General features: G+C 37.1%; 1 protein-coding gene across 1 annotated transcript; it reads right to left on the bottom strand.

Annotated features, from left to right (window-relative positions):
* Window positions 1-39942: 39942 nt before the first annotated feature.
* LOC149166170 (F-box/kelch-repeat protein At2g44130-like) lies at window positions 39943-66456 on the bottom strand. Its single transcript, XM_089430080.1, has 2 exons — window positions 66421-66456; window positions 39943-40698 (listed from the first exon to the last, which is right to left on the bottom strand). Exons 1-2 carry the CDS (start codon window positions 66454-66456, stop codon window positions 39943-39945), a joined length of 792 nt encoding a protein of 263 aa, XP_089286206.1.
* Between the last annotated feature and the right edge of the window lie 5633 nt (window positions 66457-72089).

Below are 72089 nucleotides of genomic sequence, written 5' to 3'. Positions count from 1 at the left end.
TCAAAAGGGGTTTAGCCTCTTATTTATGTAAAGTCAATTTAGTTTTGAGAGCTACCCATGGTCCTTGGACCATGGGTTTTTATGAAGAAAAGCTATAAATATGTTTATCTTAGAGAGTATGAGGCAGGTAACGAATGATGGACATAATGGGTTAATGGAAGATAGCACAGAGAAGTCAGTCATAGAGGAAGAAGAGGCTCAACAATTGAGTGTGCATAGGCCTAAAGTAGAATCCGCAAATGAGTGTGTGGACCCCTGCAACTGAATGCGCAGGGTAGTTTTGAGTCTGTAACATCGTATTGAATATCAATAAAGAAGATTGTTGGAGAAAATCATGTGTTTATCTATTACTTCTGTTATTTATGTTTGTGATGGAATAAATTCCTTTATGAAATATTGATGTAGTGATGCGTGACTTTGTTGGATAAGTCTTACTAATTGTACACAATATCTGTTGAATATTTACGCAAAAATTATAATACATTTTGTTGTGTTTATTGAATACTTAAGTAGATCTATGCGAATTCAGATCTAGGGTTGCTTTATGGTTCACGTAATTGTATGTTCACCTATTAAGGATCCACAAAACTCTATCATAGACTTTCACGAAGGTCTAAGGGTCATTTAAGTGAAGTTGGAGTACCAAGCCTTAAGGGAATATAGTTCTATGTGAAGACATATCTAGGACAATAAAAGACATCACACTAATCTTTGGGTGCAAAAACTTGGTTTCAGGATCCCCCCATACTGCTTCGGATGAGACCTCATCCTGCACTATGCATGTTGCTTCCAAAAGGGCTAGTATTCTAGGTTTTTTTTGGCGCAATTAACTTTGAAGCTAGGTTAGGACCCACTAGGCCAACAATGACCATAAAATAAATAGGCATGCCTATTGTTGGAAGCCTTATCAGATTATGTATGAAAGTACCTTGGTTCTCTGGTTGATTGATTCATATTCCATTGATGGTCTCCTCTTTTCCTTACTTCTCTTTTATCTTTATTGATTCTTCCTTGAATATCCTTCCCATTGCTCTATGGTCCTTCGAATCCTGCAGACCTGAAGTTGGTATTTCTGTAGAGGATTCCTACATCTATGAGTGTCCTAGACTAGGTTTGATTCTTGAAGGCCTTTGGCTATTTAGAATATGATATAGTTTCCTTTTTCCTTCTAAAATTTTTCATTTAAACCGTTCTCATTATTTATTCCCTCAAGATAATTTCATAGAGAAACAACCTCTGCTTGAAGACTCTGATAGTTCTATTCGCATTCCTAGATAAAATCTTGAAGAACCCCTTCCTTTCGTTTAGCCTCTTCCATTTTAAGTTTAAAAGGAATAATATCATCTTTTCATGTCTTCAATATCATTACCTTTTTAAACTTGAGCAACTCCTATTTTAAATGCTTGTTCTCCTCTTCTAGTCTCTCACAGGTTCCTTGTTTTTCTTCTAGAAGGAGGACTAAACTATATTTTATCATGACAACTTCTTCAAGCTTTTCTTTCTGATAAGAAAAGTCTTCATTATCAGAGTTATACATAACTTATTCAACACATTTTATTTATTTATTCAACTACATATTATTCTTCCTTTATTTCTTTAATTCATCAAGGGAACTGATGCGTTCCCCTTCAAGATCCACTATTCCTTCTTCTTCTTCCTCCTCTTTAGAATCCATAATACATTGTTTCTTGGAATCTTTTTCAAAATCCATAAGTAGATACTTATCTAAGTCTTTCTTCGAAGATTTCTCACTATCTATCTCTCATGTTGAGTTATCATCTATAGAGTTAAATCCCTTTTCTTATAGAGATTTTTCTTCTGATGTTTAAGGGACATGTTTCCAAATTTATGATCATCTTCCTTTTAGTCTTTTCTTTATAAGGTAATTTGAACAAAAAATGTCCAACTCTTGCATAGTCAAAACATTTAAAGGGAAGTTTCCCTTTATATTTTCCTGAGCCACACTTTAGTTTTCTGGCTACTTGAGCCAATTCCTGATCATATTCATAATTGGAGCAGACTTTGTGATATTTGTGCTCCTTGGCTTTTTTGGATACTTTTAATGTTGCTTCCTTAGGTTCATACTTTTCCCATCCTACTCTCATCTCATAGGATATGAGAGTATCATATAGCTGGTCCATCTTGAGATCCTTTAAATTAGCCATTTCTTCAATAGCTCAGAATTTGGCATTAAATATCATGAGCAGAGATCTTAATATTTTCTGAACAACCATATTTTCCTTGACCTCTTCACCAAGTCCTATAGTCATATTTGTTACTTCATCAAATATGAGAAATTATTTTGTATGATTTCATCTTCACTCATTCTCAAGCTCTCAAACCTCGTTATGAAATTTTGAAGTTTCACCTGCTTGACTTTATCATCTCCTTCATGACTCTGAATAATATTTACTCATACTTGCTTGCAGTATTATAGTTCATAAATTTTACAAGTTCTGATTGAGTAAGACCAAATATAATGGAATTCTTGGATTTAGTATTATTTTTATTTAGTATTTTTCACCATTTGTATCAGTGTGAGGAATATCAAGGACATTATAGTCTATTAGCACTGAAGTCCAGGCATCTAGTCCGAGGGACATGAGATACTCTTCCATTCCCACTTTCCAAAATGAATAGTTTTTCCCATCAAAGATTGATATTATACTTGAGTAAGCCTATTGACTCTCTTTCCTAGACATAATTCCTTCTAGATCTACCTTCCAATGGGTAGATTGTTCCTGAAGGAACTGTGTTTTGATACCAATTGTTGGAATAAGGAATTGTTGAGAGGGGGCGTGAATCAGTAATTGTGAGATTATTTTATTTTTATAATATGCTTAGAGTCCCTTTTTGTATTAAGTTACTTATGGGAGAATTCATTAATAAAAGGAAGTGATCAAAAAGTTCAAACATACATGTTGAACAACAATCATGTGAGAAGCATACACATTTGACACAATGTTTTTCACGTGGAAACCTAGAGGGAAAAAACCACCAAATATTTTGTTTGTTTATGATGTAAACTAAGCACCTACTTAATTTCATATGTTTTTTTGTGGGAACCCACTCATAGGAGGCACCAACCCGCTTTGTTTTTCAAGCACCAACTTTCCAAGAGGCACCAACCTGCACTTTGCATTGCTCTACTATTTCATAAAATTTTCAAGCTAAACATAGAGGCATACAGATACAAGTAAAATAACAAATTGGTTGGTTGAAAACTCTACTTCTTCTCTTAATCATTTGTTGTTCCACTAAATCTCTTTGGTCTTACGCAGTTTTTCTTTACTCACCGCTCATAGAAACCTATCCTCAACACTCTACCTTCTCTCACATAGGCTCTTTGATGTAACACACTTTGTTCAACTCACATTGTTCTTTTCACAAAGATCAATCACTCTGTTGCCTTCTCTTCAATTCATCCCTCGTTGTTCTGCTCACATTACTCTCACTTCTCCTGCTCCACAATCACTCAATGTGCATTTGGTGCTTAAAACTCTCTGCCTATTTACACATGACACTCCTCATCTATTCAATAGTATGTTCTTTCACAATGACAATAGATAATTTTGATTCATAGAAGAACATTATGCAAATTGTCTCTGCTAATTGTACCCATACTTCACAAATGTATTTAAACATGGATCCCTTGTCACTATTGCATTTTTTGGTTGAATCCTGTCACAATATTAAATTCAAAGATGTACCTTTGATCTCTTCACTCTCTAACTACGTAAATATCCATGCTAAGAATTTAATTCTCAAGTAGCCTACATAGTCCTTTGAGAGTCCCATTATTATTTATTCCTCCACTAAGGTTGACAGTCATCATGGATGGATACTCTAATCCTCATTTAAATATCCTATATGTGAATGTGAAGTAGACGATTGCTTCCTCCATTCCCACACATTCATCTCTGATAAATTTTGTCCTTAATTCCTTGTTTGAGAGTCTTTTGCATGTCTAGCCCATTTAAAAAATCAAATTCGTTGATCTCGCATTAAAGTATTTAGTTTGTGACTCATTCATCTATTAAACTCATTGTACTACTTCATTGGAACATGCCATGTCATAACTTACATAGGCGGAATGTTATGATATTTAACTCTCCGCTATCCTTGGCCCCCTTTTCATTTAGATCCTTTAGCAACTTATTTCTCATAAGACTAGACCTGTGACCAATGGCTTAGTGCTATATCAGAGTCTCATTTATATCATAAATAACACAATTGAAATGTTACAATATTTCACTATTTGATATCTTTGGCTCCCTTAGTGCTTAGCTCGTTATTTTTTTTCCTTCTCATATGACCAAGGGTTGTGACTGGGGGCTTAGCCATAGGTGCTAAGGCCTATTGTTCGTTCCAGGGGTTTATTTCTCTTAGTTAAATCTTCTTCACCCTTGGTTGCTTTGACTCATCATAAACGAGTGACAAAAAGCCCCTTTCATCAGAGCTTATTTAACCATTATTTTAAAAAGAGTTACGATATTCTAATCCTATGATATTTCATCCTTTCGTCAACTGACATCAACAAACACTTGACTCTCTCGGCCCAATTTGACATGTTACCACATGTCCATCTGGAGGGGAGAGAGAGAGGGGTCTAAATCACCCTCTACTTTTCCACAATTCCTTTAATAACTTGATCGGGATTCCTAGGCACCTTCAGCAACATCATACTTGCTAGATATCATAAATTTTTAAAATACCTATGTTAAGAAGTCCCAATATGCTGATGTCCTAAACATATGATATCATGATGATTGATATGCTTCCTGGACTTGTATTTCTGTGTCTAGTAATATGGTCTCCGGGTTTCTGATATCGGGTTTTGATGGGCTCTGATCTCTAATATTCCAATCTCTAATATGCCACTTACTCTAATATTTCAGTCTTCGATATTATAGTCTCTAGAAATCAAATTTCAGGTCCCAATAGTCTCCAATCTCTGATATTTCATCCTTCTTAAGAATTCAAGTCCCTCGACTTCAACATGCCATATATTTTGATCGAGGAGTCCATTTGTAGACTTCCGCATATCATTGGAAAGATCTTCCAGGGAATTTTCCAATGGAGAGGTTCCCATGTAGTCTTTGAGTCCATTTTCTACCTCTAAGATGGCCACAAAATATCTTCCACTCTTTTCTCCTTGACTCTTCTTGTTGTGCATAGAATGTTGAACTCCCGGCCACCATAGTCATCATTTTATGGCTTCTCTAGTAATCATGCTACTATGGTGATTCTCTACATAAATCCTATAACTACCAGGGAGATTCCATCTAGACCATCACAATAGTCATCATTTTATGACTTTTCCAATAATATTGCTATTGTGATGATTCTCTACAGAGAACTACAACAACCATGGGAGTCCTCCTGAACCATTACTACCTACATTTTATATGACAAGAATCCATACCAATCTGATTGACATCAATGCCAACACTAACACAACCACCACCAATTGTACAACAACAAAAATGGTTGGAATAGTTATAACAAGTACCTTCTTAATGATTCATCCTCAGACCAAGTTCTCTTATGACTAGTGGAGTACCTTCCTAAAATAACCATGTGAGGATGCCTGAAATCTGACCTGGGTACAACAAGGATCCAACTCCTTTTTTTCACCCATGATATTATCCTAATAAAGGCCACTAAGGTCACTAGAAATAATAACATGCCCTCAGGGGATGGTCATTAGCTATAACTACATGTAAGTTTAGGGTATCGAGCCTGAAGCCTAATTTCCACCAGTTCCAAATAAAGTTTTGATGTCACCCTAAAGGTCCCAGTGTAAGCTAGTTCTTTGCTAGTTTCTTAATCTTAGTTTGATCAATATCTAATTTCATTCTATTATTTTTTTTTTTTTATCATTTTGACCAATATCTCGCAAATTAATAACTGATTTCACCAAATTTTGACTCATTAACTAAATTATTTCTAATTGTAATGTATTTAGTATAATTTTATTAATTAGTCTTATTTATCCTTACTATTAGCATAAGGATCAGTGTTTCAACATGACCTTTTGAAAAGAATTTCTCTAGAATTTGGCAGTGATTTATTGAAATAACAAGTTTCACATGCGAACCCTTCACAATGAAAGTGCCTCGGGGGTTTTTGAGGGTTCTCAAATCATATATGTAGTCATAAAACCAATTTAAACAAAATAAATCTAGATTTCACCCAAAGAGACTTCACCAGATTCTCGCCAGAAATCGGTCAAAAATCCAAAAAGTGGCACTTAAATAGTACTTCTTAATATATTGTTAATTAACATTCACATTCTCTTCACATCCATCAGCGGTCATATTATTTCTCTATTTATTCAGTGTCTAGCACTCTTTGCATTAATGATATAGCTTAATGTCCCCGAATATGGGTGAGGAGTTCACATGAGAATTTAGACACCTGAGTGATTCAACATGGTATTCCAAAAGGATCTCTCAACATGAACTCAAATATGACTATGAAAACCCACATTATAAAATTAATCTATTTTCAACCTAAAAAAGGTTTTCACCTCAAAATCACCTCAAAAGATTTGATTAATTATAAATCTAGAGTTAATGAATCTAATCTCGTTAAATTATTAAGTATAATTAATTATAAATATTAATATTAATTTTTCTTTTATTAACTTTTAAAACTGTCAATTTTGTGAGTTCAAAATTTACTCTCTCTCGTTCCCCGTATGAAAACACTAAGAATAAATTAACATATAATAATTATTAAATTTGAATAAATAAATAAATGTTTATAATAAAAACTAAATTTATTTATTACAACTGTAAAAAAAATCTAATTTTTATTTTATCCTTTAAGTTTTTAATAAAAACACAAATTGAAATATGAAATATAAATATCTATGAAAACATAAATATGAAGTCGAAATATATGGATATTAGGGATTGACTTTAACATGTATATTTCTTAACCATTAAATATTGAGTATTTTTAAATCTATAAGTTATTGATGATGTTTACTTTAATTACAAAATCCTCAATTTGATGAGTGAGTTCAACGTTTACTCTTAAAATGAATGAATGCATAATTTTGTATAATTATTAAATTTGAATAAATACATAAATGCGTATAGTTATAATTAAATCTATTTATTACCAATATAAAAAATTAATAAAATTGATATTTTATCTTTATACTAATTTTATTTTGTTATTATAATTTTTTTATTGAAATACAAATATAGAATATAAATACGTATTAAAACATAAATGCGAGGTTGAAATATTTGGATATGGAATAAATTAGATAGGTACTCAAATTATTTAACGATCAAATATACTATTTTAAAATCTACAAGTCATTAGTGATGTTTACTTTATTTTTAAAACTCAATTTTATTAGTGGATTTAACGTTTTCACTTTATATATGAATAGGAATGTAGATAATAAAAGAAGGAAACCAATGATCCTAATTGCCCACTCCAAGATAAGCATCACAAAATGTGGCATACACAAATACTAAGACCATCAGATGAGAGTACAAAATAGAGTTGAGACTCAAATATAAAGATACACTCATCCATAATAATTTTTTCGACTTGTTAGAATTTTTTTATCTCCCTTTATAGTATTATCATGTAATCATGCATTTTAAATTGTTAAGCATAAAGCATACACACATAGTGATGGATTTAAAGGTTGAGATTCACATAACATGACCAACCCATAGATTCGACCACACTGTTTGGTTGAAGAGTATTTTATGGTCAAGTTAGAATTAGAAATTTCCTTACAAGACAAAACAAAAAACTTATATCAACAAAAAATAGTTTTTGTATTTATAGTGAAATGGTATAAAAAAATCATGTAATTTATGATATGAAATGATGCGTAAAAATAAATATCAAATGTGATGTGACTGGTAGGCATCCCTATTAAATTAAAAGTAAAATAATTCAATTTGTTTCGTAATAATAAGAGGGATATGGGTAATTCATTCAATTCTTCATATAAAAATGATATTCATAACTCGTTAATAGGCATATATATACTTAGGGTAGATGTGGGGTTGTGGGAAATTTTTTTTTTTAATAGACTATTTTACATATCAAAGGAATATGCCTTGTCTGATAATTACATCAAGGACTCTCATTTCACCTAGAATTCTAATTTTCTCTATAACATGTATCGCTTGATATAGTGTTGATCGATGTTACCACTACACTCCCTTTCCTCTACTTGGATGGTTGATGGGTAGTCTTGGAGGAGTCCAACGTCGCATTGTGACAATTATTGTCTCAATATGAAAATCAACCACAATTAATCATGGTAAATCATGGTCAATAATCGTGCTCACAATGTGCCAAATATCGTGTCATGGTCCAACATGACATTGTGACAACCATGGTTATCCATAGTCAACCATGGTCAACCATGGTCCAACATCACATTGTGACAAAAATTGTCGCAATGTAAAAATAAACCAAGGTCCATTGTCATATTGTGACAAATATTTTCTTAATATGAAAATCAATCATGGTGAACCATGGTCCAACGTCACATCGTGACAAATATTGTGTCAATATGAAAATAAACCATTGTCAACCATGGTCAAAAATATTTGTTTTAGTGTTTATAATAATTATCTATATACCTTGGGTTTATAATCCATTTGGTTTTAGTATTAATACTTTTAGTTAATTAGTCCCTTTCACTTATAATACCAATCCTTTGGGTTTATTGATCTAAGCGTTGATATTCATAGGGTATAATATTATTCATTGGGTTTATAGTATTGATCCTAGGGTTACATATAAATACATTGATTTTATAATCATGGTCAACCATAGTCCAACGCCATATAGTGACAAACGTTGTCTCAATATGAAAATCAACCATATTCAACCACTGCCAACCATAATTAATCATGGTAAACCATGGTTTAATGTCACATTGTGATAAAGATTATCATATTATGAAATTTAAGCATGGTTAACCATTGTCAACCATGTTCAATCATGGTCAACCATGGTCCGACATCACATTGTGACAGTGATTGTCTCAGTATGAAAATTAATAATGGTCAACCATGGTCAGTCATACTCAATAATGGACAACCATAGTCAATCATAATCAATATGAAAATAAATCATGGTTAACCATGGTCAATCATTTTCAACCATGGATAACCATGGTCGATCGCAAGGAACCATGGTCAAGCATTGCATTATCACAAAGATTATCTCAAGGTGAAAATCAACTAAGGTCAACCATGAAAATCATGGTCAAGAATACTTAATCAAAGTCCAACATCGCATTGTGGAAAAGATTTTCTCATTATGAAAATCAACCATGGTCACCATGGTCAAGCATAGTGAAGAATGGTCCAACATCACATTGTGACAGATTGTCTCAATATGAAAATCAACCATGGTCAACCATGTTTGTTTTAAGGTTTATAGTATCTATATTAGGGTTTATATACCTTGGGTTTACAATATTAATTCCTTGGGTTTAATATTATTCCCTTGGTTTTTTATTATTAATCCATTGGGTTTATAGTTTCAATCCCTTGGAATTATATATATGTATAAAGATTCATATTTCTAGAGTATGGCCAATATGGTCATTAATGGTGAACCTTACTCTTAATATTATAATGTCACAATTGTATAAATATTGCCGATATTGCAATGTCAAAAACCTTGTTCCAATGTTACATTGCAACCAAATTATATAATAATATAAGAATGGTCAAGAATGATCCAACATCGCATTGTGAAAAGGATTGTGTCAATATCAAAATAAACCATGGTCAACCATGTTTGTTTTAGGGTTTATAAAGTTTATCCTAGGCTTTATATACAATATGTGTATAATCCCTTCCTTTCTAGGAATTAATCATTTCAATTTATTACTCTCTTAGTTTTATAATATCAATCCCTTGGGTTTATTAATCTAACAGTTCATATTCAAAGGGTATAATATTATTAATAGGATGTATAATATTAATTGTAGCATTTAATACAAATCGCTTAAGTTCATAATCATATTCCACCATGTTCGACCATTATCCAACATCACATTTTGACAAATATTGTCTCAATATGAAAATCAACCATGTTCAACCATCATCAAGAATCTTCTACCATGGCCAACAATGGTCAACCATTGTCCAACATCAAATTGTGACAAAGATTGTCTCATTATGAAAATCAACCATGGTCAATCATGGTCTAATGTCACATTGCGATAAAGATTGTCTCGATATGAAAATCAATCATATTCAGCTATAGTCAACCATGTTCAATCATTGTCAATATGAAAATCAACCATGGTCAATCATGGTCAAACATAGTCAACCATGGTCAATCATGTTTAACCATGATTAATAGCCATGTTCACATTGTGACAAAGATTGTCTCATAGTCCAAACATGACATTGTGATAACCATGATCATCCATGGCAAACCATGGTAAACCATGGTCCAATGTTGCATTATGACAAAGATTGTCTCAATGTGAAAATTAACCATGGTCAACCATAGTCAATAATGGTCACAACCATGGTCAAATAAAGTCCAAATTTTCATTGTGACAAATATTTTCTCAATATACAAATCAATCATCCTCAATCATTGTCCAACATCGCATTGTGACAAAGATTGTCTCAATATGAAAATAAACCATGGTATGCTATGGTCAACCATGTTTTTTCTAGGGTTTATAATATTATCTTATGATTTATATACCTTGGGTTTATAATCCATTTACATTTTAGTATTAATCATTTTGGTATATTAGTCCCTTAGGTTTATAATATTGAGCCCTTGGGTTTTTTAATTTAAAGGTTCATATTCCTAGGGTATAATATTATTCATAGGGTTTATAATATTAAACTTAGGGTTTAATATAAATCCCTTGGATTTATAATCATGGTCAAACATTGTTTAATGTCACATTGTGACAAATATTGTGTCAATATGAATATCAACCATGTTCAATCATAGTCAACCATAGTCCAAAATCGTATTGTGACAAACATTGTCTCAATATGAAAATCGACCATGGTCAGTCATGGCCAATATGAAAATCAACCTCACTTAATCATGGTGAATCATGGTCAACCAACCATGGTCCAATGACACATTATGACAAATATCTTGGGGTTTATATACCTTGGTATACAACATTAATCCCTTGGATTTTAGTATTGATCCCATGGGAGTATTTGCACCTTAGGTTTATAATGTCAATACCTTGGCTTTACTAATATAAGGGTGCATATTCTGAGTGTATATTATTATTGATAAGGTTTATAATATTAATCCTAGGGTTTGATATAAATCCCTTGTGTTTATAATCCATTAGGTTAATGATAAAAATTATTTGGTTTATTAATCCCCTAGGTTCTTAATATTACTAATTACTTACATTTATAATATTAATATGAAGGTTTAATACTATTAATCTCTTGGGTTCTGAATACTAAACCCTTGGGTTTTTAATATTAATCCTTTTATTTTATTAATCTCCTATTTTTATAATAACAATCCCTTAGGTTTATTAATCTTAAGTTTTATATTACTATGGTTTAATATTAATGCTAACATTCAATGTTACTCCCTTGGGTTTATAATATTAATTTCTATAATATTAATGTATATTTTAATGTTTATTTTAGTGTTTATAATATTTATCTTATGGTTTGTATCCCTTAGGTTTATAATATTAAACCCTTGGGTTTGTGACAAAGATTTTTTCAGTATGGAAAACAATCATCATCAAGCATGGTCAAGCATGATTAACCATGGTAAATCATCATCAACATTGGTCAAACATCATCAACATGGTCAATTATAATCAAACATGGTCCAACTCCACATTGTGACAAAGGTTTTCTCAATATGAAGATCAACCATGGCCAACGATGGGCAACTATGGTCCAACGTCACATTATGAGAAAGGTTGTCTTGATATGAAAATAAAACTTGGTCAATCATGGTCCACCATGGGGAATACCCATGGTCACATTGTGACAAGGATCGCCTCATGGTCCGACATCACATTGCGACAACCATGATCAACCTAGTCCAATGTCTCACTGTTATAAAGATTATCTTAATATGAAAATCAATCATGGTAAACCATGGTCCAACATTGCATTATTACAAAGGTTGCTTCAATATGAAAATAAACCATGGTAAACCATGGTCAATCATGTTCATTTTAGGGTTTACAGTATTTTTATTAGAACTTATATATCTTGGGTTTATAATATTAATCCCTTGGGTTTATTATTATCCCCTTCAGTTTATAATCCCTTTGGTTCTTGCATTAATCCATTAGGTTTATTATTCCCTTGGATTTATAATATCAATTGGTGAGCCTTGGTATTTCACCAAGGGTACGGTAACTCCAAGGGTTCCTCAACTCTATTTATCAACCCGCGGTTCGTAAAAACTTTGAGGTGACAATGCTATATACAAAGTAGATGTGATTCTATTCCTTCCACCCTCAACTAGTACATTTGAACAATAAAAATCCAAGACAATTCTTTCTACTGAATTAGAAGACAACTAACTAATGAAGGTGCAACTCAGAATAACTCTAATGATAAAAAAGGAAAATGCTTTTTAAACCTCAACTTGTAAATGGTATTAACTTATAAATGCTATTGAATTAATCCATGAAACAACAAAAGCTACACTACTTGCAGAAAGGGAACTACATTATCTTGCAATGAACCATATAGCTAACAAATCAACTTGCATACACAAAAACTAACCTATCAAATCATAACTTAATATTTCATGGATCATCTATCTAGTGTACACTTTCATATAAATCAATGTTCTATTTGTGCTAAATATGTGATAAAGAGACTAATGCTATTCAGTTTTACAGTGAAGGAAAATGATACTTGGATTGGCCTAGGTGATACCCTTGATCAAAAAGGCACAACTAGGAGTTAACCTACTTCCAAAATACGTCAAAATTGCATCACAGGTCAAAATAGATGGTGAAACATGCTACCATGGGTATGCTACAGGAGGGTGCTACAAGTGCCATGTATTGCTACAAGAAGGCTTGTAATGCTACATGAAGGATACCAAGAATGTTTAGGAGGTAGGAATGGTTAGTTCAAGGTATGGTAAGGCAAATGGATGTTGGGGTAGATGAATGAAAGATGGAAAACACCCCTAGCTAAGCTCAAACCTTTGAGAGGCCTCTTTTGAAGTATGAAAACCACTTAGAGTGACCTAAGGGAATGAGTTCAAGAAAAAAAATTGGATTTATAAAAGAGGGTGAAGAAGCATAGGATGGGGATTTTGGAAGGTCCCTTTCCTACAAATAAAAATAGCCTTGCAAAATCACATGCACATACTCTTCTATCATTGACAAAATGAAACGAATAATAGTGGAAAAGATGAGCTGAATTTGATTTCCACCTAATCTATGCCAAAAACTCTGATCTAGTCAATTAATCGACTCCTAAGCTATAGTGAGCACATGCAAACAAATATGACTGACATAAACCTTCTTCTAAGAAAGCATAAGCATAATATTTTTGGAATGTGAATATAGATCCCTCCATTCATGTTTCCCTAGGAGAGATTTTATAGAGGTTACAATTACAAGATTTTAAAGGTTTATTGTCTAATCAAATTTAGAAAACTAATGAGAATTCTAAGATAAAAAGAAATATCAATACATAAGAGTGACCTAAGCCACTGGGGTTGGGCCCAAATCCAAGAGCCTTAGCCATATGGAACTAACTTAGTGATTAATCAATAAGAAACTTTTCATTATCATTGTGTTACTGTCAAATACATCACATAACCAGTAAAAAATAATAGTATCAGGTTCTTAAGCTCAATAGCTTTGCAGCTAAAAAATGAATCCTAATGAGCTATTTTGGATGTTTATTTATACAAGAGGGTAGCTACTAAGATTTCCCTATAAAATAGGAATGCTTATCTCCCAAAACTCAAGAAGCGTCAATCTTGATCTTCTTTAACTTCACTTGCTTGGCTACAAATGACCTCATATTGCTTGGCTGCCAATGACCTCGAGATGATGAGAGAGAATGTGGTGATTTTGGTTGATTTTGGGGTAGGAGGTGGAAAACCTCCGAGAATTTCTCCTTGCTATCTACTATGAGATCCCGCATTGCAATCATTTAAAATATGATCCACTTCCTTCATTTAAACCATATTAAGCCACATGATATATAAAAAAATCTTTTACCCCTCTCACTAAGAATAATATAACAAAATTTGTAAATAAATATGAGAAATAGATAGTTCTAAAGATGGAGGATGGCATTATGACCCTTATGATGTACCTATTAATGAGCCTCATCATCACCCCCTACTAAAATTGTTCCTCATCCTTTGAGCAAGTCAGAATCAATGTCCATATCTTTCATGGCCCTAGTGGCCTCCCTGACATCCCAAGGTTACTCGTATGGTGTGCCTTCTTGGGGATAGAAGCCCGCTTTCCTTTCTATCTCTATCCAATCCTTCTTCTCCTCTACTTCATATCTTCCTTCGTGTATGCCTAGAAACAAGGGTGAACTAAGCTTGAGCCCAATCCAATTGACTTTTAATCTTTGCATGATACTTTTGTACAAGGGTGTCCTCTCTAATGAATTCATTAGTTATTCATGAGAGAGATATTCTATAATTTGGAGACTATGAGGTAAGGTATTCCATCTGCTCTGGAAAGCTTGCTAGCTTTCCATTCCCAATAACCTAAGTGTCTCTACAAATTGTGAGATGACTCGTTCGTAGGTGGCAAGGTATTTGGGAGCTAGGCTAGCATCATTGGAGATGATGCTATGATTGATAATGAAAACCATTGGTCTCATTAGCTCTACCCTGAAATATAATGGTTCCTTTTCATCCTTTTCCATATCTCTCTTTACTTCCTTAGCTCTTGTCTCCTCATGATTCATCTAGGATGCTAGGGAAATCACCTATGTATCTCCGAATTTGGCATTGCGATCCGAAATATTTATATCAAGAAAGGTGAGGTTATGAATGTAGAACTCAAGCAATTTCACTTTGTCTTCTATGCAAACTTAGTTGAAAAAATCAACGAACTATGTGTAATCTTGAAAAGGCATTGACCCATGTTGTGCTAAGTTTTTTATTTGGAATTACATCCACTTCTCTTTGAGAAAGAGTGCATAAGGCTTGGATGGATTTCTGCACTGTAATGCCTCCATGGAGAGGCTTGCCATTGTGGCCAGTTGAGTTTCCTTCTCATGCAACTTCTCCCTCAACCACCTATTTTCTACCTATAGTTTCTCCTTCATTTTTGACTCCCTCTCTCTTAGATCACTTAATTCCTTTCCCATTTCAAGAACTTTTTCTTCCATGAGGCCCACATCTTCCACCTTCCTATACTTAGCAATTTGCATCCATCTATGGGTTCTTTCTCTTTATTCTTCTAGGTCAAAGAAAAGTGGGACTGGAAATTTTTGGAGAATAATTCTCCCTCCTCCAATGAATTTATAATAAGAGCTTAGGCTAGGTTGTGGACTAGGCTCCTAGAGCTCTGGGAAGTCCCTCTCAATTTTTTTTGGGAAACTTCTACCTCTTGCAGTTGTTATGTCACATTCTTCCCCTCCCATTGCTCATTTTGTGCCTCCTGTAGCATGCTCTACTCCTCCTGTAGCATACTTTGCCCCTCCTGTAACTTCTCATTTTCTTCTTGTTGGAGAGTGGTAGGCTTCTTAGGTTGTTTGAAGGAGGTTAATCTGGTGGTGGGCCTCCTTACATATGTTATAAGAGTCTTTGTTATGGTTTTGGAGAGGTGACCTCTTCATTTTTTCTTTGTTGGGGACTCTTTAATTGTGATAGGGGCCTTTTTGTGAGTTTGTGGCCTCCCTTGCTTGATCTTGGTTCTTTTCCTAGTCTTAAAGTATAGGGGGGCTTGCATTTGTCTCTTCCTTTTAGGTTTGACCAAGGGTATGAAGGTAGCTAAAGTTGCATCTGCCTCTTTGTTAGTGGGTCATAGAGATAAACTTGATTACTTTGGGGATATCTATGTTTTTCAGCACTCAGTAGTCTTCTCAGGACTTGAATTTTCCTACTACTCCCCCTCTTCCTCTGCATCTTTCTATTTTCCTACCTATACCTCTAGTTATTCCCCTTTTATTTATACATACACTTCTCTTTCCTCTTCTTATCACCCTACTACTTCTTCCTCTCTTGTCCCTTCCCCTTCTTTTTCTTCCTCTATTCTTCCCTCTCTTACTCCAACACTAGAGATTGGGGTCTCACTTGGTGTGAGGTTCCATGTGTCAATGAAGTCCTCTCTATCCATGTCTATCAATTTGGACCAAAGGAAAGGGATTCCCAATTTTTTCAAGGCATCCACCACTATCAGTTTAATGAGGAAATCATGGCCTAGTTGTTGAGGTTTTCCCTCTCTCAATTTTTAACTCATGTCCCTAATGGATTGTAGGAGGAAGTATGGCACACTAAGTGTTTGATCCAAAGGAAATTCTACTTGAAATCCGAGCTCATGAAGTAGTCTAAAGTGGTAGGCATAGACCACATATGGAAGGCCACCACATCCCAAGGATAAGGTAGGCTCTCCTTTCCATCTCCATTCTTGTCCTCGACAGGCTTTTCATTGGCAATGAAGATTTTATTTTTAGTAGTGGAACTGGTGGTTTTGTCTTCTCTGCCCCATTTTATCCCTAGAGGTATAATTTTCACTCTACAAATTAGTTCACGGCCAACTGAGATAGCTTACCCACTCACCATAGTAGTGGCACTATCTTCTATTTGTGAGTTAAGTACCATGGAAAATAAAAATGCAATGTCATCAACATACCCTTTTCATAACTCGAAGGATCCTAGCCACTAGTGTCTTCTAAAACTATTTATCGCATGAGGATGTAGATGGATTCTTTTGGTATGTGATGGCTCCCTTCTCTTAAATCCTTGCCCCATCTCTTCTCTATGCTTTTAGCTAAGTGAAGGAGAGATACTTATTTTAATAGCTTTAGTGTATAATCTAGTGGAAGTAGTGAGTTAAAATTCTTTGTTGATGATAATTTCCTACATTCCCTTTAATCTACATCTCAAAAAGATCTTTCAATTTCACAATTAGACTCCTACTGCCTATAGAATTTGGAGTTCACCTTACATAATAACTTATGGATGGATGAAGGAGATGGTGGCACTTAGCTTTTTTCAAGTGGTTTGGGATGAAGGTAATAATTTAGAGACCAATTCAACCTACTGTAGCATTCCTTTACCCTTTTAGTCTTTTTATAGTAGACCCTCGATTGTCCTATGGTATGCCTATATCTTCCTCCTATAACAATGGTAGAATAGGGTTCAGAACTTATTGTTGGCAACCTAATCTTGTCCTCTCCTTAATTTTTTTTGAAATGAGTGATTATGCAAAATAATTCGAGCCCTAGTACATAATATGCCATTTTTGTCTTAGGCTTGCAGCATTATGGTGGCCTGATAGTCACATGAGGTTTCCCCTTTTGGACTGTTGTCCCCACTCGTACTAATTATTACCTCTTCCCTCATAATCAACATCCTATATATGTGATCCCAACTTGACCAATGTGACACCTCCACGTTGCATGATTGTTTACCATTAATTTTATTTTACTAGCCGAGGGTGGCCATGTTAACTAGCCATCTCGAACTTATTAAAACTTCTCCTGTCGACATTTAGATATTTTCATTAGTTACAAATAGGGAGGAGGTAAGATTTTTCCATACCTATGCCTACCTCATGATTGAATTGATGAAAGTATTTTCATGTTGGAGCTGGACCACATTGTTGGCATCAAGGGAGTTGACTTGTTCTATTTCTTTCATGTCTATTTCTTCGTTGCTCCTCATGATATTTTCCTGACGTGTTTGTTGTGTGTACAGGTACCTTGTTGATTTCCACGCTTATACTATTGGTGGAGATTACTACCGGGAGTGATATGACTATTGTGGAGTGGCCTCATAATTTCTCATCACCCCTTATTGAGGATAGAAAACAACATTATTTCTTTCTGTGATGTGTGCCCAAGTTGCTAGAGGAGGAGGTTTTCTTCCTAGAGCAGTCCTCTCCTTTTCCTTTGGGATCTTCAAGTTGCATGGGGGTGATGAGAGAGGATGTGAAATTTCTTGAGGAAAATTGTAGTACTTTGAGGGAGTGGTGCAGATTTTTAGAAATGAAGAGGATTTCCTTTGTGTGTTTCTCCAAAAATATTTAGCAGGTGTAAGATAGGGTGGAGGAATTTCAGTGAAAAATATTTCTTTTTATGAAATGGGATGGATGAGTGATGGATGGATGGTGAACTATGGTGGGAAAGCCTTATTCATACTTTTCAAGGTCATGTTGGGGTGTCCTTTTCTTCAGATATCCCTCCTGGAGCTTTTTAGAACCCTCCTATAGCACTACAAGACCTCCCTACATCATTTATAGGCCCTTCCTATAACAGTCCAAAGAGGGGTTGAAACTTGAATTTTGGGATAATGTGATGGTGGAGAGGGGTGATGAAATCAGTGTGAATGATGGATATGAAGTTGATGTATGGAGGAGTCAAGATAATCTTGAGAATGTTGGTCCTGTAGCTATGGAATCTGCCACTCTCTTTAATACTGCAAAATGATAGAAAAAATTTAGCAGACATAGTGTATATCCATTTCTTGTGTTTTTTTTCTTTTGTTTGTTTTTCTCTTTTTTTTGAGACACAGAGGCTTCCTCAGAGGAGGTTTCAACCTGTATGCCTTCCCTAGGTGCCTCAAGGGAGGTTTTCACCTATGGATCTTTATTATTTTTCTTCTCCTACGCTACCTCAAAGAGGCTTTCAACCGAAGAGATTGTTGGCATTATGATACATATGTTGTACTTGATGACAACCCACTCATCTTAGATGATAAATTATAGTACAACAAATTTCACGCACTTTCATGAAGATAAAAGTTTCTTTCATGTAGAGAAAAGTTCACGCACTTTTATGTAGAGAAAAGTTTATTTCATGTAGAGAAAAGTTCACACACTTTTATGCAGAGAAAAGTTTATTTCATGTAGAGAAACGTTCACGCACTTTTATGCAGAGAAAAGTTTATTTCATGTAGAGAAATGTTCACGCACTTTTATGCATGGAAAAGTTTATTTCATGTAGAGAAAAGTTCACGCACTTTCATGCAGAGAAAAGTTCCTTTCATGAAGAGAAAAGTTCACGCAATTTCATGGTTGGCTCATGGTATTAGTCCGACAGTTTTTGATCCTATGGTTTTGGTCTGTGGTATTGCATCCAAAAGTGTTGATCTCACGCACTTTCATGGTTGTTTCATGGTATTAGTTCGACAATTTTGATCCTATGGTTTTGGTCCGTGGTATTGCATCCAAAAGTGTTGATCTCATGCACTTTCATGGTTGGTTCATGGTATTAGTCCAACAGTTTTTTGATTCTATGGTTTTGGACCATTGTATTGTGGAAGGCCTAAGATTATAAAGGAGGAAGGAGATCATTTGGCAAAGAATCATCGAATGAATTGAATATCTAATAAGTGCTAGATCTGAAATATTTGTGATTGGGTTATGGTGCAGACCTGGATCTGAATGAAGGAGGAACCTTAGCGCATAAACAAGGATAAGTTCTATTGATGGGTCATAATATTTAAGATTGAATAGTAGTATCTTTGTATGATTTTGATTTGTTATATGAGGCGCATGCTTGATCTATAAATCTGACAATCTGGGTTAATTAGTGTCTGAATATTTGAAAGAATGAATTATCATTTATGGATTTGCATGCCGGTTTCAGGTTGTTGAAGTAGCGTATATCTTTAAATTATGATCTAGCTGCCTCTGTTTATTGCTGCAGAATTCTGGGTTCAGAATTTGGTGTGTGGTTACTGTTACTGTGTTCTGGGTACAACTATCAGAGAAGTGTTTACTTGATTCAATGCTAATTGGGAAAAGGAGATTGTGTTGATGCAAATATACTTGATGATTGATTGATGTTCATGGATCCAGTTTGAAAATTTATGAAACGTGGTCCCTAGAAGAAAGAGAAGGTTGTAGCCTTCAATAGGCCAGCACCTACGTACTAGTATCTTGGCTAGTACAAGAGCTAAGGGGGTTGTAGCTCCCTTCCAAGAAAAGCTGGAGAATGAGAGAGGGTTGTAGCTCTTTGCAGGTTGCAGCCTGTGTATTGGTAAAGGACTACACCAGTACATTGTAAAAGGAAGTTTCTAATTAAAAGAAGATAGAGATGAATTGCAGCAGGTGGTTTTCACCCACATTGGTTTTCCACCTTATATCTTGTGTTCTTGTGTGTGATTGTCCTCTGCTTTGTTTTACTCTTTCTGGTTACTAGTTATTTGATTCTGATACACAGATTAATAATCAACATCTGAAAGATAAAGTAAATAATAAGTTTGCATTGTATACGCGGGTTTCCTTCTACATAGTTACACATATATGCGGTTTTAATTAACTGAAGTAGCGTATATCATCTGGATTTGAAAAAGGAATATTTGACTTGATAATACTGATTCATCCCCCCCAGTATTATTTCCAACAATTGGTATCAGAGCAGGTCCTTCTGAAGAAGCTTGATCGCTTGGAGGAAGATCCATCATCATGAGCAACTACGAGAGAGAAGCATCTATCAGGCCACCGATTTTTGATGGGACAAACTTCGTATATTGGAAGGTAAGAGTTACTGCCTATCTTCAATCTCTTGGTACAAAAGTCTGGGATATCATAGATACAGGGTACTCTTTTCCATCAGAAACTCCTACAGATCCGGCTGAGAAGAAGAAATATGAAAGAAATGCAAAGGTAGTCAATACCTTATTAGGATGTCTATCTCAATCAGAATTCATCAAGGTTATGCAGTATAAATCTGCAAAAGAAATATGGGACAAGATTCTTTTGAGCTATGAAGGAGATGAACAGGTAAAACGAGCAAAACTTCAAACCCTCAGAATTCAGTATGAAAATATTATAATGCACATCGATGGAAGTGTGGCTAACTATTTCCTTCGTGTAGATGAGATTGTTAATTGTATGAAAAACTTGGGTGAAAAAATAAAAGAGGTTGTTGTGGTTGAAAAAGTTCTAAGATCTTTGTCCCCTAGGTTTGAATCTAAATTTTTTGCAATAGAAGAAAAAGAGAATCTATGAAACCTTCCATGTCACAGCTGCACGAGATTCTAACTACTTATGAAATCAGGAAAGAAGGACCATCAGACAGAAGAGAAGCTGCCTTCAAGGCTTCAGGAAAAGGAGACTACTATGAGTCAGGACATGTGTCAGAAGAAGAGGAAGAATCAAATTTTGTCAAAAACCTTCAACGGGGTGTTCGAAGATTCCATTGTAAGTTACCTTTCAAATTCTTTGCTTGTGGAAGAGTCAGTCACTATGCTACCAAGTTTCCTCATAAGGATAAGATTGACAAAGGGAAGGAACCCGTTAGATGGAACAAGAAACAAAATGTAACCAAGAAAAGTTACTACACTCGTGAAGATAGTGATGGACTATCAAATAGTGACGAAGATGAACGAGGTAATAATTATAAACTTTTAATGGCTTTTGAAGATGATTATTACATGGATGCTATAGATGCATATGGTCTTTATGAAGATATTTCTAATCTCAAAATTTGTTTAGAAGAGAAAAATGTGATTATTGATTCTTTGCAATGTCAACTGGCTGAAATGGAAAAAAATCATGAAAAATTGGAATGTGAAATTGTGGGTCTTAGAAAAGATATTGAGAAAACTAAAGCTCTTAATCTTAGATTTGTTAAAGGATCTAAAACTCTGGATGAGATTATCAATGTGCAGCGTTCCCCACTAATCAAGACAGGTCTATGACATAATGAAGAAGCATCTCAAGCGCAGAAACCATCCACCTCAAAAATTTATCTTGATGCAGCAAGGAGGAATGAGAAAAAGACCAATGGATATCACCAGGTAAAACAGGGATGATTTACATCAAGAATAAACAAATACTACGAGGTAAATCGGGGGAAATCCACCTTAAGGATGAACCAAAGCTACAACCAGCCACAGGTAAAATCTTCTCGATTTTCCTCAATAATGGATGACAGTAGAAACTACAATCATTTGGCTGGTAGAGTTGATAATCACAGGATTTTATCCAATGGCCAATGTTTCTCTTGCCATAAATTTGGTCACAAAGCAGCCCAATGTGTTGCCTATAAGACAATCATGACTAGAGAAGCTCAAAAACAAAGAAGTATGACTGGGATCACGAAAAGGACCTATAACAATGTTTCTGCCCTTGAAAATGTAATTGAATGCTCTATTTGTAATAACTTCGGTCATGAAGATTCTGAATGCAGGATTAGGTTTCGGTAGACAACTCAGAAATAACAAGCCTCAAGTGCCAGAACATGGAGAATGAAGGAACCACAACCAGAAAGATGTGGGATAGCCTTTTATGCAGAAGGATAGGAAAACTAATGGTACATCGACAGTGGATGCTCGAAGCATATGACAGGTGATAAAGGAAAACTTCAATCATATAGTGCTTTGGAAAAAGGAAAGAAAGTTTCTTTTGGAAATGATACCCCTGCAGTCATAAAAGGAAAAGGCACTGTTCAGTTGAAAGAAAAGGTCAAAGCTGGAAATTTTTTGTATGTTGATGGCTTGAAGCATAATCTACTGAGTGTCATTCAGATGTGCGATCAAGGAACTGAGGTAATATTTCGATCAAATGGATGTAGTGTTCGTGACCTTGATACAGGAAAAAAAGTGATCAAAGGCATAAGAACTCCAAATAATTTATACATATTTGAAGAAGGACAAAAACAATGCTACTTGAGCAAGAATGATGAACACTGGTTATGGCACCGAAGGTTGGGGCATCTAAGCTTTTCACAGATAAGGAAAGCATGCAAATACCAGGCAGTTCGTGGTCTTCCAGACATCAAAATTCTAGACAATACAATATGCAAATCATGTCAGTTTGGTAAGCAAACCAGAACTAACTTCCCTGAAAAGGAAGGATCAGCTAGCAGGCCTCTTGAACTAGTCCATACAGATGTATGTGGTCCATTTAGGACAAGGTCACCTCGAGGAGAAGAATACTTTATATTATTCATTGACGACTTCTCCAGGATGGTTTGGATAGGACTTATGAAGCACAAAGACGAAGCATTCGAAAAATTCAAATCTTTCAAAACCTTGGCTTAAAACGAATCAGATCACAAAATTAAGTGCCTTGGGTCTGACAGAGGTGGAAAGTTTACGTCAAATGAATTTTTCAATTTCTGTGAAGAACATGGAATAGGAAGGGAATTCTCTAGAGCTAGGACTCCTCAGCAAAATGGAGTGGTGGAAAGGATGAACGGAATGGTTCAACAAATGGCTCGTGCTATGATTGATGAGTCTGGAACTCCTGCAACCTTCTGGGGTGAAGCTGCATTTGTTGTAGTTGTTATTCTCAACAAAACAAATGTCCGAGTGAACAACACTCAAACTCCTCATGAGCTCTGGTATGGTGAGACTCCTTCGGTAAAACATTTCAAAATTTTTGGAAGCAAATTCTATGTTAAGAATAATGATGAACAGCTTGGCAAACTTGAACCTAGAACAGATGAAGGCATTCTCCTTGGTTATTCTCCCCACAGCAAAGCATATAAGTGTTACAATAAAAGACTTGGAAGAATTGTTGATAGCATTGATGTAGTGGCTGATGAAGAAGGAAACATTCCTAGGCAAGTAAATTATGAAAATATCAAAGAGGATGAAGACTACCCTTCAAATCAGACTGATGATGAAGAAGGACCTCAAGAGGCACTAGAGGAATAGATAAGGATAGAAGAGAAGACTCCATCTAGGTACATTCAGAAGAATCATCCAGAATCCCATATTTTGGGGCAGAAAGAGGCAGGTGTACAAACAAGAAGAACAATTGCAGAAGCCTCAAGCTACTTGGCATTGCTCTCCTCCACTGAACCACAAAATGTAAAATAGGCATGCAAAGATGAATGTTGGGTCAAGGCAATGGATGAAGAACTTGAGCAGATCAAAAATAATAACACTTGGGAGTTGGTTCCTAGACCAAAAGATAAGAATGTCATAGGGACAAAATGGATCTTTAAAAACAAGTTGAATGAAAATGGAGAAGTGATTAGAAACAAGGCCATACTTGTTTGTAAAGGGTATGCTCAACAAGAAGGAATAAAATTTTAAGAAACTTTTGCTCCTGTTGCTAGACTTGAGGCCATCCGAATGTTCCTTGCTCTCTCAAGCTTTCAGAAGTTCAAAGTATTTCAAAAGGACGTGAAATCAGCCTTTTTGAATGGAGACTTAGAAGAAGAAGTGTATATTGAGCGACTAGATGGTTTCATTCTTGGGAATGATCCAAATCTTGTATGCAAACTAAAAAAGGCTCTCTATGGTCTTAAACAGGCTCCAAGGGCTTGGTACTGCCATTTGGACAAATATGTTCATCAACAAGGTTTTTCAAAAGGATCAACAGATAGCAATCTTTATATAAAAATTGAAAATGACAAATTTCTAATACTTGTTGTGTATGTAGATGATATTATCTTTAGCAGCAATGAAGAAGCTATGAGTCAAAGCTTTGCCTTGGTGATGCAGAAAGAATTCGAAATGTCTTTTCTTAGAGAATTGACATATTTTCTTGGATTGAAAATCCAACAAAATGAAGGTGGTATATTTTTGTCTCAAACCAAGTATCTCAAGCAGATCTGGAAGAAATATGGCATGGAAGATGCAAAACCAGTATGTACCCCTATGGTTACAAGATGCAACCTCAGTGAAAATGATGAATCAGCAGCAATGCATCAACCAACCTATAGATCCATGATTGGAAGTATTCCTTATTTGACAGGTATTCGACCAGACATCATGCATGCAGTAGGAATAGTTGGAAGATTTCAGGAAAATCCTAAGGAAACCCATCTTCAGGCAGTAAATAGAATTTTCAAGTATCTTCAAGGAAATCAAAACTATGGCTTATGGTATCCTAGAGATACAGATCTGACTCTACGTGCTTATACAGATGCAGATTGGGCTGGAAGCGTGGATGACAAAAAGAGCACAAGTGGTGGAGCATTCTTTATGGGTTCCATATTAGTATCTTGGTTCAGCAAGAAACAGAGTTTGATTGCTTTATCTACAACTGAAGCGGAATATGTGGCTGCTGCATCTTGCTGCACTCAACTCCTTTGGATGATGCAAACCTTGCAGGATTTTCAAATCACTTGTACACCACCTATCTCCATCTTATGTGATAATACAAGTGCAATCATCATTTGAAAGAACCTAGTCATGCATTCAAAGACCAAGCACATACCGACCAAGTACCACTTTCTCCGGGAACAAGTGTTGGAACAAAAGGTCAAGTTGGAATATGTTCCCTCTAAGGAACAAGTTGCTGATATACTCACCAAACCACTACCCAGGGAGACATTTGAATACCTCAGACAGAAGCTGGGAGTAGTTGATGCATCATCTTTCTGTTAAAACTTGTCTATTTCAAAGGAAAATGGGTGTACGCGAGTTGACTAAGGAGGATCCACGTACATACGTCGGTTTGTGCAGAGACAGTCGTGTATATGGAGGATTGATGGATATCAGTAATGACAGGCTCTGGTTGAAGATGGTCTGATATGGGTGTGACAGAGACATCTGGCACAGGTTCAAGGGGAGCAGATAAACTTCTAATGATGCATTGTTGGCATTATCTTAGAAGCTTTTGGTTCTAGTTCACAGCTGTTGTTGGTTTTAGGTGGAACAAATGAAGAGGGAGAACAGAAGGAAATCAGGGTTTCTGATCTTAATGGTGATTGTCAGATGCTTCTGCTATCAGTTATTGGTGACTTTCATAAGTATTGCTCTAGATATTTCGTCTCTATGTCATGAATCTCTTTTATGGTGTCAAGGTCATGTAACGACCTATCTTGGTTTCCCCACTATGCCTGGGATGAAGATGTAATGTTCTTGTTTTATCATGTGTAAACTTTTGATGTATCCCCACTTGGTTGGGTGGATGAGTCAATCCCCACTTGGTTGGGAAATGGATGTATGTATGAGTCCTTGGTGATAGGAAGGTCATTTATGATAGAGTCATGTTCTTCTTGTAAAACATTTTTTTTGCAGACCTTGCTTATAGTCAGGGGGAGCATGAAAAACACACTTCAACAGAGTAGAGACTTCAGCATGTACTCAGAGGAAGCATGGACATAGTGGTACACTTTGGCATATACAAAGTGGGAGCTCTTTCAGAGATTTCAGCAGGTACTCAGGGGGAGTATGGGCAGCAGAATGTTTCTCTAGGAAAGAGATTACCTTGGTTTGCCCTTTGCCCTTGATGTCAAAGGGGGAAAGTGATTGGTTGTTGTTGCCATCAAGTCCAAAGGGGTAGATTGTTGGCATTATGATACATATGTTGTACTTGATGGCAACCCACTCATCTCAGATGATAAATTATAGTACAGCAAAGTTCACGCACTTTCATGAAGATAAAAGTTTCTTTCATGTAGAGAAACGTTCACGCACTTTTATGCAGAGAAAAGTTTATTTCATGTAGAGAAAAGTTCACGCACTTTTATGCAGAGAAAAGTTTATTTCATGTACAGAAACATTCACGCACTTTTATGCAGAGAAAAGTTCACACACTTTTATGTAGAGAAAAGTTTATTTCATGTAGAGAAAAGTTCATGCACTTTCATGCAGAGAAAAGTTCACACACTTGCATGGTTGGCTCATGGTATTAGTCCGACATTTTTTTATCCTATGGTTTTGGTCCATGGTATTGCATCCAAAAGTGTTGATCTCACGCACTTTCATGGTTGGTTCATTGTATTAGTCCGACAATTTTTGATCCTATGGTTTTGGTTCGTGGTATTGCATCCAAAAGTGTTGATCTCACACACTTTCATGGTTGGTTCATGGTATTAGTCCAACAGCTTTTTGATCCTATGGTTTTGGACAGTGGTATTGTGGAAGGCCTAAGACTATAAAAGAGGAAGGAGATCATTTGGAAAAGAATCATCGAATGAATTGAATATCTACTAAGTGTTAGATCTGAAATATTTGTGATTGGGTTATGGTGCAGATCTGGATCTGAATGAAGGAGGAACCTTAGCGCATAAACAAGGATAAGTTAGATTGATTGGTCATAATATTTAAGCTTGAAAAATAGTATCTTTGTATGATTTTGATTTGTTATATGAGGCGCATGCTTGATCTATAAATCTGACAATATGGGTTAATTAGTGTCTGAATATTTGAAAGAATGAAATATCCTTTATAGATTTGCACGCAGGTTTTAGGTTGTTGAAGTAGCGTATATCTTTAAATTATGATCTAGCTTCCTCTGTTTATTGTTGTAGTATTCTAGGTTCAGAATTTGGTGTGTGGTTACTGTTACTGTGTTCTGGATACAGTTGTCAGAGAAGTGTTTACTTGATTCAATGCTAATTGGGAAAAGGAGATTGTTTGATGCAGATATACTTGATGATTGATTGATGTTCATGGATCCAGTTTGAAAATTTATGAAACGTGGTCCCTGGAAGAAAGAGAAGGTTGTAGCCTTCAGTAGGCTAGCACCTACGTATTAGTATCTTAGCTAGTACAAGAGCTAAGGGGGTTGTAGCTCCCTTCCAGTAGAAGCTGGAGAATGAGAGAGGGTTGTAGCTCTCTGCAGGTTGCAGCCTGCGTACTGGTAAAGGACTACACTAGTACATTGTAAAAGGAAGTTTCTAATTAAAATAAGATAGAGACGAATTGCAGCAGGTGGTTTTCACCCACATTGGGTTTCCACCATATATCTTGTGTTCTTGTGTGTGATTGTCCTCTGCCTTGTTTTACTCTTTCTAGTTACTTGTTATTTGATTCTGATACACAGATTAATAATCAACATCTGAAAGATAAAGTAAATAATAAGTTTGCATTTTATACGCGGGTTTCCTTCTACATAGTTGCGTATATATGTGGTTTTAATTAACTGAAGTAGCGTATATCATTTGGATTTGAACAAGGAATATTTGACTTGATAATACTGATTCACCCCCCCTCTCAGCATTATTTCCAACAGCGATGACCATAAATACCTCACTAAGGTATCCATTTAGGCCTTTTATTTTATATTTTCCTTTTTTCAAAAAAAAGTATCTAGAAATTTTGTGGACTTGAAGTTATGACACTTCCGATCACATTGACTTCTCTACTAATTGTACGGATGAATTCTTCCTTAGACATAGGTTTTCTATATACCTTCAACTTGTAGCCATTGACAAGGGAATCCCTTCCTCATCAATGGTTATGATTTGAACAACTCCATTGTCATGAAATTTCTTTATCAAGTATGGGCCTAACCATCTTGTCATCAATTTTCTTTGAAATCCTTGAACCTAGAATCATATAATAATGACCGACGCCCTTCTTGAAAAAACCTTGTCCTTGATATACCTATCTTGCCATACCTTTGCAATTGTATAACTTCAGTGTGTAGGGGAATGCATACTGAGCACATCCAAGCCATTCTATTGGATCAACCTCTCTTGTTGTGATTTGGTGACCTCTAAGTTCAATTGGGATACCATTCTCAAAGTATTATACTCAAACTCAATATAAAGAAGAGAATTATTTCCATAAACTAGATCATATGGAGTGAACCCAATATTTGTCTTCCAAGTGGTGTTATAGGTCCAAGTGGCCTCCACTAATCTGTTAGCCAAATCTCTCCTGCTTTTTCTCACAACCTTTGTGAGGATGTTCTCCAATGCCCTATTTGTAACCTCTACTTGCGCATTTTCCCGAGGCTGATATGCAGTAGAGGTTTTGTGTTTGATATGACGCTGCCTTAGAAGATTCTTGATCAGATGTGATGTCAATTGATCTCCCTGATTGATGACTATCTCCCTGGGGTACCTAAATTTGTAGAATATATTTTCCCTTAAGAACTCACCCACTTTCTCCTCTATTATTTCCTTGACAACCTTTTTCTCAACCCACTTTGTTAATAAATGACTATGCACAATGATGTAATTTTTGTTACCTGATGGTGGATCAATTGGCCCAATGAAATCCATGAGCCACTTGTGAAATGTCTCCAAGGATAGCTAGTTTTGTAGATGAATTTCATCCCTGGGTGTGGTTTTTTCCATCATATGGCATTGATCACATCTGTTGGTATACCTTTTTTCATCTTGGTGGAGAGTGGGCCAATAATAGCCAGCTTGTAGAGCTTTGAATGTTGTTCTCTTGTCCGTGAAATGACCTCCACAAAGCCCATCATCGCATGCCAAGAGGATTTCAAAAGCTTCATCTTCCCTGCCACATCTCATTAAGATATGATCTTACCCCAGCTTGAAGAGATTGCCCCCAATCCCCTTGAAAGGGGTGCTTTTCTTACAATTATGCTCTTCCCCCTAGATGATAGATTTGGGGGAAATTTTGCAACATCTAGGTATTTGGCTATGTTATAAAACCATGGAGAGAGCACTGATATAGAAAATATGTTCTCATCTAGAAGTTGACCATCAACAATCCCTTCATTGCCTGTAGACAAATCAAGTCTAAACAAAAAATCTACAACTACACTTTATTTTCTTATCTTGTCAATGATAGTTAAATCAAATTTTTGTAGCAATAGAAACCAAATAATGATTCTAGCTTTGAAATTAGGCTTATTAGTCAAATAGTTAATAGCTACATGGTAAGTATGCACGAAATTTTGGTATCTAGTGATGTAGTGTTTAAATTTGTTTAAGGAGTGTACAAATAGTAAGACTTCTTTCTCAGTTACAGTGTAGTTCAATTCTACTTTAGAAATATATTTACAAATTAAATAAATGGCATATGGTAGCTTACCATCTATTTCTCCCAAGTCTTCCCCCAAAACTTTTTCAAATGCATCAACATGGATATAGAAAGGCAGAGCCCAATTTGGACCCCTAAGTATGGGTGAAATGGTTCATTTCTCTTTCAAAATCTCAAGGGCCTCTTGCTAGTTATTTTTCAAACTAAATTTTGAATCCTTGGCCATCATTCCAAACAATGATGAAGCCACTTTACTAAAGTCCTTGATAAACCTCCTATAATATCCAATTAAGCCAAAGAAACTCCCAACATCCCTCTCCTTTTGAGGAGTAGGGACCCATTTGATAATGAAAATCTCGTTTGGGTCCACTTGTATTCCCTCCTGAGATATTGAATGGGCAAGGAGAGTCCTTACATTCATTAAGAGTTCACATTTCTTAGGAGTAAGTCATAGGTTTATTTTAATGCATTTCCTCAAGATTTTTCCCAGGTTAGAGATAGCCTACAGGAATTCACACCCATAGGGAGTGAATTCATCCATGTAGATCTCCACAAATTCAAGGATAAGCTTAGGAAAGATGCCCAGAACTTCCCTTTTAAAATTTGCATGGCATTACATAGACCGAAATGGATGACCCTATATGCAAACATACCCCAAGGGCATGTGAATGTAGTTTTGTCTAGATCCTTAAGGCTAGTCTTGATCTGATTGTTACCATTAAATCCAACGAGGAAAGAAAATAACTTCTTCCATGCAAAGACCATATAAAACTTGATCAATGAAAGGAAAAGGGAAATTGTATTTCTTGGTGGCTTTTTCCAATTCTCTGTAGTCCACATAGATCCTCCACTTCCCATTCCTCTTTGGGACCAAACATAGAGGGGACACCCACTCACTATTTGAGATGGGGTACATATGAAACCTAAATCCAATAACTTTTTCAATTAATCCTTTACTATGTCGTTGAGGGTTAGGCTAATTCAACTCTGAGGTTTGCACACAGGTTTTCATCCCTGTTTGATGTAGATGTGATGAGCACAAACCGAGGGATGCACCCCCTTAATTTCTTTATAGTTCCATGAAAATGCATCTAAGTGTTCTCTCGACATCTTGCACATCTTCTCTTCATGGTTGAATGAGAGAGAGGGGTTAAATATTCAAGGTTCTAGATGAACAAAATTATACAACTTTGATGTTGGCAAGACTCGTGTCATCTAAGAATAATTTAGTCTAAGGACTATGCTCAGACTTTTTCAGAGGCTCATCAAGAGGCATGGTATTGGGGGGTTAGTTCTAGAGGATCTGGTCAATGAGGTCATCTTCATTACGTTTCCCCCCTCCTATAAAAACATCTAGGGTACAGATTGGATGGGATGATGTATGATACACTTTAAATTCCTCCTCCTCTTCTAGTCCCAAGGGTATGTCATTCTCAATGGATATTTGAGTAGGAGGGTACAATACCAATTGTTTGGAAAAATTCCCATTTTTAATGGTCATGTTCCTAATCTGTCAACTAATGTAAGCATCAATAGTGGTTAACCACGACCTTCCCAAGATTAGAGGATAACATTGAATTTTATTTTTGGCTAGAGAACCAAGAATTCAGTAGGATACTCCCAAGAGTCAATGGATGCAATTACATCATCAACAACTCCCTCAAGAGCCACTATGGATCTATATGCAAGTTGTAGTACTATAGTGGTCTTTCTTAAGGCTCCTTGGAGGTTTAGTTTTAACATGGTTTATTTAGTCATCACATTGATGGTTACCCCAAAATGAATCAGGGTATGAGAGACAATGATTCCATCAATGTGCACATCTACTACTGGACTTCCAGTGTCTAAATATTTTGGATAAATAACTCTCCCCAACATCAAATCATATAATTTACCAATAACATTAAGGGTGGGGGTGTCACTTTTCATCCCCCCATGGTGTTTGAAAAATTTATCCTTGATAAGCTTATTATAGACGGGAACATCCTTAATAGCGAAGAGGAGGGGAATTTTCACACACATATTCCTCAATTCTCAAAGAAGTTCAATCTCTTATAGGGTGTTCTAGTTAGTATGGATCAATTTCTCAAGAAAATGAGGTGGATTCACTTGAGGGGTACTATCTTCATTTTCCTCTTCAAGTTTTTCAGGTGGAGATGGTGGTTGGCTATCTGGAAGTAATCGTCCAGACCTAAGGTTGATTTCTTGAATCTCCACAACATAATCATGGTAAGATGTCTCTCCAATGTAGACATGTTGTGGTTGCATGTTATTAGGGGTTGGATTACGTTGAGAATGCATCTAAGGTTACTTTGGTGGAGCAAGATTAGTGATTTGTGGTTGAGGTGGAGGTGGAGGCAATAAAGTAGGAGTTGGTTGAGTTGAGGCTTCACCCTTGTGATGGGTTATTCTATTGAGGAGGTTGAGTGTCATATGGCTAAAATGGTTGATTGACATGTTGGGGAGGATACGAAGGAGCATAAGGCCAAGAAGGAGCTATGGACCATGATGGATGAGTGGAAGAGTACCAGGTGGCAAAGGTACATTTTGGTTGGGATGGCAATAAGAGTAAGATGCACCTCACATGCCTCGCTGGTATGGTCAAGGTTCTTGAGGCCTCCTTTGATTTATAAAGCAGAGTTGCTCATCCCCACCTTCTTCCCCATAGTATCCAAATTTCAAGCCAAGGAGAGAAGGGCATTTATTTGTGGAATAGTTTTCCTCACATACTCAGTAGACCTCTATGTCATTTAATGGACATTGATTTCAAGGGTGTTTTCTAGTGCATTTAGGGAATAAAGTAGATAGGGATCTCTTTGATTCCTCTTATCTCCTCTTCATCTTCATGATATCCATTTGCAAATAAAAGGTATGCAACATTTTCACTTTTTAAAGTCCCTGAACATCTTCCCATTCTCATTCTTGATGGATGTTATGGAAGGGGAGGAACTGACCAAGCCGTGACCTGCCCTACTCTTCTTCCTAACAACCCTAGAGTGATTTTTGAACACTATTTTGATGTCATCATAGGATAGCTAATATATGTATCCCTCAGATAGGATGTTGATGTTTCCTAGCATGTCCTCTCTGATCCCTCAGAGAATAATTAGTTTGATTGATTCAGGATCAAGGGTGCATCTGGCCCTCCTATAACTGAGTTGAAATCTATCCTCATATTTCTCTAGGTATTCATTAGGTTTAAGAGTCATTCTAAATATTTCTTCCTTGGTTTAGTTGGACCTACAACAGTCCATGACTTGTTATTAAAGGCTTGTTGCATTTGAGCCCAAGTATTTATGTTATCACCAGGAAAACCCATAAACCAGGACAAGGCTACATCCTTAAAGGTAAATGGGAATAAATGTAACTTTTGGTCATTAGAGGCATACTCATAGGCCCTACAGACAAAAAAAAATTCAAACATAAAAGTATGAGTATCCTCAGAGGTTAAGCCATGGAAGTGTGGAAGTGCAGTAGGGTTTATATTCTTCATTCTATCCCCTCCATTAGTCTCTATGATAGGGAAAACCTCATTGTTCCTATTTTTAGCCATGGTTTGGGTAGGTGAAATGTGTTCTTCTTCTTACCCAATAAGTTCTTCAAAGATATCAGGTTTCTCACCTAAGGGGTCTTCTAACTCCCCTGTAGTCACAGGGGAAGTTGAAAGTCACTGAACAAGAGTGAAGGTTGATTATTTGAGGGTGTGGGGTGTTTTGTAAGAATTTTCCTTGAGTATATCTATTCCTACGATGCATGAAATAATTTTTTTTCTTCTTTTATGTGACTTTCTTAAAACTGAAGCAAAAGAGGAACTAATTCTTAAGTAGAAATAACATCTACCTAGACACCTCCACAAGAATGATGCCAAAAGTGGTGAGCCCTGGTATTGTACCAAGAGTGTTGCAACTACCAAGGGCTCCTCAACATTATTTCTCAACCCTAGGTTCATACAAAATTTGAGGTGCAATGTTATTTACACAATAGATGGGATTCTACTCATGCCACCCTTAACTAGGACATTTGATTAATAGTGCTCCAAAACCATTCTTTCTATTGAATTAGACAGAAAATAACTAATGACTCGGTGAAATTCAAAACTATCTATAATGATTGAAAGGAAAATGATTTTTAAACATCAACTTGTAAATGCTATTGAATCAATCCATGAAAAGACATGAGCTACATAACCTGTAGAAAGGGAACTTCATTATCTTGCAATCAACCATCTAGATACCAAATCCACTTGCATACAAGAAAACTAATCTATCAAATCATAACTCAAGATTTCATGCATCATCTATCTAGCTTACACTCACATATAAATCAATGTTCTATTTTTGGTAAATCTATGATAAAGAGACTAATGTTATTCTATTTTGAAGTGAAGGAAAAGGATGGTTGGAATGGCCTAGGTGCTACCCTTGATCCTGGAGTCACGGTTGCAGGTAAAAATACTTCTGAACTAAGTCAAAATTGCATAAGAATTCAACAAAGGTGTTGAAACACGCTGCTACAAGTATGCTAGAGGAGGCTGCTACAGGTGCCTTGTATTGCTATAGGAAGGCCTGTAATTCTAAAGCAAGGCTGCCAAGAAGCTTTAGGAGGTAGGAATTGTAATTTCAAGGGAGGGTAATGTGCATGGTTGTTGGGGTAGATGGATGAAATGTGGTAAAAACCCCTATCAAAGCTCAACACCTTAGGAAGGCTTGGCTTTAACTCGGAGAGTTAGTCATGGTGACTTATGTTAATAAGCTCAAGGAAATAATTTGAGATTCATCAAAGACGGTGAAGAAGTCCAAGATGGAGATGGTGGAAGGCCCCTTGCTTACAGATCCAAACAATCCTGCAACATCACATGCATATACTCTTTTATCATTGACAAAATGGACAAACTAATAGTGGAAAAGATGAGTTTGTCTTAAGTGTCATCTAATCTATGCCAAAATATCTAATCTAGTCAATAAATCAACTCCTAAGCGATAGTAAGCACACGCAAAGAAAGATGACTAGCATAAACCTTCTTCAAAGAAATGATAGACATAGTACTTTTAGACTGTGATTGTAGATCCTTCTATTTGCGTTTCCATGGGAGAGATGAGATAGAGGTTGCAATCACAATATTTTTAGGGGTTATTTTCTAATGAAATGCAAAAGAATAATAAGAAATCTAAGATAAAAAGAAATATCAATACATAAGAAGGAGATAAGACACTATGTTTCGGCCCAAACCCGAGAGCCTTATCCCTCTCGTACTAACTTGATGATTAACCAATAAGAAACTTCTCATTATCATTGCATCAATGTCAAATACATCACATAACGAGCCAAAAATAACAGTTTCAAGTGTTGAAGATCGATAGCTTCCTCACTGAAAACAAAGTTCGAATCCTAATGAGATATTTTGCATGTTTATTTATACAAGAGGGTAGCTACTAACAAATCTGTAAAAAATAGGAATGGTTGTCTCCCAAAACTCAAGAAGGGTGTACCTTTATCTTCTTTAACTCCACTTACTTGGCTTCCAATGACCTCGAGATGATTAGAGTGTGTGTGGTGATTTTTTCTTATTAAGGGAGTTAAGGAGGTGGAAAACCTCCTAGAATCTCTCCCTGCTCTCTACTCTGAGATCATACATTGAAATCATCTAAAAATGCTCAATTTCCTACATTTAAGCCATATTAGGCCACATCATATAGAAAAACATCTTTTACCCCTATCAATAAGCATAATATAACAAAAATTGTAAACAAATTTCGGAAATATATAGTTCTAAAGCTGGAAGATGGCATTATGACCCTTATGATGTACCTATTGATGAGCCTCATCATCAATCCCTTGGTTTTATTAATATAAGGGTTCATATTCCTAGGGTATATTATTATTCATAAGGTTTCTAATATTAATCCTAGGGTTTAATATAAATCCCTTCTATTTATAATCATGCTCAACCATCATCCAAAGTTGCATTGTGACAAATATTGCCTCTATAGGAAAATTAACCATGGTCGTCCATCATCAACCATGGGCAATCATGTTCAATCATGGTCCAACATCACATTGTGACAAAGATTGTCCCAATATGAAAATAAAACATGGCTAGTCATAGTAAATCATGGTCATTAATGGTCAACCATGGTTGACCATGGTTAACCATGGTCCAATGTTGCATTATGACAAATATTGTCTCAATATGAAAATAAATCATGGTCAACCATGGTGAACCATGGTCCAATATCATATTGTGGAACGATTGTCTCAATATGTAAATCAACCATGATCAACCATGGTCCACCATGGTCAGCCATGTTTATTTTAGAATTTATAAGATTTATCATAGGGTGTATATACCTTAGTTTGTAATATTTATCTTACTGTTTATCATAGGATTTTCTTGATACAAAATCAATCATGGTGAGCCATGGTCCAACGTTGCATTATGACAAAGATTTACTCAAGATGAAAATCAGACATGGTCAACCATTCTTATTTTAGGGTTTATAATGTTTATCTTATGGTTTATATACCTAGTGCCTATAATATTAATCCCTTGGATTAAATATTATTCCTGTGGGTTTATAGTCCCTTTGATTTTTAGTATTAATGCGTTAGGCTTATTAGTCCCTTAGGTTTATAATATAAATTAGTTGGGTTTATTAATATAAGGATTCATATTCCTAGGATATAATATTATTCATAAGATTTATAATATTAATCCTAGGGCTAAATAAAAATCCAATGCATTTATAATGATGGTCAGCCATGGTCCAATGTCACATGTGATGAATATTGTCTCATTATGAAATTTATCCATGTTCAACCATCGTCAATCTTCATCAACCATGGTTAACCATGTGAAGCCATGGTTCAATGTCACCTTGTGACAAATATTGTCTCAATATGAAAATCAACCATGGTCAACCATAGTCAACCATGGTCCAATATTATATTATGAGAAATGTTATCTAAATATGAAATCTAATCATGGTCAACCATGGTCTATCATGGTCAATCATGGTAAACCATGGTCAATAATCATGGTCACATTGTGACAACAATTGTCTCATGGTCCAACATCACATTGTGTCAACCATAGTCATCCATGGTCAACCATGCCCAACCAGGGTCAAAAAATGTCCAACGTCACATTGTGACACAATATGTCTCAATACGAAAATGAAGCATGCTCAACGATGTTTGTTTTAGGGTTTATAAAATTTATCTTAGGATTTATATACATTAGGTTTACAATATTAATCCCTTGGGTTTACTAGTTCTTTGGGTTTATAATATCAATCCATTGGGTTTATTAATCTAAGGGTTCATATTCCTAGAGTATAATATTATTGATAGGGTTCATAATATTACTACTAGGGTTTAATATAAATCCCTTGGGCTATAATATAAATTTCTTGGGTTTATAATATTAATAATATCTTCAGTTAATAATATCAATATTTATTTTATTATTAATAATATCAATAATGTTATTATTTTATTATAATATAATAATAATTATAATTATAAATTATCATTATAATTGTTATAATTATTATGTATTTATGATATAATGATAATAATATTTTATTATATAATTATTATTATATTTATTATTAATATTTATATTAAATCCATATCCATTGAGGCCTATCAACTTATATAAAAAATGTGGTTGTGCATGTGATTGATATACTAAGTCTATCAACAACATTTATTTATGTGGTTGTGCTAGTTTAAAAGATATGAATAACAATAAAATATAAAATATTTCACTATGCAAGATTAAGTAATATCGATGTACATTTATTAATATATTAATAGTACTAAATCATTTTTAATATGGAAAACCTCGTACATAAATAAAATATTTCAATATATATCTTTTAATGTGAACTATGGATATGTGTATATATTATATTAAATAATTAAAAGAAAATATTATTGTTAAAACAATTCAAGTAGCCACCCACCCCAATCAAAACATTTAAGAGGGGGACTACATGGCTTGTGGGCCCATGCAAAACTATAATAACATTACTTCTTTGGTTTATGAAGGTGGCAAGTGTTCATTTCGGTTTCAACTTCATTTTTCGTTTGTGACTTTTATGGTGTAATATGGGCACCCTCCCCCCCGCCCTAGGTGCTATTTATGTTGGGGTCTTATGGAATTTATGGACTTAATGGGTATGTGTACACTCAATTATTTGTAATATCCAGGACTTTATTTTCTAATTTTTCCTTAATCATGTGGTGTTGTCATGGTTGGTTTTTATTTATGTCATGGTTTTGTCTAGGATGGTTTGATGGGACTTATTTTTAGACATTATGACTTTGAGGAGAGGTAGTTTTTTTTCTTATTGTCTAACCACCTTCCCATCTTCATGCCTTGCACCATTTGAAGGTTTGGACCATGTGTGATACTTACATTAAGGTACTTCTTGAGACATATAACTCTATTAACATACCATGTGTGATACTTACATTTAGGTTCTAGAGACACCTAACTCTATTAACATGTTCTTTGGTCTTGAATTTAATGGTTGGTTGGTATACAACATTTCCTATTTTTTAGATTAATGACCTGTGGTGTGCTAGCAATTGCTAATTCTTGTTTCATCCTTATCCTTGGGATCTTCAGTCTCTATATCTCCTCCACTAGTGTGTTGAGTATTGTCCTTTTTAACAATTTTTTCCATCTCTAGAGTTCATGTGCAATAGCCAAAGTGGAGGTTGTCACTCTCCCCAAGGTAGAAGTTGCCTCTAGCATTAGAGGTTGTAACCATATATCAATTTTCTCTAGCTTCCAATATTTGTGATGAGGTTGGCCATCTTGAGTCACTCTCCATTGAAGATCCCTTTCTGTGATTCTAAAATCTGAAGGAGTTAGCCCACCACATTCTTGACTTTGTTCACACCAGTGCCACACTAAAACAAATGTGTTAACACCATTAAGCTTCATTCCCATTAAAAACATCTTGGGTACCATTGTGAAAGAGAAAAATGAGAGATGAAATGACTATTTATAAACATTGTCCAATACCATATAAAACATATATCTACTCCAATACTAAAAATCCTACTCTAATGACTTCCCCATATTCTTGATTTTTTGTGATCTATTAATGTAACACTTTTATTTTATTTATATATGAGTAGTGATAAGCTTGTTTATTTAAACACTATAAAAGTATAATTTTTGATCAATTTTATATTTTTTATTCTAATGGAAACTGCATATATAAATGGTGTAGTATATGCCATTCAAATTTAAAAAAAAAAAAATCTCGTTTCATGTTTTCTACTCGACAAATTAATATAAAAAAAAAACATATTTAATATAAAACTTTAAAAACCTATTTAATATAAAAACAAAACCATGAGTAAAATAAATATCAAACTTGATGAGAAAATACATTTTTAAAATGAAAGCTGGGAAAAGAAATTGATTGACAGATAAGAATTTTGATCAATTTTATATTTTTTTTTCTAATGGAAACTGCATATATAAATGGTGTAGTATATGCCATTCAAATTTAAAAAAAAAATCTCGTTTCATGTTTTCTACTCGACAAATTAATATAAAAAAAAACATATTTAATATAAAACTTTAAAAACCTATTTAATATAAAAACAAAACAATGAGTAAAATAAATATCAAACTTGATGAGAAAATACATTTTTAAAATGAAAGCTGGGAAAAGAAATTGATTGACAGATAAGAATGCCCCTCAGATTTATATTCTGATTGCGTTTAAGCCGAAAGAAATCTTTATTTAAAAAAGAATTACAATGTAAAACATACGTTTAGCGAATAGATCGATAATACAAATATGACGGATAATATCATATCTCCACGGTTGCAGCGGCTATAGCTACGCCCTTAAACTTTTCAGGTACGTGGAATTCAATCAACTCGTGAGTTGACGGGTTTAACAAACAACAAGCCTGACGATGCATACTGTAATGTTCACGGGAAAAAATATGGCCGCGCCACTCTGCAGTGCACCAAGTAGCACAAAATTTTATGGGAATAACAGTTTCGGTAACCCAATTGTTGTCCTCCGCATCATATTTCATCAACTGTCGTCCAGTGAAGGTATACAGGTGGCCAGAAGCAACTAACGACGACCACCTGAACGATTGCACGAATCTTCACATATCATCCACTCGTCTCCACACGCCCGTCTTTGGATCATAAAGTTGTGCACTGTTTCCATCGCCAAATACAAAGAAATTTTCTCCCAGAAAAACTCCATAACAGTCGCGTACTTCTTGGGTCATTGGAGGCAAAATTTCCCACTTGTCTTCTTCCACATTGTAAGCCTGTGCTGCTGCGAACCTAGCATTTTTCTTATCTTGCCCACCGGCAACGTAGATAAGCCCGGTGGTAGAAGATACAGAGCAGGCGAAGCCGGTCCTTGGTGTAGGCATGTCGGCTCCTCGGCGCCATTTGGCAGTGACGAAATCAAAAACATAAACTGTGCTTGTCGGATGTATTCCTTCCATGAGAACCAGCTTCCCATTAACACAAACGCACTTACGAAACCATGGAACTCCACAAGTACAGTCTGGAATGGGACGTAGCATTGCCCAGGTGCGGCTGAGAGGGTCGAATACTATTATTCTGCGGGTATTCTGCTTACATTTCGTGCCTGGTATTGGAAGTTTTATATTCTGAATCATACAGATCAAGTGGTCACTCGTTGCAGAGGTCAGCCGCTCCTTATAAAACTCTGGACTACTCACTATATCTTTCCACTTTTTGCACACCGCTTTGAGGTTGGAGTGCGATTTATATGGAACTCTGAGCAAGCACTGTCGAATGATGTCGTCTGGAAGATCATTAATAGTTCCTTCGCGTCTCAGCTGTGCCAACCTCTTTGAGCTACGCAGGCTCTGGGGTTTTACCTGAAATGAAAAAAGAAACAAAATGAGTCGTGACTAACCATTCTTTATAGTATCATTGCATTATCAGAATTTATCAAGCGCTCAATCGTTGCAGAGGTCAGCCGGTCCTTATAAAACCCAGGATTACTCACTATATCTTTCCTTTTTTTGCGAACAGGCTGGAGGTTGGAGTGCGATTTATATGGAGACTGGAGTGCGATTTATATGGAAGTCTCTGTGCCAACCTCTCTGACCTACGCGGGCTCTGGCGTTCTACCTGAATTGAAATAAAAAGAAACAAAATGAGTCGTGACTAAAACAATAATATCAGAATGACAAAACAATCATGAAGTATTTGTGGTACCATGGCTCTCTTCCTGTTTAATGATTTGCAGGTTGCCGTGGAGAAAATATGTATCGCTTAATAATTTGCATGGTGCAATGGAGAAATTATGAATAGCTTGAGAACAAGGAGAGTATATATATTTTACCAGAGCGAAAGTAAAAATTCATTTCGCTTTAGTCAAGAAGTGACCGTTAAAGATTTGAACGTTAAAGCGTTGGAACCCTTAACAAATGTGAACGTGTACGTGTAAAATGGCTTTCACCTGAATGGAACTGTTATTCAAATATAAATCTTTAAAGTGGCGTTGACCATTCAATGAACCCTTTAGACTTCATGAAAATGTAAACCGTAAGAGATGCGCTGACCTAATTATTTTAAATTTTAAAATAAAATTTGATAGATATTTAAGGGTATATTTAAAATTACAAGATTTTAAAGGTTTATTGTCTAATCAAATTTAGAAAACTAATGAGAACTCTAAGATAAAAAGAAATATCAATACATAAGAGTGAACTAAGCCAGTGGGGTTGGGCCTAAATCCAAGAGCCTTAGCCATATGGAACTAACTCAGTGATTAACCAATAAGAAACTTTTCATTATCATTGTGTTAATGTCAAATACATCACATAACTATTAAAAAATAATAGTATGAGGTTCTTAAGCTCGATAGCTTTGTAGCTAAAAAATGAATCCTAATGAGCTATTTTGGATGTTTATTTATACAAGAGGGTAGCTACTAAGAATTCCCTATAAAATAGGAATGCTTATCTCCCAAAACTCAAGAAGCATCAACCTTGATCTTCTTTAACTGCACTTGCTTGGCTACAAATGACCTCACATTGCTTGGCTGCCAATGACCTCGAGATGATGAGAGAGAATGTGGTGATTTTGGTTGATTTTGGGTTAAGGAGGTGGAAAACCTCCGGGAATCTCTCCCTGCTATCTACTATGAGATCCTGCATTGCAATCATTTAAAAAATGATCCACTTCTTGCATTTAAACCATATTAAGCCACATGATATAGAAAAACATCTTTTACCCCTCTCAATAAGAATAATATAACAAAATTTGTAAATAAATATGAAAAATAGATAGTTCTAACGGTGGAGGATGGCATTATGACCCTTATGATATACCTATTAATGAGCCTCATCATCACCCCCTACTAAAATTGTTCCTCATCCTTTGAGCAAGTCAGACATCAATGTCCATATCTTTCATGGCCCTCGTGGCCTCCCTGACATCCCAAGGTTCCTCGTATGGTGTGCCTTCTTAGGGATAGAAACCTTCTTTCCTTTCTATCTCTATCCATTCCTTGTTCTCCTCTACTTCATATCTTCCTTCGTGTATGACTAGAAACAAGGGTGAACTAAGCTTGAGCCCAATCCAATTGACTTTCAATCTTTGCATGATACTTTTGTACAATGGTGTCCTCTCTAATGAATTCATTAGCTTTTCATGAGAGAGATATTCTATAATTTGGAGACTGTGAGGTAAGGTATTCCATCTCCTCTGGCAGGCTTGCTAGCTTTCCATTCCCAACAACCTAAGTGTCTCTAAAAATTGTGAGATGACTCGTTCTTCGGGGGCAAGGTATTTGGGAGCTAGGCCAGCATCATTGGAGATGATGCTATGATTGATAATGAAAACCATTGGTCTCATTAGCTCTACCCTGAAATATAATGGTTCCTTTTCATCCTTTTCCATATCTCTCTTTACTTCCTTAGCTCTTGTCTCCTCATGATTCATCTAGGATGCTAGTGAAATCACCTGTGTATCTTGAATTTGGCATTGCGATCCCAAAAACTTATATTTGGAAAGGTGAGGTTATGAATGTAGAACTCAGCCAATTTCACTTTGTCTTCTATGCAAACTTAGTTGAAAAATTCAATGAACTATTTGTAATCTTGAAATGGAATTGACCCATGTTGTGCTAAGTCTTTTATTTGGAATTACATCCACTTCTCTTTGAGAAAGAGTGCATAAGGCTTGGATGGATGTCTACACTGTAATGCCTCCATGGAGAGGATTGTCATTGTGGTCAGTTGAGTTTCCTTCTCGTGCAACTTCTCCCTCAACCACCTATTTTCTACCTATAGTTTCTCCTTCATTGTGGACTCCCTCTCTTGTAGATCACTTAATTCCTTTCCCATTTCAAGGACTTTTTCTTCCATGAGGCCCACATCTTCCACCTTCTTATACTTAGCAATTTGCATCCATCTATGGGTTCTTCCTCTTTATTCTTCTAGGTCAAAGAAAAGTGGGACTGGAAACTTTTGCAAAATAATTCTCCCTCCTCCAATGAATTTATAATAAGAGCTTAGGCTAGGTTGTGGACTAGGCTCCTAGAGCTCTGGGAAGTCCCTCTCAATTTTTTTGGGGAAGCTTCTGCCTCTTGCAGTTGTTATGTCACATTCTTCCCCTCCTGTTGCTCATTTTGTGCCTCCTGTAGCATGCTCTGCTCCTCCTGTAGCATACTTTGCCCCTCCTGTAACTTCTCATTTTCTTCTTGTTGGAGAGTGGTAGGCTTCTTGGGTTGTTTGAAGGAGGTTGATCTAGTGGTGGGCCTCCTTACATATGTTATAAGAGTCTTTGTTATGGTTTTGGAGAGGTGACCTCTTCATTTTTTCTTTGTTGGGGACTCTTTAATTGTGATAGGGGCCTTTTAGTGAGTTTGTGGCCTCCCTTGCTTGATCTTACTTCTTTTCCTAGTCTTAAAGTATAGGGGGCTTGCATTTGTATCCTCCTTTTGCGTTTGACCAGGGGGATGAAGGTAGCTAAAGTTGCATCTACCTCTTTGTTAGTGGGTCATAAAGATAAACTTGCTTACTTTGGGGATATCTATGTTTTTCAGCACTTAGTAGTCTTCTAAGGACTTGAATTTTCTTATTACTCCCCCTCTTCCTCTGCATCTTTCTGTTTTCCTACCTATACCTCTAGTTATTCCCCTTTTATTTATATATACACTTCTCTTTCCTCTTCTTATCACCCTACTACTTCTTCCTCTCTTGTCCTTTCCCCTTCTTCTTCTTCGTCTATTTTTCCCTCTCTTACTCCAACACTAGAGGTTGGGGTCTCACTTGGTGTGAGTTTCCGTGTGTCAATGAAGTCCTCTCTATCCATGTCTATCGATTTGGACCAAAGGAAATGGATTCCCAATTTTTTCAAGGCATCCACCACTACCAGTTTAATGAGGAAATCATGGCCTAGGTGTTGGTGTTTTCCCTCTCTCACTTTTTAACTTGTGTCCCTAATGGATTGTAGGAGGAAGTATGGCACACTAAGTGTTTGATCCAAAGGAAATTCTACTGAAGTCTGAGCTCATGAAGTAGTCTAAAGTGGTAGGCATAGGCCACATATGGAAGGCCAACACATCCCAAGGATAAGGTAGGCTCTCCTTTCCAACTCCATTCTTGTCCTCGACAGGCTTTTCATTGGCAATGAAGATTTTATTTTTAGTAGTGGAACTGGTGGTTTTGTCTTCTCTACCCCATTTTATCCCTAGAGGTATAATTTTCACTCTACAAATTAGTTCATGGCCAACTGAGATAGCTTACCTGCTCACCAGAGTAGTGGCACTATCTTTTGTTTGTGAGTTAAGTGTCATGGAAAATACAAATGCAATGTCATCAACATACCCTTTTCATAACTCGAAGGATCCTAGCCACTAGTGACTTCTAAAACTATTTATCACATGAGGATGTAGATGGATTCTTTTGGTATGTGTTGGCTCCCTTCTCTTAAATCCTTGCCCCATCTCTTCTCTATGTTTTTAGCTAAGTGAAGGAGAGATACTTATTTTAATAGCTTTAGTTTATAATTTAGTGGAAGTAGTGAGTTAAAATTTTTTGTTGATGATAATTGCCTACATTCCCTTTAATCTACATCTCAAAAATATCTTTCAATTTCACAATTAGACTCCTACTTCCTATAGAATTTGGAGTTCGCCTTGCATAATAACTTATGGATGGATGAAGGAGATGGTGGCACTTACATTTTATCAAGTGGTTTGGGATGAAGGTAATAGTTTAGAGACCAATTCGACCTAGTGTAGCATTCCTTTACCCTTTTAGTCTTTCTATAGCAGCCTCTTGATTGTCCTATGGTATGCCTATATCTTCCTCCTATAACAATGGTAGAACAGGGTTCAAAACTTCTTTTTGGCAACCCGATCTTGTCCTCTCCTCAACTTTTTTTGAAATGACTAATTATGCAAAATAATTCAAGCCCCGGTACATAATATGCCATTTTTGGCTTAGGCCTGCAACATTGTGGTGGCCTGATAGTCACATGAGGTTTCCCCTTTTGGACTGTTGTCCCCACTCATAGTAATTATTCCCTCTTTCCTCATAATCAACATCCTCTATATGTGATCCCAACTTGATTGATGTGACACCTCCACGTTGCATGATTGTTTACCATCAATTTTATTTCACTAGCCGAGGGTGGCCATGTTAACTAGCCACCTCCAACTTATTAAAACTTCTCCTGTCAACAATTAGATATTTTCATTAGTTTAAAATAGGGATGAGGTTAGACTTTTCCATACCTATGCCTACCTCATGATTGAATTGATGAAAGTATTTTCATGTTGGAGCTGGACCATGTTGTTGGCATCAAGGGAATTGACTTGTTCTATTTCTTTCATGTCTATTTCTTCATTGCTCCTCATGATATTTGACTGATGTGTTTGTTGTGTGTACAAGTACCTTGTTGATTTCCAAGCTTCTACTATTGGTGGAGAGTACTACAGGGAGTGATATGACTATTGTGGAGTGGCCTCATAAGTTTTCATTACCCCCTATTGAGGATAGAAAACAACATTATTTCTTTCTGTGATGTGTGCCCAAGTTGCTAGAGGAGGAGGTTTTCTTCCTGGAGCACTCCTCTCCTTTTCCTTTGGGGTCCTCAAGCTGCATGGGGGTGATGAGAGAGGATGTAAAATGTCTTGAGGAAAATTGTAGTACTTTGAGGGAGTGGTGTATATTTTTAGAAATAAAGAGGATTTCCTTTGTGTGTTTCTCCAAAAAAAATTAACAGGTGTAAGATAGGGTGGAGGAATTTCAGTGAAAAATAATTTTTTTATGGAATGGGATGGATGAGTGATGGATGGATGGTGAACTATGGTGGGAAAGCCTTATTCATACTTTTCAAGGTCATGTTGGGGTGTCCTTTTCTTCAGATATCCCTCCTGGAGCTTTTTAGAACCCTCCTATAGCACTACAAGACCTCCCTACATCATTTATAGGCCCTTCCTATAACAGTCCAAAGAGGAGTTGAAACTTGAATTTTGGGACAATGGGATGGTGGAGAGGGATGATGAAATCAGTGTGAATGATGCATATGAAGTTGATGTATGGAGGATTCAAGATAATATTGAGAATGTTGGTCCTGTAGCTATGGAATCTACCACTCTCTTTAATACTGCAAAATGATAGAAAAAATTTAGCAGACATAGTGTATATCCATTTCTTGTGTTTTTTTTCTTTTGTTTGTTTGTTTGTTTGTTTTTCTCTTTTTTTTTGAGACACATAGGCTTCCTCAAAAGATTTTTCAACCTGTATGCCTTCCCTAGGTGCCTCAAGAGAGGTTTTCACCTATGGATCTTTATTATTTTTCTTCTCTTTTTTTTTCTTCTCCTACGCTACCTCAAAGAGGCTTTCAACCCAAGATATGGCCATAAATACCTCACTAAGGTATCCATATAGGCCTTTTATTTTATACTTTCCTTTTTTTTTTTAATTATCTAGAAATTTTGTGGACTTGAAGTTATGACACTTCCGATCACATTGACTTCTCTACTAATTGTACGGATGAATTCTTCCTTAGACATAGGTTTTCTATATCCCTTCAACCTGTAGCCATTGACAAGTAAGGGAATCCCTTCCTCATCAATGGTTATGATTTTAACAACTCCATTGTCATGAAATTTCTTTATCAAGTATGGGCCTGACCATCTTGTCATCATTTTTTCTTTGAAATCCTTGAACCTAGAATCATATAATAATGACCAACGCCCTTCTTGAAAAAACCTTGTCCTTGATATACCTATCTTGCCATACCTTTGCAATTGTATAACGTTAGTGTGTAGGGGCATGCATTCTGAGCTCATCCAAGCTATTCTATTGGATCAACCTCTCTTGTTGTGATTTGGTGACCTCTAAGTTCCATTGGGATACCATTCTCAAAGTATTATACTCAAACTCAATAGAAAGAAGAGAATTCTTTCCATAAACTAGATCATATGAGTGAACCCAACATTTGTCTTCCAAGTGGTGTTATAGGTCCAAGTGGCCTCCACTAATCTGTCAGTGAAACCTCTCCTGCTTTTGCTCACAACCTTTCTGATTATGTTCTCCAATGCCCTATTTGTAACCTCTACTTGTGCATTTTCCCGAGGCTGATATGCAGTAGAGGTTCTGTGTTTGATATGATGATGCCTTAGAAGATTCTTGATTAGATGTGATGTCAATTGATCTCCTTGATTGATGACTATCTCGCTGGGGTACCTAAATTTGTAGAAGATATTTTCCCTTAAGAACTCACTCAATTTCTCCTTTATTATTTCCTTGACAACCTTTTTCTCAACCAACTTTGTTAATAAATCACTATGCACAATGATGTAATTTTGGTACCCTGATGGTGGATCAATTGACCTAATGAAATCCATGAGCCACTTGTGAAATGTCTCCAAGGATAGCTAGGTTTGTAGATGAATTTCATCCCTGGGTGTGGTTTTTTCCATCATATGGCATTGATCACATCTGTTATCTTGGTGGAGAGTAGGCCAATAATAGCCAGCTTGTAGAGCTTTGAATGTTGTTCTCTTGTCCACGAAATGACCTCCACAAGGCCCATCATGGCATGCCAAGAGGATTTTAAAAACTTCCTCTTCCCTGCCACATCTCATTAAGATCTGACCTTAGCCCAGCTTGAAGAGATTGCCCCCAATCCCATTAAAAGGGGTGTTTTTCTTAAAATTATGCTCTTCTCCCTAGATGACAGATTTGGGGGAAATTTTGCAACAGCTAGGTAGTTGGCTATGTTATAAAACCATGGAGAGAGCACTGATATAGAAAATATTTTCTCATTTAGAAGTTGACGATCAACAATCCCTTCATCGCGTGTAGGCAAGTCAAGTCTAAACAAAAAATCTACAATTACACTTTATTTTCTTAGCTTGTCAGTGATAGTTAAATCAAATTGTTGTAGTAATAGAAACCATATAATGATACTAGCATTGAAATCAGGCTTATTAGTCCAATAGTTAATAGCTACATGGTCAGTATGCAAGAAAGTTTGGTATCTAGTGATATAGTGTTTAAATTTGTTGAAGGAGTTTACAAATAGTAAGACTTCTTTCTCAGTTACTGTTGGAGAGGTAAATCCCCTCTACGGATAGAGGTGATCCCTACTAGCCCAGCAAGGGTCTAGCAACAATCACACAATGCTGCTACGCATATTCCTAGTTACAATTAAACAAGAGGTAAAAAGCACCTACTTGGATTCCTGCGCTGTCGTTTGACGAAGAGATGTTGCCTTCGCTCCCTCGCTTCAGCTGGTCACAATCCTCCGCGATCCCCGCGAATGGACACCTGCACACACGAAGAGAAAGCAAACGCAAGCGTGAAATCTAGTAAAAGTAACCATACATCAGTCAGAAAAGATATAATTCACATTTACCCATTGCATAGACAAACGAGAATGGAACAATAATAGCAGTCATCTATTATTAATCAGAATAGAGAAGAGTACAACCAAATGTTCTGACGTCGGTAACCTTCTCAGGAGGGGCCAGTCAGCATGTATCTCAAGCATTCACCTTTGAGGATGGTTCTCCCAAGACAAACAACTCTCTCTCTCTCACACAAATGTCACAAACAACCTTCCCTAAGCAATCAATCACTTCCACACCTAGCACACCAAACCTATAGCAGCAATCTGAGCACTACAAGCTCTGTACAATCCAAGCTATTCCAAGCTAAGTCTAACTAGCTGCTCATGGTAATGGTGAGAGTTTATATAGGAGAAGGAGTCTCCTAAAAAGGTGGAAGGATGAGCTTATCTTCAAGGGAAGTTGTTGGAAAGGGTCGAACAGACATGCCATAGAAGGGAGTCGACATTCACAAAGCTAACAACCAAGCCTGGAGAGATCTGGAAGGCAGGTTGTTTGAACAAATTCGCCCAAACTGGATCAGCGCGGATTATAGGGAAACTGCCGCGCTGTCGGCGCATCTCCATAACTGAAGAAGTCATGTCAGCGCGGAAGCACACGGGAAAGGCGCGCTGTGGACCATCGCGGAAAAGTGATGTTCTTCCGCGCTGGCAGCGCACAGCATACACTGGAAGGCGCCTGTCATCGCGGTTATTTTAGGAACAGACGCGCTGATGAACAAAACTTTGGAAAAATGGGTTTTTAAGCCAGTTCAGGGATCAAGCACTTAGTGATTGTGAATTCTGGGCACAGCAGGGTGACTGACAGGAAGGCAGTGATAAATTACTGTGTAACAGATGCCCCCTAAAGCATGAAGACCGAGAGAGTGGGAGGGGTGAAATGCTTTACAACACACGCCGATCTGGAACACCACCGAGAAGGACTGAAAAACTCTGACAATCAAGTACATGCAGTCTAGGCATGGGCGCAGCCATCCAAAAGACATGCGAGAATGGTCTGTGGAATGGACGCAGCCACCCAGTCAAAGAGACCAAAAACTGATAAGGTATAGTCGCGGCCATCCATGAAGACTCAGGTATGGGCACAGCCATCCGTCAATGAGTCATGTAATGATTATCCACAAAATCACAGCCTGGACCATAAGGAGCAAGGATCCAGGGTCTTGCGCTCCATCTCGACCCGAACAGAGTACAAGTCCAAGCATGTGAATATATGAGTTGAAGTCGAACATGCATGAACATCGTCTGATTACCAGTCAATGATGAAAACCGTTAACAGACGCGAGAGGTACCACCAATAATGACAATGGCCCTCAAGGTACCATAGGTACAATCCGCGGCATGTGAATCAATGAGCTGGTGTCGAACACCCACGGAATCATTCGATCGGAGGCCAATGATGTAAACCTCGCGTCGAACACGAAGAACCTGCCATTAGGGCATGCAGGCTCTAAGGCACCTGAAAGGAGTCTCTAAGTCACTTTCTCGGATAATGAGTTGGAGTCGACGAGAAAGGACCTTGATCGAAGGTGGGCCATGATGATTCCCACATCATCGACACGAGACAGAGGTATAATAGTTTGTGTGAGATAGCGAACGAGGTTGCATTGTGGCAGAGGACAACTTCTCTCGAACATATAACGGCACTGTGACGGGTTTGGCAGTACTTGACATCAAATGAGCAGAGGATAAGGTGATGATGGCAATGAGCAGATGAGAGGTCAAATAGGATATCCCAAACCCATGGAGGCTAGTGAAAACAAAATGAGATGACCCCACCCAGACACGAAGCAACGGAGTGCCATGTTCAAGAGTGACGTACTGCCGAGACGACTGTAATCATAGTTCCATTTTCCCCACCTTTGCAGGTAGGTACCCCGATTATTTTTGGATGACAAGCTTGACGGGGATAACATATGCTTGATGTGTGTCATTTCGACGATATCCGATGTCATTGAGTGTTTAACGAGCCTGACAAAGGAAAAACTCGGCCTCTTTTCTTATTTCGAGAGTCTGAAAAGAATGCGGAAAAGGAGACTCCAGAGGGGTCCTTTTTCGTATAGTTGTGTCTCTCGAGCCCGAAAAAGTATAAAAATATGCTCGAAAGAACTGCCCAACCATTTCGATCGAGGAGTACTTTTCGTAAATAGTAACTTCGACCCGAAAAAGTAAAAAAGCAGTCGGAAGTACGTCGTTTTGGAGCCAATAACGAGTGCGAAACGACAAACACCCGGCAATCTTTTTAGTTTAAACGGTCGAAAAAAGAGCTTTAAAAGTGACCGCCTCTCGTTCCGTTAACGAGTCGAGAGGGGGACTCGGCAATCTTTTCATCTTTAAACGGTCAGAAAAGAGCTGAAAGCAGACCTCCATTTTTATTCTCTTTAACGAGTCAAAAAGGGAAAAATACTCGACAATCTTTTCATATTTTATGAGTCAGAAAAGAGCTTAAAGGTGACTCATCCTAGAGGAACGAGTGGTATAAAGGGTAGCAACTGGTTTCGGCAATGGTGGAACTGTTCAAAACATGTAATGGTTAAGAGGTTGGCTAGTAAAACCACTCATCGCTGCGGTGCCTCAAGAAAGGATAAACAACCAAGTGAGAGCATATGATCGGCCAAAGAGATGGTAGCAATGGAATGAAACAACCAAGGCTCATCTAGCAGAATTCAACGGATAAAAATGGCAATCACGAGAGGTAAATCGGGTATGGGTTCTTTTTTACACAAGCTTGAACCGTGGAGAACTTTGCTTGGATTCGGTTTCATGTTTACACAAGTTTGAAACGAAAAACTATGCTTGTTATAAGTTCGCATGCCCCTAGCATAATAATGCAAATCGAGGTACATGCCCCCCAAGCTTCATTGCATTCGACAAAGTGGATGGAATGAAGGTTCACTTTCGAGATCTTGGAAAGACTCGACTGGGATTTTACGAGATCTTAATCAAAGACTCGATCTGAAAAGGGAGTTGTTTCATTTTTTTTTTTTTTAATGAGGTTGACACAGTAAAAGAACTATCCTCATAACCCTTGTTGCATTTTTTAAGGAGCTTGACACAGGAAAGCGAACTATGCTCCGACCAGACCCAATTGCATTTTTTAGGGAGCTTGACATAGGAAAGTGAACTATGCTACGTAACCCTTGTTTCATTTTTTAAGGAGCTTGACACAAGATCAAGAACTACGCTCCGACCAGACCCAGTTTCATTTTTTAAGGAGCTTGACACCGGAAAAGAACTATGCTCCAACCAGACCCAGTTTCATTTTTTAAGGAGCTTGACACCGGAAAAGAACTATGCTCCACCCGAACTTCATCATAATGAACAGGAAGTCGGGGCTTCCAAGAGTGGCGCTCCCGGTGGGAGGTCAATATCTTGGAAGTCAGGACCCAATGCCCCCAGGACACTATGCACGACGGCGACATTGCTGGATATAGGCACGGGGTAGGTGGCCACGTAGTTGATTTGCGGCGAGGCAGATGCAACTTGTGGATGAAAGCCAGGAGGGAAGGACGAGTGCGCCAGAGGGGCTTGTGGACGAACGAATGATAATTGATCGAACGTCACGATTCTTCCATCGTGTGGAAAAAAAACCACACGGAAAAGTGAAGAAACAAGGGCTCCCATGGCATACACATAATCACGACCAAGGAGAAGACTGAAGTCTAAAGAACCTTGGGTAACTGAGATGTCTATATAGACAGTCTTGCACCCTAAAGTAATAGGAAACTTTGGAAGGATCCCTAATGGCTGACTCGTTCCTCCGTCAAACGCGGTGAGATGCGGTGCGACAAGTACAAGCGATGGGGAACCCAAAGCTCGCCAAGTAGTAACGGGCATAAGACTAACCGATGCTCCTTCGTCTAACACAGTGCCGGGCAGCGCCTTATTGCAAGCATAGGCGGTGACCCAGAAAGGCACGTGGCATGGAAGGGGAGGGGTAGTTAAACGACTCCAATCAAAGGAAATGACCGAGCTACTTGGTGGGGGAACCATATGGTTGCCCCCCTGCTCGGAAAGAACCGACTCTGAATCCTTGGGAGAGGTTGGGGTGGGAACACCATTATCAGGCTCCGGAGGATTTGCCGAGACGAGAAGAACATGAGAATTTTGCTCTTCCGAAATAGAGTGCTCGAGAGGGGGGGAACTCGAATCAACACTCTTTCCGACCAACGGCGGGTCTGGAACAGGCTGGGGACAGCCAGGTTCGGGAAGAGGAGCCTGGACAAGAGAGGAATCTAAAGCAATCTCTTTGTCAACAAGGGTGCGATCTACAATTGTAGAAAGACGTTGATAACCGGCGGGAAATGGATTCGGGGGAGCAGCAAGACTTTCCAACACAGCAGAGGCTTTATCCATGAGTGGACAAAGGTGAAGGGGATGTTTGCCTTCACAAAGTCGACAGGGGATTCGAAACTTCCCTTTCTCCTTACCATTCCCAACTGATGAGGTAGCATCGCCATGATCATCAGTAGATGATGGAGGGCGGGCCGGATCGTGAGACCAAACTTCTAATACCCTGGGAATGCCAGGACAATCACGAAGCAGATGGTCCTCCTTGCATAATCGACAAGGAAACTTGACCTTCCGCGGAGGAGCAGAAGGTGACCCGACTTCAGGTATACTGGAGTGGATAGCTGGACTTGAGGGGGGGACTGTGTGTGTAAGCTCTCCCTTAGGAGACTTCTTCTTCTTGGTCTTCCTCTTCTTCTTCTTATCCACCTGGTTATGCGAATCGAGACTTTCACCAGGCGAAGTATAAGAGGATGACGTAGAAGTAGGCGTCGAAGGGGAGAGATCCACCTTAGGATCAACATGATGTTGTTCAGGTGGAGGGACTGATGGACTAACAGCCGATACGGTAGGGACCAAAGAGGTTGAAAACAACCAAACAGGCAACCCAACAGTTAACCCTGGTAGGGACAACGTTGCCATATACGGAGCACCAACATTCCCAAGAGGAGGGAAGTGACCTGGATTCCCATCAGAGGGGGAACCTGGGTTAGTGAATCCTGGAAAAGTTGCCATAGCAAACGAACACGAAACCTACTCAAGCTAACGCACACAAGACCTAAGCAGGAAATGTTATCGGGGCCGAATAAATTTTAAGACACAAGAACCAAACTTGACCTTTTCATGTTTCAGGAATCGAGAAAAGGACGAAAAGATGACTCCAGTCTCCTTCGAATGTTTAATGAGCACGAAGTGACAAGACGCTCACAGGCACCTTTTCATTTAGGGAGTCTGAAAAGGATCAAAAGTGACTGCTCTGGAGATTCTAGGTAAAAGGTGTGCCAGACTTTTCGCAAAACCACAGAATACTTTTTAGGGTACGGGTGGTCAATCTTCGTGAATGCTGTGTTCACTGCATTGCGAATCGTAAGGCGGCCGACTCGGCTTCCTATGGATAAAGGATAAAAGCCTAATGAGGTCTCCCTATATACGCGACGGTACGTGGGAGCGCAGTCTGTGTTAGACCACTATCGAGTCACAGAAGGAGGAATCACCCAACCTAATGTGAAACAACAGTGACTATGTTTAAAGACGCCAGAACACGTCTCTAACCTAGACCTCTAGATGCTTGCGTTTAGTTCCAATGCGTTTTTAGATTCATTCGGTTCATTTTATAGTTGATCTTGAAATTAAGTTTCGATTTCAGGTCCTATCGTATGTTCTCTCACAATTACCTAGATGCAAACTACATGCCAAAGAATTTCATTTTGTTCGATGAATTCTAGCTATGAGAGGGTAAAGAATTTTGATCAAACAAAACAAATACAAGCAAACAAGCAACCTAATGCAGCTAAAAGCAAGGAAAGGAAACTTTTTCTTTTGAAAATGCAAATCAACGAAATGTTCTTTTCCTTTTCAATTATTGAATACAAAGATACTAGTTTGATTTTTTTTTTTTCAATGGCACAAAGCACCTAAAATGAATTTGGAGGAACCGGAACACCAAGCAAATCACTTAATGAAAGCACACAAAGTTCCCAAAACATCCAACGAAGGCTTCCAAATCAAAAGGAAAACTAAGTTCCGCACGAGCTATGTGATCTAAGCTCGGCAAGACAAGCAAGGATTGCAAGCAAGGAGGAAGCGAATGTGAATTGATCGATCCAAACAATCGTAATCTATGCTTGGTAGTGAAGAAATCGAATCAACATAAAAAAGTTGGTTCAATAATCGACACTAAAAATCAACCAGCAACAAGCAGTGAAAAAACCTCAAGCAAATCAATAAGAGGGTTGTGGATGAATGTTGAATAGACAAGTAACCCAAGCAAACGGTTTCTCGATGAAACTTCTAAAGGGCTAGGTCACATGGTCTAAAAACACAAGAGTCACTCGAATGAAATCAAAGAGAGAGCATCCCTTAACCAAAAAGCAATCAAAACAAGCTAATGAGGGACAAAAAACCACAGGGGATAACAAAGATTGATGAATTCAGGAGATAAAGTTATAAAAACAACCTTTCAGGAGTCAGCGCAAGTTTTACACTAAAAACCCATGTCAGCGCAACTTTTACACAGACCACCCGAGCTGTCAGCGCGACTTTTGCCCAAAAAACCGAGCTGATCTCAGAAAAACACAGTCGTCGCGGAATTAAGCTAGAAACCGAAGGTCAGCGCGGGTAGAAAGCTAGCAAGTGGCGCTGACATCGCGACTATACACGTCTTTTCCGCGCTGATCCGATTTTCCAGGATCGTCGCGACTGTTAGGCGTATTTACGCGATGAACAGGATGTTGCAAAAGGGTGAGCGCGATGTCAGCGCGACTGTTAAAATTAAATCCGCAATGGAGCTCAAAAATAGTGACAGGCAAATCAAAACTCCCAAATCAAAATAGCCAATCTTTCAATCAAACAGGGGCATCTCCCAGATCAACCCAGGAAACGCAAAAGACTGATAATTAATCCCCAATTTCAAAAAGAGAGCAATCAAATTCAAACACAAAGATGGACTCAAGAGACAAAAAGGCTGATCCCCAGCGGAGTCGCCAAATTGTTGGAGAGGTAAATCCCCTCTACGGATAGAGGCGATCCCTACTAGCCCAGCAAGGGTCTAGCAACAATCACACAATGCTACTACGCATATTCCTAGTTACAATTAAACAAGAGGTAAAAAGCACCTACTTGGATTCCTGCGCTGTCATTTGGCGAAGAGATGTTGCCTTCGCTCCCTCGCTTCAGCTAGTCACAATCCTCCGCAATCCTCGCGAATGGACACCTGCACACACGAAGAGAAAGAAAACGCAAGTGTGAAATCTAGTAAAATTAACCATACATCAGTCAGAAAAGATATAATTCACATTTACCCATTGCATAGACAAACGAGAATGGAACAATAATAGCAGTCATCTATTATTAATCAGAATAGAGAAGAGTACAACCAAATGTTCTGACGTCGGTAACCTTCTCAGGAGGGGCCAGTCAGCATGTATCTCAAGCATTCACCTTTGAGGATGGTTCTCCCAAGACAAACAACTCTCTCTCTCTCACACAAATGTCACAAACAACCTTCCCTAAGCAATCAATCACTTCCACACCTAGCACACCAAACCTATAGCAGCAATCTGAGCACTACAAGCTCTATACAATCCAAGCTATTCCAAGCCAAGTCTAACTAGATGCTCATGGTAATGGTGAGAGTTTATATAGGAGAAGGAGTCTCCTAAAAAGGTGGAAGGATGAGCTTATCTTCAAGGGAAGTTGTTGGAAAGGGTCGAACAGACATGCCATAGAAGGGAGTCGACATTCACAAAGCTAACAACCAAGCCTGGAGAGATCTGGAAGGCAGGTTGTTTGAACAAATTCGCCCAAACTGGATCAGCGCGGATTATAGGGAAACTGTCGCGCTGTCGGCGCATCTCCATAACTGAAGAAGTCATGTCAGCGCGGAAGCACACAGGAAAGGCGCGCTGTGGACCATCGCGGAAAAGTGATGTTCTTCCGCGCTGGCAGCACACAGCATACACTGGAAGGCGCCTGTCATCGCGGTTATTTTAGGAACAAACGCGCTGATGAACAAAACTTTGGAAAAATGGGTTTTTAAGCCAGTTCAGGGATCAAGCACTTAGTGATTGTGAATTCTGGGCACAGCAGGGTGACTGACAGGAAGGCAGTGATAAATTACTGTGTAACAGTTACAGTGTAGTTCAATTCTACTTTAGAAATATTTTTACCAATTAAATAAATGGAATATGGTAGCTTACCATCTATTTTTTCCCAAGGCTTCCCCCATAACTTTTTCAAATGCATCAACATGGATATAGAAAGGCAGAGCCCAATTTGGGCCCCTAAGTATGGGTGAAATGGTTCATTTCTCTTTCAAAATATCAAGCGCCTCTTGATAGTTATTTTTCAAACTAAATTTTGAATCCTTGGCCATCAATCCAAACAGTGATGAAGCCACTTTACTAAAGTCCTTGATAAACCTCCTATAATATCCAATTAAGCCAAAGAAACTCCCAACATCCCTCTCCTTTTGAGGAGTAGGGACCCTTTTGATAATGAAAATCTCATTTGGGTCCACTTATATTCCCTCCTGAGATATTGAATGGCCAAGGAGAGTCCTTACATTCATTAAGAATTCACATTTCTAAGGACTAAGTCATGGGTTGATTTTAATGCATTTCCTCAGGACTTTTCCCAGGTTAGAGAGAGCCTAGAGGAAGTCACACACATAGGGAGTGAATTCATCCATGTACATCTCCACAGATTCAAGGATAAGCTTAGGAAAGATGCTAAGAAATTCCCTTTGAAAAGTTGCATGGGCATTGCATATACTGAAATGGAGGACCCTATATGCAAACATACCCCAAGGGCATGTGAATGTAATTTTGTCTAGATCCTTAGGGCTAGTCTTGATCTGATTGTTACCATTAAATCCAAGGAGGAAAGAAAATAACTTCTTCCATGCAAGACCATATAAAACTTGATCAATGAAAGGAAAAGGGAAACGATACTTCTTGGTGGCCTTGTTAAATTCTCTGTAATCCACATAGATCCTCCACTTCCCATTCTTCTTTGGGACCAAACATAGAGGGGACACCCACTCACTATCTGAGATGGGGTATATGAAACCTAAATACAATAACTTTTGCAATTAATCGTTTACTATGTCCTTGAGGGTTGGGCTAATTCAACTCTGAGGTTTGCACACAAATTTTCATCCCTGTTTGATGTAGATGTGATGAGTACAAACTGAGGGATGCAACCCCTTCATTTCTTTATAGTTCCATGAAAATGCATCTAACTGTTCTCTCGACATCTTTCACATCTTCTCTTCATGGTTGAATGAGAGAGAGGGGTTAAATATTCAAGGTTCTAGATGAAAAAAATTATACAACTTTGACGTGGGCAGGACTCATGTCATCTAATAATAATTTAGTCTAAGGACTATGCTCAGACTTTTTCAGAAGCTCATCAAGAGGCATGGTATTGGGGGGTTAGTTCTAGACGATCTAGTCAATGAGGTCATCTTCATTAGGTTTCCCCCTCCTATAACAACATCTAGGGTACAGATTGGATGGGATGCTGTATGATACACTTCATATTCCTCCTCCTCTTCTATTCCCAAGGGTATGTCATTCTCAATGGATATTTGAGTAGGAGGGTACAATACCAATTATTTGGAAAAATTCCCATTCTTAATGGTCATGTTCCTAATCCATCAACTAATGTAAGCATCAATAGTGGTTAACCACAACCTTCCCAAGATTGGAGGATAACATTGAATTTGGTTTTTGGCTGGAGAACCAAGAATTTAGGAGGATAATCCCAAGAGTCAATGGATGCAATTACATCATCAACAACTCCCTCAAGAGCCACTGTGGATCTATATGCAAGTTTTAGTACTATAGTGGTCTTTCTTAAGGCTCCTTGAAGGTTTAGTTTTAGCATGGTTTATTTAGTCATCACATTGATGGTTGCCCCAAGATGAATCAAGGTATGAGAGATAATGATTCCATCAATGTGCACATCTACTACTCGACTTCTAGTGTCTAAATATTTTGGATAAATAACTCTCCCCAACATCAAATCATATAATTGACCAATAACATTGAGGGTGGGGGTGTCACTTTTCATCCTCCCATGGTGTTTGAAAAATTTATCCTTGATAAGCTTATTATAGATGGGAACATCATTAATAGCTTATAGGAGGGGTATTTTCACACACAGATTCCTCAATTCTCCAAGAAGTTCAATCTCTTTCGGGGTGTGCTCATTAGTATGGATCAATTTCTTAAGAAAATGAGGTGGATATACTTGAGGGGTACTATCTTCATTTTCCTCTTCAAGTTTTTCAGGTGGAGATGGTGGTTGGCTATCTGGGAGCAATCGTCCAGACCTAAGGCTGATTTCTTGAATCTCCACAACATAATCATGGTAAGATGTCTCTCCAATGTAGACATGTTGTGGTTGCATGTTATTAGGGGTTGGATTACATTGAGAATGCATCTAAGGTTAATTTGGTGGAGCAAGATGAGTGATTTGTGGTTGAGGTGGAGATGGAGGCAATAAAGCAGGAGGTTGGTTGAGTTGAGGCTTCACCCTTGTGATGGGTTATTCTATTGAGGAGGTTGAGTGTCATATGGCTAAAATGGTTAATTGACATGTTGGGGAGGATACGAAGGAGCATAAGGCCAAGAAGGAGCTATGGACCATGATGGATGAGTGGAAGAGTACCAGGGTGGCAAGGTCACATTTTGGTTGGGATGACAATAAGAGTAAGATGCACCTCACATGCCTTGCTGGTATGGTCAAGGTTCTTGAGGCCTCCTTTGATTTATAAAGCAGAGCTTCTCAGCCCCACCTTCTTCCCTTTAGTATCCAAATTTCGAGCCAGGAAAAGAAGAGCACTTATATGTGGACAGGTTTTCCTCACATACTCGGTAGACCTCTATGTCATTTAATGGACATTCATTTCAAGGGTGTTTTCTAGTGCATTTAGGGCATAAAATAGATAGGGATCTCCTTGATTCCTCTTATCTCCTCTTCATCTTCATGGTATCCATTTGCAAATAAAAGGTATTCAACATTTCACTTCTTAAAGTCCCTGAACATCTTCCCAATCTCATTCTTGATGGATGTTATGGAAGGGGAGGAACTGACCAAGCCGTGACTTGCCCTACCCTTCTTCCTAAAAACCCTAGAGTGATTTTTGAACACTATTTTGATGTCATCATAGGATAGCTAATAGATGTATCCCTTAGATAGGATGTTGATGTTTCCTAGCATGTCCTCTCTAATCCCTCAGAGAATAATTAGTTTGATTGATTCAGGATCAAGGGTGCATCTGGCCCTCCTATAACTGAGTTGAAATCTATCCTCATATTTCTCTAGGGATTCATTAGGTTTTAGAGTCATTCTAAATATTTCTTCCTTGGTTTAGTTAGACCTACAACAACCCATGACTTGTTATTAAAGGCTTGTTGCATTTGAGCCCAAGTATTTATGCTATCACCAGGAAAGCCCATAAACCAGGACAAGGCTACATCCTTAAGGGTAAATGGGAATAAATGTAACTTATGGTCATTAGATTCATACTCATAGGTCCTACAGACAAAAACAAATTCAAACATAAAAGTATGAGGATCCTCCGAGGTTAAGCGATGGAAGTGTGGAAGTGTAGTAGGGTTTATATTCTTCATTCTATCCTCTCCATTAGTCTCTATGATAGGGAAAACCTCATTGTTCCTATTTTTAGCCATGGTTTGGGTAGGTGAAATGTGTTCTTATTCTTCCCCAATAAGTTCTTCAAAGATATCAGGTTTCTCACCTATGGGGTCTTCTAACTCCCCTGTAGTCACAGGGGAAGTTGAAAGTCACTGAACAAGAGTGAAGGTTGATTAGTTGAGAGTGTGGGGTGTTTTGTAAGAATTTTCCTTGAGTATATCTATTCCTACGATGCATGGAATAAATTTTTTTCTTCTTTTATGTGACTTTATTTAAACTGAATGCAAAAGAGGAACTAATACTTAAGTAGAAATAAAATCTACCTAGACACCTCCACAAGAATGATGCCAAAAAGTGGTGTGCCCTCATATTGCACCAAGAATGTTGCAACTACCAAGGGCTCCTCAACATTATTTCTCAACCCTAGGTTCATACAAAATTTGAGGTGCAATGATATTTACACAGTAGATGGGATTCTACTCATGCCACCCTTAACTAGGACATTTGATTAATAGTGCTCCAAAACCATTCTTTCTATTGAATTAGACAGAAAATAACTAATGACTTGGTGAAATTCAAAACTATCTCTAATGATAGAAAGGAAAATGATTTTTAATCCTCAACTTGTAAATTCTATTGAATCAATCCATGAAAACACATGAGCCACACAAACTGTAGAAAGGGAACTTCATTATCTTGCAATCAACCATCTAGCTACCAAATCCACTTGCATACAAGAAAACTAATCTATCAAATCATCACTCAAGATTTCATGCATCATCTATCTAGCTTACACTCGCCTATAAATCAAAGTTCTATTTTTGGTAAATCTATGATAATGAGACTAATGTTATTCTATTTTGCAGTGAAGGAAAAGGATGGTTGGAATGGCCTAGGTGCTACCCTTGATCCTGGAGTCATGGTTGTAGGTAAACATACTTTTGAACTAAGTCAAAATTGCATCAGAAGTCAAAAAAGGTGTTGAAACACGCTGCTACAAGTATGCTATAGGAGGCTGCTACAGGTGCCCTGTATTGCTACAGGAAGGCCTGTAATTCTAAAGGAAGGCTACCAGGAAGGTTTAGGAGGTAGGAATTGTGATTTCAAGGGAGGGTAATGTGGATGGAGGTTGGGGTAGATGGATGAAATGTGGTAAAAACCCCTATCAAAGCTCAACACCTTAGGAAGGCTTGGCTTTAATTCGGAGAGTTGCTCATGGTGACTTATGTTAATAAGCTCAAGGCAAGAATTTGCGATTCATCAAAGAGGGTGAAGAAGTCCAAGATGGAGATGGTGGAAGGTCCCTTGCCTACAAATCCAAACAATCCTGCAACATCACATGCATATACTCTTTTATCATTGACAAAATGGAAAAACTAATAGTGGAAAAAATGAGTTTGATTTAAGTGTCATCTAATCTATGCCAAAATATATGATCAATTCAATAAATCAACTCCTCAGCGATAGTAAGCACATGCAAAGCAAGATGACTAACTTAAACCTTCTTCGAAGAAATGATAGACATAGTACTTTTAGACTGTGATTGTAGATCCTTCTATTCATGTTTCCATGGGAGAGATGAGATAGAGGTTGCAATCACAATATTTTTAGGGGTTATTTTCTAATGAAATGCAAAAGAATAATAAGAAATCTAAGATAAAAAGAAATATCAATACATAACAGGGAGATAAGACACTATTTTTTGGCCCAAACCCGAGAGCCTTATCCCTCTCGTACTAACTTGACGATTAACCAATAAGAAACTTCTCATTATCATTGCATCAATGTCAAATACATCACATAACAAGCCAAAAATAACAGTTTCAAGTGCTGAAGATTGATAGCTTCTTAGCTGAAAACAAAGTTCGAATCCTAATGAGATATTTTGCATGTTTATTTATACAGGAGGGTAGCTACTAACAAATCTATAAAAAAAAGGAATGGTTGTCTCCCAAAACTCGAGGAGGGTGGATCTTTATCTTCTTTAACTCCACTTACTTGGCTTCTAATGACCTCGAGATGATTAGAGTGTGTGTGGTGATTTTGACTTATTAAGGGAGTTAAGGAGGTGGAAAACCTCCTAGAATCTCTCGCTGCTCTCTACTCTGAGATCATACATTGAAATCATCTAAAAATGCTCAATTTCCTATATTTAAGCCATATTAGGCCACATCGTATAGAAAAACATCTTTTACCCCTATCAATAAGCATAATATAACAAAAATTGTAAATGAATGTGGGAAATATATAGTTCTAAAGCTGGAAGATGGCATTATGACCCTTATGATGTACCTATTGATGAGCCTCATCATCAATCCCTTGGTTTTATTAATATAAGGGTTCATATTCCTAGGGTATGTTGTTATTCATAAGGTTTCTAATATTAATCCTAGGGTTTAATATAAATCCCTTCTATTTATAATCATGGTCAACCATCATCCAAAGTTGCATTATGACAAATATTGTCTCTATAAGAAAATTAACCATGGTCATCCATCATCAACCATGGGCAATCATGGTCAATCATGGTCCAACATCACATTGTGACAAAGATTGTCCCAATATGAAAATAAACCATGGCCAGTCATAGTAAATCATGGTCAATCATGGTCATTAATGGTCAACCATGGTCGACCATGGTTAACCATGGTCCAATGTTGCATTATGAAAAATATTGTCTCAATATGAAAATAAATCATGGTGAACCATGGTGAACCATGGTCCAATATCATATTGTGGAACGATTGTCTCAATATGTAAATCAACCATGATCAACCATGGTCCACCATGTTCAACCATGTTTATTTTAGAATTTATAAGATTTATCATAGGGTGTATATACCTTAGTTTGTAATATTTATCTTACTGTTTATCATAGGATTTTCTTGATACAAAAATCAATCATGGTCAGCCATGGTCCAATGTTGCATTATGACAAAGATTTACTCAAGATGAAAATCAGCCATGGTCAACCATTCTTATTTTACGGTTTATAATGTTTACCTTATGGTTTATATACCTAGTGCCTATAATATTAATCCCTTGGATTAAATATTATTTCCGTGGGTTTATAGTCCCTTCGATTTTTAGTATTAATGCCTTGGGCTTATTAGTCCCTTAGGTTTATAATATAGATTAGTTGGGTTTATTAATATAAGGATTCATATTCCTAAGATATAATATTATTCATAAGATTTGTAATATTAATCCTAGGGCTAAATAAAAATCCAATGCATTTATAATGATGGTCAGCCATGGTCCAATGTCACATGTGACGAATATTGTCTCATTATGAAATTTATCCATGTTCAACCATCGTCAATTGTCATCAACCATGGTTAACCATGGGAAGCCATGGTTCAACGTCACATTGTGACAAATATTGTTTCAATATGAAAATCAACCATGGTCAACCATAGTCAACCATGGTCCAACATTATATTATGAGAAATGTTATCTAAATATGAAATATAATCATGGTCAAGCATGGTCTATCATGGTCAATCATGGTAAACCATGGTCAATAATCATAGTCACATTGTGACAACAATTGTCTCATGGTCTAGCATCACATTGTGTCAACCATAGTCATCCATGGTCAACCATGCCCAACGAGGGTCAACAAATGTCCAACGTCACATTGTGACACAGGATGTCTCAATATGAAAATGAAGCATGCTCAACGATGTTTGTTTTAGGGTTTATAAATTTTATCTTAGGGTTTATATACATTAACTTTAATATTAATCCCTTGGGTTTACTATTTCTTTGGGTTTATAATATCAATCCCTTGGGTTTATTAATCTAAGGGTTCATATTCCTAGAGTATAATATTATTGATAGTCTTCATAATATTACTACTAGGGTTTAATATAAATCCCTTGGGTTATAATATAAATTTCTTGGGTTTATAATATTAATAATATCTTCAGTTAATAATATCAATATTTATTATATTATTAATAATATCAATAATGTTATTATTTTATTATAATATAAAAATAATTATAATTATAAATTTTCATTATAATTGTTATAATTATTATGTATTTATGATATAATGATAATAACATTTTATTATATAATTATTATTATATTTATTATTAATATTAATATTAAATCCATATCCATTGAGGCCTATCAACTTATATATAAAATGTGGCTGTGCATGTGATTGATATACTAAGTCTATCAACAATATTTATTTATGTGGTTGTGCTAGTTTAAAAGATATGAATAACAATAAAATATAAAATATTTCACTATGCAAGATTAAGTAATATCGATGTACATTTATTAATATATTAATAGTACTAAATCATTTTTAATATGGAAAACCTGGTACATAAATAAAATATTTCAATATATATCTTTTAATGTGAACTATGGATATGTGTATATATTATATTAAATAATTAAAAAAAATATTATTGTTAAAACAATTCAAGTAGCCACTCCACCCCAATGAAAACATTTAAGAGAGGGACTACATGGCTAGTGGCCCCATGCAAAACTATAATAACATTATTTCTTTGATTTATGAAGATGGCAAGTGTTCACTTCAGTTTCAACTTCATTTTTTGTTTGTGACTTTTATGGTGTAATATGGTCGCTCCCCCCGCCCTAGGTGCTATTTATGTTGGGGTCTTATGGAATTTATGGATTTAATGGGTATGTGCACACTCAGTTACTTGTAATATCGAGGACTTATTTTCTATTTTTTCCTTAATCATGTGGTGTTGTCATGGTTGGTTTTTAGTTATGTCATGCTTTTGTCTAGGATGGTTTGATGGGACTTATTTTTAGACATTATGACTTTGAGGAGAGGTAGTTTTTTTCTTATTGTCGAACCACCTTACCATATTCATGCCTTGCACCATTTGAAGGTTTGGACCATGTGTGATGCTTACATTAAGGTACTTCTTGAGATATATAACTCTATTAACATACCATGTGTGACACTTACATTTAGGTTCTAGAGACACCTAACTCTATTAACATGTTCTTTGGTCTTGAATTTAATAGTTGGTTGGTATACAACATTCCCTATTTTTGAGATTAATGACCTGTGGTGTGCTAGCAACTGCTAATTATTGTTTCATCCTTATCCTTGGGATCTTCAGTCTCTATATCTCCTCCACTAGTGTGTTGAGTATTGTCCTTTTAAAAAAAAAAATCCATCTCTCAAGTTCAGGTGCAATAGCCAAAGTGGAGGTTGTCACTCTCCCCAAGGTAGAAGTTGCCTCTAGAATTAGAGGTTGTAACCATATATCAATTTTCTCTAGCTTCCAATATTTGTGATGAGGTTGGCCATCTTGAGTCACTCTCCATTGAAGATCCCTTTCTTTGATTCTAAAATCTGAAGGAGTTAGCCCACCGCATTCTTGACTTTGTTCACACCAGTGCCACACTAAAACAAATATGTTAACACCATTAAGCTTCATTCCCATTAAAAACATCTTGGGCACCATTGTGAAAGAGAAAAATGAGGGAGAAATGACTATTTATAAACATTGTCCAATGCCATATAAAACATATAACTACTCCAATGCTAAAAATCCTACTCTAATGACTTCCCCATATTCTTGATTTTTTGTGATATATTAATGTAACACTTTTATTTAATATGAATAGGTGATAGAATTGTTTATTTAAACACTATAAAAGTATAACTTTTGATAATTTTATAATTTTTATTCTAATTGAAACTGCATATGTAAATGGTGTAGTATCTGCCATTCAAATTAAAAAAAAAAAAATATAGTTTCAAGTTTTCTACTGGACATTGAATTAATATTAAAAAAAAAAAACATATTAAAACCAAAACAATGAGTAAAATCTGGACATTGAATTAATATTAAAAAAAAAACATATTAAAACCAAAACAATGAGTAAAATAAATATCAAACTTGATGAGAAAATACATTTTTAAAATGAAAGCTGGGAAAAGAAATTGATTGACAGATAAGAATGCCCCTCAAATTTATATTCTGATTGCGTTTAAGCCGAAAGAAATCTTTATTTAAAAAGAATTACAATGTAAAACATACGTTTAGCGAATAGATCGATAATACGAATACAAACATGACGGATAATATCATATCTCCACGGTTGCAGCGGCTATAGCTACGCCGTTAAACTTTTCAGGTACGTGGAATTCAATCAACTCGTGAGTTGACGGGTTTAACAAACAACAAGCCTGACGATGCATACTGTAACGTTCACACGAAAAAATATGGCCGCGCCACTCTGCAGTGCACCAAGTAGCACAAAATTTTATGGGAATAACAGTTTCGGTAACCCAATTGTTGTCCTCCGCATCATATTTCATCAACTGTCGTTCAGTGAAGGTATACAGGTGGCCAGAAGCAACTAACGACGACCACCTGAACGATTGCACGAATCTCCACATATCATCCACTCGTCTCCACACGCCCGTCTTTGGATCATAAATTTGTGCACTGTTTCCATCGCCGAATACAAAGAAATTTTCTCCCAGAAAAACTCCATTACAGTCGCGTACTTCTTGGGTCATTGGAGGCAAAATTTCCCACTTGTCTTCTTCCACATTGTAAGCCTGTGCTGCTGCGAACCTAGCATTTTTCTCATCTTGCCCACCGGCAACGTAGATAAGCCCGGTGGTAGAAGATACAGAGCAGGCGAAGCCGGTCCTTGGTGCAGGCATGTCGGCTCCTCGGCGCCATTTGGCAGTGACGAAATCAAAAACATAAACTCCCTGTATTCCTTCAATGAGAACCAGCTTCCCATTAACACAAACGCACTTACGAAACAATGGAACTCCAGAAGTGAAGTCTGGAATGGGACGTAGCATTGCCCAGGTGCGGCTGGGAGGGTCGAATACTATTACTCTGCGGGTATTCTGCCTACATTTCGTGCCTGGAATTGGAAGTTCCAAATTCTGAATCATACAGATCAAGTGGTCACTCGTTGCCGAGGTCAGCCGCTCCTTATAAAACGCTGGACTACTCACTATATCTTTCCAGTTTTTGCACACCGCTTTGAGGTTGGAGTGCGATTTATATGGAACTCTGAGCAAGCACTGTCGAATGATGTCGTCGGGAAGATCATTAATAGTTCCTTCGCGTCTCAGCTGTGCCAGCCTCTTTGACCTACGCAGGCTCTGGGGTTTTACCTGAAATGAAAAAAGAAACAAAATGAGTCGTGACTAACCATTCTTTATAGTATCATTGCATTATCAGAATTTATCAAGCGCTCAGTCGTTGCAGAGGTCAGCCGGTCCTTATAAAACCCAGGATTACTCACTATATCTTTCCTTTTTTTGCAAACAGGCTGGAGGTTGGAGTGCGATTTATACGGAACTCTCTGTGCCAACCTCTCTGACCTACGCGGGCTCTGGCGTTCTACCTGAATTGAAAAAAAAAAAATAAACAAAATGAGTCGTGACTAAAACAATAATATCGGAATGACAAAACAAGCATGAATTATTTGTGGTACCATGGCTCTCTTCCTGTTTAATGATTTGCAGGTTGCCGTGGAGAAAATATGTATCGCTTAATAATTTGCAGGGTGCAGTGGAGAAATTATGAATAGCTTGAGAACAAGGAGAGTATATATATTTTACCAGAGCGAAAGTAAAAACTCATTTCGCATTAATCAAGAAGTGACCGTTAAAGATTTGAACGTTAAAGAGTTGGAACAGTTAACAAATGTGAACGTGTACGTGTAAAATGGCTTTCACCTCAATGGAATTGTTATGCAAATATAAATCTTTAAAGTGGCGTTGACCATTCAATGAACCTTTTAGACTTCATGAAAATTAAAATAAAATTTGATAGATATTTAAGGGTATATTTAGTTTGATGTATGTCAAAATAATTTCTTTAACTATTTATTTGTGTTGGACGGAAGATATCGGAATGTAATGCTAAAGTTTTTATTACATAGTAAAATTAAAAATAAAAGTAAATGTAAAAATTAAAAAATTAAAATTAATATTAGAATAATTAAAATTAAAATTAAAATTAATATTGGAATAATTAAAATTATTAATACATTTCGATTAATTATATTATATTAAAATAAAAACATAAATTAATTAAAAAAATGGTCTCATTTAATATAAGTTTTGATATTACCAACCTGTTTTGATTTGAGTAGCAATAGCCAAGATATTTAAGCCATCAATGTCACATCTCTGTTATAAACATTAAATAAGTAGTAAAAACAATAATAATAAAAAATATTTGTTTTCATACCTTTCCAATTGTATTAAATATCCAAGTTATTACGCTTGTCTCGTATGAATTACCGGATTGTTACAAGCCTGTGCAGTGTATACATAATGGATTACAAATTGATTGTCACGATCTCATTAACATAATATGTATAATAAAAAAATAAAATTGTAATGGTGGTTAACTTATTAACCCACCCCCTAACTAATAAAAGAAATCATATAACTAAGGCCTTCACTCAGGCTCATACGCATGTAAATATATATAAATAACCTTAAACTAAACAACAACTTCCATTGAACATGACTTACCACCTGCGCAAATACATTTGGGTATCATGTAAACTTTGATGTTATGGTTGAACCTTATTCGTCATACCCGGCTCGCATTATTTGCTTAAGTGCCAGATGGTGAAGAGGTAATAACCCAGCTCACCCATTCCGTGGCCAAGTGGCTCAGTTTCATGTGATACCATGTGGCTACCATAGGGTTGACCCACTGTGGGTTTCGCGCCAGGTCCTCCCGCCTAAACGGACGATGGAGATCTATCAACCCCATCGGATGGCTCAGATCTGCTTAGGGTTTGGCAGTCAATACTTAAGACACCGGATTCATCGGATTAGTTCATTTGCACTCTGCAGCTGCAGCCGAGCTCCTCCACAACTCGACAGTTCTCTCTGCAACCTCTCCGGTTCCTACCTTGCTGTTCAGGTAATAGTCTGCTCACGTTATCAAGTCTGGTAATTTATTTTTACAGTCAGGTTCCTCGGAGATGTATTTCGTATTCCTTGAAACCCTCTGAATACCCCGACTGTTTCAGAATGTTCACTGTGTGTAGTCATGTGCAGGTGGGTTTGCCGTCCACAGTTTCCTATCGCCTGCAGGAGGATTTGCCGGTTAAAGATTTCACAGGTATGCTTATCTCGTTTAATGTTTTCCCCTTGATAAGAATGGTTTAAATGTGAAGTTGGATGCATTGTCTTCTGGCCGAGACGTGGCTCATGACCTTCTATTACATGTCTCAGGTCTGGCTACCATTTTTCCAAACCCTGGTTATGCTATGCAGACAGCCTCTTCATGCCGAACCTGTACTACGTTAGCCTTTTAGGGTTTAGCTAGGTACTGATCATGGCTTACATGCCATCTACATATATATATATTGTACATTTGATTTGGCTAAGATCTCCTGATATGGTTTGAATGAGTCAATGTCTGTATATTCGTTTTAAAAGCTTCCCTCGAGCTATTAACAGTTTAATGGAGTTAAATGCTTCGGAGTGGTTGAACTATTTCGCTGGTTCTACAGCTATTTCTTCCTTGCTAGGACTTCTTACATGGCTATGTTAACAGCTCGCAATTTTATTTAATGAATAACTTACTTTCAGTTCACAGATTCTGTCAATGTTTTTCTTTAATGGCCATCTTGGTCTTTATGCTACCGGTTTTGTATGTAAAGATTTACATTCCAATGTATTTACTGTATAATCATTTCCCTTTTGCTTAGCGGTATGATACTACCCTATGGGTTTACTAGACCGGCATGCATTATTTACGGTATAAATCTCAATGTCTAACTTGCATTCGATTCATGCAAAGACTTTATTTGTTTCATATTTGTTTTAAAGCGGCATTGAGAGCAAGTCCTGCACTCGGTATATGAGTGTAGTGACCGCCTTTCCGCGTACAGTCGTTTGTAATGACCGGTAAATGCCAGGGTTGTTACATGTATATTATTTAGTTTCGCATCTTTGTAACGTTAGCCTTATACACGGTAACATGTGAATGGTTTTCTTGTATTGCTATATGTTAGCTGATCTTCCGGTCTGGTTAAGTAGGAATGTAAACCCTCGTCCAGGGTTTGTAACGTAGCTTTGCTTATATCACGTTAATAACATGCAATAACTCTCATTACAGCATTGTTTTCCGTAATATTTTCTGGGTTCATACAGATACTATCTTCCAGAACTTGTACAATTTCTATGTATATAGCACGTTCTCAGTTTCCATGCAGAGGCATGCACCAATTTTCTATTCCATTAATATGCATCGGTTTTCATACGCCTAACTTGCAATGTTTATATTTATGTCAGATAGTCTGCAAGCACTAATTTCTGTACTGATAATATGTATCAGTTCTCCTACATTTATTTGTAACGCTTACAGCGGATAGTCTCTAATCCCTTGCTTAATAACTAGTACTACAATGTTCTTAGTTATGGTTACTGATAGTAAATATTCTTTTACCTTTACAAGCAACAGAGACCTAGATTCATTTCCTCCTAATTTTCCAACACAACGATTAAGAAAAACTGAATCTGGTGATTAGTTCGTACCTGGTTTGCCCGCTACAGGAGTTAATGCTCCAGATGTTCACCAGAAAGTCATATAATTGCTCTTATCCACCCAGCCATGAGATCCATCAGTTCGTTGGATTCTCCCCCCGAGCTGTCCTGCAGGCCTGCAGCCCTCAACAAGACTCAAGCACCTCAGTGCCTAGGTTATCTGGTCCTTACCAGACTTAACCCTTTTCCTCTGTTTTCCTCTTTCACTCAGATTTTTCCTCCCCCTCTCTGTCCCAACAGACCAGGGGTTTTCCCTCCCAGGACTTTTCCTGGCTGAGGGTTAGTTTCCTTTTCAGTTTCTATAACTGTTTCTTTTTCAAATCCTCCCTTAGGAGACTGCCAGCAATTATCCAAAATGTCTTCCATTTATAAAATAAAAATAGTATCTTTTAACAAAAGTAATTAGCAGTTCACACTAATTGCTTACCATGGTAACTTTCATAATTACAAGTTTTTACGGGGTCATTACATCTCCCCCCCTGGGATTGGACATCGTCCCGATGTCTATTCCCATTAAATAAGTCTGGGTACACTTTCCTCATAAGCTCCTCGTCTTCCCAAGTGGCCTCCTCAGGCCCATAGTGCTGCCACAGCACTTTAATTTGGGTAATAACCCGTTTCCGCAGCCGCACTTCTCTCCGGTCGAGAATGCTCTGTGGTTCGACCAGAACCTCGCCTTCCGGTTCGACCTGCAGACAATCAATATCCTTAATCAGTCTTCCATTAAGTATATTGACACATTCAATCAACGAGGTTAATTCTTACCCGAACATCTTGCCATTGGATCACATGTTTGGGATCGTATACATATTTCTTTAGAACAGAGACGTGAAACACGTTGTGAATTCTAATATGGCTTGGCAAGGCAAGTTGGTAGGCCACTGGCCCCACTCTAGCCAAGATCTGAAAAGGTCCAAAGTATCGAGGAGCCAGCTTGGCGCACCCACTCCACTGCAGTGTGCTTCTTCTGGTTTGAATCCTCACAAACACATGGTCACCAACCTTATACTCTGTGAATCTTCTTTTCCTGTCCGCAAAGCTTTTCTGTCTGTCTTGAGCAGCCTTTAAGTTTGCACGCACTCTTTTCACCATAACTTCCATGTCTTTAAGCATTTCTGGACCCAAACTCAGCTTGTCCTCAGGTCCACCCCAACTTGAGGG

This window comes from Pinus tabuliformis, chromosome 5_1, assembly GCF_031772625.1.
Source record: "Pinus tabuliformis cultivar Carrire ecotype Pingquan chromosome 5_1, CPIR1, whole genome shotgun sequence".
Classification (NCBI taxonomy): Eukaryota; Viridiplantae; Streptophyta; class Pinopsida; order Pinales; family Pinaceae; genus Pinus; species Pinus tabuliformis.
This window is presented reverse-complemented; position numbering and strand designations above follow the sequence as displayed.

What these genes read in the sequence shown, in the direction of transcription:
- LOC149166170 (XM_089430080.1), bottom strand. Translation starts at nt 66,456, where the DNA reads ATGTTTGTATTCGTATTATCGATCTATTCGCTAAAC. An exon ending in TATCGATCTATTCGCTAAAC is followed by an intron (nt 40,699 to 66,420) that starts GTATGTTTTACA and finishes TTTTCATTTCAG; the next exon opens with GTAAAACCCCAGAGCCTGCG.